Source organism: Triticum urartu, chromosome 2 (genome assembly GCF_003073215.2).
Source record: "Triticum urartu cultivar G1812 chromosome 2, Tu2.1, whole genome shotgun sequence".
NCBI lineage: Eukaryota > Viridiplantae > Streptophyta > Magnoliopsida > Poales > Poaceae > Triticum > Triticum urartu.
In genome coordinates, this window is record NC_053023.1 from 751,682,024 (window position 1) to 751,753,266 (window position 71,243).

Consider the following 71,243-nt stretch of genomic DNA (forward strand, 5'->3'; position numbering starts at 1 on the left):
CCGCACTGACTGCGGAGGTGGACACGCTAAAGCAGAACCTCGAGCGGTTCGAGCAAGATCTCGGTCGTGCCAAGAAGCAGCTCGAGGACAATGAAGGTAAGAAATACCTTGTTTTTGAATATATATAAAAAGGTGCAATTGCAAAAAAATGACAGGATTATCGTGGCTAATGTAGGGGCCACGTCTGAGGTGGCGACCCTTAAGCAAGCGATGGTCGAGGCCGAGAAGAGGGCGGCCTCGGAGCGCACCGAGCAGGAGAAGTGTGAGGCCGAGGTTGGCAAGGTGCGGCAAGAGCTCCAGGCTCTCATGGAAAAACATGAGAGTTTGGAGCTTGACTCAAAGACGCGAGCGTCCGAGCTCGCAGTGGCTATTGAAAATGCCAGGTCTGCCAAGGCCGAATCCCAGAAGACCCTCCAGGAGTTGGATGAGGTGAAGAAGTTAGCGGCGGGTAAGGCATTCTTTATGCAAAGCAAACACATAAACGTGAGTTATTTGTTACTTACCCGAATCCGGAGCCCTCCAGGAGCATTCGCAGATCTCCCCCGGAGTGTGTCCGATGCCGCCGCATTCTATCGAGCCGAGGAAGGTAGCTCGACAGAGAAGGTATTCTGGTCTCAGTATGCTGAGGCCGGACACTCCGTGCCCTTGAGCGACCAGCTGAAGCAACTGGTCGAGCTCCACAAGGCGACCGAACAGGCCATGAAGGGCCTCATAGTTCGGCTGTGGCCTGGAGAGGCTCTGCCTGGGAGCTATTTCGGGCTGGTGCGGCGGCTGGTGGAGGCCTGTCCGAGGCTTGAAGGTGCCCGTAGGGCCCTTGCCCGTGCTAAGGTGCACTGGGGCAAGCTAGATGCGGAGAAGCTTGTGAAGGACAGGCCACCACTGGGGAAAGAGCGTCGCAAGCCCGAGAATTATTATAAGGATGTTCTGAAGGGTGCCCGCCTTGTGGCGGATGAATGTTCTATGGATGTAATTTTTGAGTAAAACTCGCTCGTTTTGTCCTGTGCGCTGAAAACTTGTTCATATGCGCTAAGCAATGCTGTTTGGAATTTAAAATATTACCTTCTGTGCGGCTGTTTATCAATTCTAAGAGATGGCGAGTTGTCGGCTTCTGCCCCCGTGCCGCTAGTGCTGGGGTGTTCGGGGATAAACCTGAGCACTCTTTTTCCCATGTTTGCGTCCTTCGAGGGAGGCGCTCAGCCCAACGAACAAGGCAATCGGACTATAATGCGTGAACACTCTCACTTAGCCATAGAATTCTATAATTATAAATTTCGGCGAAGCCCCTAGTATTCGGAACACCGAGTTCGGGGCGCTATCCACGCCTTGGCCGGACAGAGCCGGCTCCTCGCCCTAAGCGGCATAAGTCTTTAGGGACTCGAAAAAACCTCTCGAACAGCGACCAGCTCTTGCTTCATCATGACAGTCAGTTTTAGCTTTCTCCACTGAGGTGCTCAACCCAGCTCAACCGGGGCACAATCGCAGTGGTTCTCCTAGTGCTACCATAGCCGATATAGCGGAACGTAGGAGCCGGGCAAACCCAACTATTGACCCAAGACATGATTCGGAGTCGATGCATATAATGCTATAAGTTCGGGGTGCCGCACTTGTTAAAGTGTTTGGACTTCTCACACCATATTGAGGGGTACGAAAGCCCCTGGCGTATTTTGGCCGTACCAACGTGTACGGGTGCAACATGTCGTTAAGGAACATATAAAAAAAGGTAATGCAAAAATAGATGAAAGCTATGCATTGTTTATTAAAGAGGACTGCAATCAAAGCAGAACGATACAAATAATGCGATAAGCAAAAGGTTGGACTATCTAACATGTCCGTTCCAGGGGCAAGCTGCGGAATAGTATGCGGAACGGGTATACTGCTCGTGATAGAGACCACCTGGGAGTTCCATAGTGCGGCGTGGCTTGTCTGCTTCCCTGGTTCTTGTATTGGTTGTGCGGCAATTGAACTACCGAACAGGCCTTCCGAAGGATGAAGTCTTGAAAGTAAGAGAAAATTACAAAATCGACAGCCCGTGCTTCGGGCGTGCCGTGATGGTGCCCGTCCCCCTGTACCCATGGTATCTCTAGGGCGTAGTTATGTACGCGAAGTACTTGCGTGGCCTTTTTGCGAGGGTTGGGGTTGGGGCCGCATTGCTACGCCTGCTCGGATCGTGCCAGGCGGTCTTGTTGTAGGTTACTCTGGGCGCGCTTGACGGTGTCCAGTCGTTTAGTGGCCGGACTGGAGAACTGCCTGGAGAGGCTGCTTTGTACTTCCGCTGCAAGGGCCGTCGTGTGCTCCTCCGTTCGGAGGGAGCGTTCGGTGTTTCCATTGACCGTAATTACTCCTCGAGGTCCTGGCATCTTGAGCTTAAGGTATGCGTAATGTGGTACCGCATTGAACTTAGCGAATGCGGTTCGCCCGAGCAGTGCGTGATAGCCACTGCGTAATGGGACTATGTCGAAGATTAACTCCTTGCTTCGGAAATTATCCGGAGATCTGAAGACCACTTCAAGTGTGACTGAGCCTGTACAGTTGGCCTCTACACCTGGTATTACGCCTTTAAAGGTCGTTTTGGTGGGCTTAATCCTCGAGGGATCTATGCCCATTTTCCGCACTGTATCCTGGTAAAGCAGGTTCAGGCTACTGTCGCCGTCCATAAGGACTCTAGTGAGATGAAATCCATCGATAATTGGGTCTAGAACCAATGCGGTGAATCCGCCATGATGGATGCTAGTGGGATGGTCCCTTCGATGAAAAGTGATCGGGCAGGAGGACCATGGGTTGAACTTTGGGGCGACTGGCTCTACCGCGTATACATCCCTTAACGCACGCTTCCGCTCCCTTTTGGGGACATGGATTGCGTATATCATGTTCATCGTCCGCACTTGTGGGGGAAAACCCTTATGTCCACTGTTGTTCGGCGGCCGGGGCTCCTTGTCGTCATCGCTATGCAGCCCCTTGTCTTCATTTTTGGCGTTTAACTTGCCTGCCTGCTTGAACACCCAACAATCCCTGTTGGTGTGATTGGCTGGCTTTTCGGGGGTGCCATGTATCTGGCACGAGCGGTCGAGTATTCGGTCCAAACTGGACGGGCCCCTAGGATTCCTTTTTAATGGCTTTTTCCGCTGACCGGATGTAGAGCCTCTGAATCCGGCATTAACAGTCGTATCCTCAGCATTGTCGCCGTTAATGCGGCGCTTCTGCTTGTTGCGACGCGACCTGCCACTACTGTCCCTGGTGCCCGAATTACCAGGGTTCTTGGTCATATTGTTGCTACGAGCAAGCCAGCTGTCTTCTCCCGCGCAAAAGCGGGTCATGAGTGTCATGAGTGCTGCCATAGATTTCGGTTTTTCCTGTCCAAGGTGCCGGGCCAACCACTCGTCACAGATATTGTGTTTGAAGGTTGCTAGGGCCTCAGCGTCCGGACAGTCGACTATTTGATTTTTCTTTGTTAGGAACCGTGTCCAGAATTGCCTGGCCGATTCCTCTGGCTGCTGAATTACGTGACTTAGGTCATCGGCGCCTGGGGGTTGCACATAAGTGCCCTGGAAATTGTCGAGGAATGCGGCTTCCAGGTCCTCCCAACAACTGATTGATCCTGTTGGCAGGCTGTTAAGCCAATGCCGAGCTGGTCCTTTAAGCTTGAGTGGGAGGTATTTGATGGCGTGGAAATCATCGCCGCGGGCCATGTGGATATGAAGGAGATAATCCTCGATCCATACCGCAGGATCTGTTGTGCCATCATATGATTCGATGTTTACGGGTTTGAAACCCTCGGGGATTTGATGATCCATTATTTCGTCTATAAAGCAGAGTGGGTGTGCGGCGCCTCTGTACTGGGCTATATCGTGACGTAGCTCCAATGAGCCTTGTCTACTATGTTCGGCTCCGCCGAATTTGTGGCCGGCATGACGGTTACCGTCTCGAGCCATGGGGCGCCCACGCAATCCGTAGATCGATCTTGTTTGCCTTGCCTTGTCCTCCAACATATCTCGTAAGTCCGGCGCATATTCCCGTGCCTTGGTACGGGGTGCGGCTTGAGTGGAGGGCCGAGAGGCCTCTCTGTCGCAACCACGAGGTGGCCGGTTGGCCGCATCAAGTGCTTCCTCCTCTAATCGGGGTAGCAACCTGCGCTTTGGGTAGCTCTTGGAGGGGCGTTCGAGTTTATGCTCTTCGGCCGCGAGGACTTCAGTCCATCTATCGACTAGCAAATCTTGATCAGCCCTAAGTTGTTGCTGTTTTTTCTTGAGGCTTCTTGCCGTGGCCATAAGCCTGCGTTGAAAACTCTTTTGCTCGACGGGATCCTCTGGCACGACGAATTCGTTGTCGTCGAGGCTTGCCTCGTCTTCGGAGGGAGGCATATAATTATCGTCCTCGACCTCTATGTCTGTCGCTCTCTCATGAGGGCTGGTTTCTCCATCCTCCTGTGCTAAATCTTGTTGGAGGGGGTTTTCTTTGGCGCTTTGTGGAGTATTATTATCTCCCGTGCTGGAATCACCTTGTTTGTTTTGGTGGGATTTTGAGCGGCGCCGCTGACGCCGGCGCTTAGGCTGTTTCTTGGAGGGGTCATCCTCCGCTGTTCCATCGCCATCTCCCTCTTTTGGGGTGTCCACCATGTATATGTCATATGATGAGGTGGCTTTCCAAGGCCTGATAGGCGCTGGTTCTTCATCGGCGTCCATACCGTCGATGTCTTCGGAGTCGAAGTCGAGCATGTCGGTTAAGTCGTCGACAGTGGCTACAAAGTGGGTGGTGGGTGGGCTTTGAATTTCTTCATCGTCCGAATCCCAACCTTGCTGACCGTAGTCCAGCCAGGGCTCTCCTGATAAAGAGAGAGACTTCAGTGTCTTCAGAATATCGCCGAAAGGCGAGTGCTAAAATATGTCCGTGACAGTAAACTCCATAATCGGCGCCCAATCGGATTCGATCGGCAGGGGTGCGGAGGGTTCGGAGTCCGGAGAGGAGTCCGGCTCCTTGGAGTCATGAGTCTCGCAGAGTGCGGGGCTGGTGTTCGGCTCGATCGCCATTGGGATCGCAGCCCCCGAGGCGGCGTCCAACCACCCATCCTCGATCGGCGCAGTTGGCTCCAAATTAAGGGTCGAAGCCGATGCGAGCGCGGCCTCCAGGGCACTGTTCGGCGGCAGAGCTAGATCATGCTCGTCGTGACAGTGCGGCGCGCTCGGCAGTGGCTCGAATCCGTCAAAGATCGAGTCCCCGCGGATGTCAGCCGTGTAGTTTAAACTTCCAAATCTGACCTGGCGGCCAAGGCATAGCTTTCGATCTGCTCCAGATGGCCAAGTTAATTGGCCCGCAGTGCGAAGCCGCCGAAGACGAAGATCTGTCCGGGGAGGAAGGTCTCACCCTGGACTGCATCGCTATCGATGATCGTAGGAGCCATCGAGCCTGACGGCGACGACACAGAGGAACTCCCAATGAAAGCACCAATGTCGGTGTCAAAACTGGCGGATCTCGGGTAGGGGGTCCCGAACTGTGCGTCTAGGCCGGATGGTAACAGGAGGCAAGGGACACGAAGTTTTACCCAGGTTCGGGCCCTCTCGATGGAGGTAAAACCCTACGTCCTGCTTGATTAATATTGATGATATGGGTAGTACAAGAGTATATCTACCACGAGATTGGAGAGGCTAAACCCTAGAAGCTAAACCCTAGTAGGCGCTGGTTCTTCGTCATCTCCTTCATCGGCGTCCATACCATCGATATCTTCGGAGTCGAAGTCGAGCATGTCGGTTAAGTCGTCGACAGTGGCTACAAAGTGGGTGGTGGGTGGGCTTTGAATTTCTTCATCGTCTGTACCCCAACCTTGCTGACCATAGTCCGGCCAGGGCTCTCCTGATAAAGAGAGAGACTTCAGTGACTTCAGGATATCACCGAAAGGCGAGTGCTGAAAGATGTCCGTGGCAGTGAACTCCATGATCGGCGCCCAATCGGATTCGATCGGCAGGGGCGTGGAGGGTTCGGAGTCTGGAGTCTCGCAGAGTACGGGGCTGGTGCCTGGCTCAATCGCCGTTGGGATCACAGCCCCCGAGGCGGCGTCCAACCACCCATCCTCGATCGGCGCGGTTGGCTCCGAATTAAGAGTCGAAGCCGACGCGGGTGCGGCCTCCAGGGCACTGTTCGGTGGCATAGCTAGATCATGCTCGTCGTGACAGCGCGGCGCTCTCGGCAGTGGCTCGAATCCGTCGAAGATCAAGTCCCCGCGGATGTCAGCCGTGTCGTTTAAACTTCCAAATCTAACCTGACAGCCAGGGGCGTAGCTTTTGATCTGCTCCAGACGGCCAAGCGAATTGGCCCGCAGTGCGAAGCCGCCGAAGACGAAGATCTGTCTGGGGAGGAAGGTCTCACCCTGGACTACATCGCTATCGATGATCGTAGGAGCCATCGAGCCTGACGGCGACGACACAGAGGAACTCTCAATGAAAGCACCAATGTCGGTGTCAAAACCGGCGGATCTCGGGTAGGGTTTTACCTCCATCGAGAGGGCCCGAACCTGGGTAAAACTTTGTGTCCCTTGTCTCCTGTTACCATCCGGCCTAGATGCACAGTTCGGGACCCCCTACCCGAGATCCGCCGGTTTTGACACCGACACCGAGTGTCCGTGGCACTCGACGTATAACTCGATTCCAGTAGTGCAACATCCATAATCTCTTTTCAACATTAGCACTACTAGATAAGTAGTAATTCTGAAAATCTTTGTAGCTTGCAAAAACCATATTGCAATTAATCCTGATGAACATCTTTGTAGCTTGCAAGAACCAGACTGTTGCTGGATCTTCATCGCTGTGTAACCCTATGCTCTTACAAAAACAACATCCTAGTAAATGCTAGCCTTTTTATAAATATTTGGGCTTGCAATTCTGCTATATTTCAATGAACGAATGCTCATGATCCTGCTATATCTAGATATCTACAATACTAGTTCTTTTGTAGAGCAAGTAGTTCTTTTATTGTTCATTTTTATTGATTTATGCTGAAATGCTAATTGAGGCTTAGCACACTATAGCTGGCATTTCATATCTTTTGGCCGAGCCACCGTTTAGGGCATCTCCAATGGTTGTAAGATAGTTGTTGGTAGATTTTGCCACATAGGATTTTTGATGATGTGTCATACTGTCAGGACCCCGACTCCAAGTCACATCGATCTAGCCGGTAACACCTCATATCACTTTGCGGCCTCACGCACGGTATTCCCATGGGTGTCGCATTACCATGGCCCGGGACAGGTTGCGCCTTTTGGCTCACGTATATGATAGTGTCGCTAGCATCCATATGACAAAGAACCCGGGCCGACATGACTAGTCATGAACCCAAAGTGGCACTAACTTACAGGGACAGGCATACATGAATCAACATCGAGCATGTTGGTCAGCAGCGTGCGAATCTGGGCTGTAGCAATGGGCTAATAGGACTCCGGTGAACCAGGCTGTAGCAGGCTAGGCAGGACTCCGGATGTCACCACGTGACATTTCCCCGAAGGGACAGACACAGGAACGAAGTGAATCACATGCCGGCCAGTCAAGTGTTCCAGAGCAGTAGTGCTGGGCTAGCAGGACTCCGATGAACCGGGCTGTAGCGGACTACTATGGCTCATGGAAGCACAAGACTACATTTCCCCATAAGAGAGGCTACCAAGGATAAACAACTAGGTTGTCGGATCCCACACATACCAAGCATTTCAATCATACACACAATATGCTCGATATGTGTAAATACAACATGGCATCACAACATAACTCTATGACTGAAGTATTTATTCATTAAGCTCCGAAGAGCCAGATAATACAAACATGGGTCTCATGACCCAACATTTAGAGCATACAAGTCAAAGCACATGCGGAAGCTTAACATGTCTGAGTACAAACATCTACAAATGGAAAAGGCTTAGAAGCCTGACTATCTACCAGATCTTGCCGAGGGCACAAGATCGTAGCTGAGGTATCAAGCTAAACGTCGAAGTCCACACGGAACTACTAGCGAGATTGATGTCTCTCTCTGCAAAACATAAAATAGGCAAACGTGAGTACAAATGTACCCAGAAAGAATTACATCAGAACTAGCTACATATGCATCAGTATCAACAAAGGGGGTGGTGGAGTTTGACTGCAGCAAGCCAGCTTTGACTCAGTGGCTATCCTAAACTATGACTGCAAGTAACTCTTTGAGGTGGCGCACACGAGTCCACATATTCACCATATCAATACACCACTATGGATCTGCTCCCGTCTCCCTACGAGAACGCCATCCATAGCACTCACGCTTATCTTGCGCATTTTAGAGTATCCACTTTCACTTGTCTATGAACTATGCAAGGGGTCCAAGTTTCCATATCCGAGGAATCCGGCTATTCGAATAGATAATGATAACCCTGCAGTCGTGTACTTCTTCACACACGCTCTCACCACTTACCACCATGCACACGTCGTGTATCTCGGCAACCTTCAAGCGGAAGCCTGGTGAGGGAGTCGGCCACGACCTGACTAATCACACAAGTCTCTCGTCTAGGTTTATCGCCTATTCGGGTTCCATCCGCAAGGAGATCCGTGCGGGGTGTCGCTCACGGCCCCAAACGATGTGTACAGGGTTCCCAAGTCCACCATCTGGGTGCCACTTGGTACACCGGGCCACTGTGCCTAGTCTGTCCCAAGCCCACCTGTACCGGGTGCCACTTGGTAGACTACTAACACTACCTACAAACACTAGAAATTAGTTGCAACTCCTGGACAGAGATCAGGTTGATTAATAAGTCGAGAGGGGCACTTAAGCATTCCAATGCGTGGTAGTAGATGTTCATGGATCACAAACACAGAACTCAGTTCCTAAGGACGGCTGCAATGAGACAACCCAACATGTACTCCTGCATGGCCTCTCACCGCTACCTTTACCAAATCATGTTCACACACTTAGCTCTCAACAGTAGGACATGTTCACCATGTTCCAATTCACTCCCGATGAATCAGACCTGACTCAACTCTAAGCAGTAGCAGGCATGACAACAAGCATGAATGAGTAGGCACATCAGGGCTCAAACAACTCCTACTCATGCTAGTGGGTTTCATCTATTTACTGTGGCAATGACAGGTCATGCAGAGGAAAGGGGTTCAACTACCACAGCATGTAACAGTTGAATCGGTGTTGTCCTAATGCAGTAAAAGAGAGCAGGAGCGAGAGAGTGGGATTGTATCAGAATGAATAAGGGGGTTTTGCTTGCCTGGCACTTCTGAAGACAGTATAGTTCTTCATCGGTGTCATCGAACTCATCGTCGGAACGTCGTCTAGTGAGAGGGGACAAATACCGGCAACACAGAAGGAAATACAATCAATGCAAATGCACAATATGATGCATGATCAAGACATGGCAAAATGCTGGTGTTTGGGCTAATGCATCTAGCAACCAGATTAAGTGAAGTTGGTTTGAACCAAAGGTTCAAATTCAAACTCCATATGTGAAATTCAAATGCCATTTAATTGATTTGACCTGATCAGCAGGTATAAGTTGATCAAACATGCATGAAAATAGTACAGATGGATAGATTGGATTTTTCTGATAATTTTTCATATATAAATTATTTCATTTGGAGTTATGGTTTATTTTCTATGATTTTTTGAAGTTTAGGATATTTTCTGAATTAAATAAATCATTTCTGATTTATTTAAAATCTGGAAAAGCATTACTGCGTCAGCATGACATCGATGTGACGTCATCAGGTCAACAGCGGCTGACCAGGGTCAAACCTGACCCATGGGTCCCACACGTCAGTCTCATAGTGCTGGCTCGAGTCACAGACAGGTGGGACCGATCAAAAGCCACGTCAGCAAAGTCAATACTGACAAGTGGGTCCCACTGGGTTATGAACTAATCTAAACAAAAAATTAAACTAAACTAAACAGGCACAGGGCCCACATGGCAGTGGCACTAAGGGTGTTTAGCCGGGTCATTAGTGCTAACTAATCTAGCGCCACGTCAGCAGTTGACGCCGGCGACCAAACGCACGGCGGTGGCACGCCGGAGTTGCTGGGAACGGCGCTACAAAGCACCGTTTCGCGCGTGGTTTGCGGCTATGGCGAGCTGGGGGTGTGGCGCATCTTCTGGGGCAATCTCCAGGAGCCGGGGTGGCCTATAGAGACGGCAGCGACGACGGAGGCGGCGGCCGGAGTTCGGCCTCCAGCGGGCGCAGCGTTGCAGCTGGCTAGCGAGCGAACGGAGGGGCGTGCGGGGTTCCTAGACGCTCCAGAGGGACTCTAGGCAGCACAGAGCGACTAGGGGAGCTTGGCGACGACGCGGTCGTCGGCCATGGCGGACGGCAGCGCGGGAGCTCGGTGTGCAGCAGCTACGGGACGAGCTAGAGCTTGGAGGCAGGGGTAAACGTAGAGGAGCTCACAGAATCTCGAGGGCGTCGTCATCGGGCTCGGGGAAGGTCTGGTGCGGCCGGAATGACGACGGCGATCTCGGGCGGCCGACGATGAAGACGACGGCGGTGGCGACGTTCCAGGCCCTCCCGGCTCGCGTGGCTCGTCGAGGACGAAGAAGACGACGTAGCGGAGCTCTCAAACACGACGGGCGGTCGAGGGGACGGCGGGGAGCGTGTGGCCAGTGAACGGCGGCGACGGCGACGTTTGGTGGTGCGCGCGAGAGGGACAGCGGAGGGAATGAGCACGGGGGGAGGAGTGAAAGGGGCCCGGGGTGGCGTGTGGCGTCGTCCAGAGGGGTCGGGGAGGCCAACCAAGCAGGAGGTGGCGCGCGCGTGTGCGCGCACGGCGGGCACACGCCCTCCTGCCCACTGGCAGGAGGTTGAAGACGGTGGAGGGCCTGGTGTGTTGGGCTGGTCAAGCTGGGCCGGCTATAGGTAAGATTCTGCTCTATTTTATTTTTCTGTTCTGTTTTCTTTATTTATTTATTTACCACTGTTTAAATTCAAAATAGAACTTAAACTCATGCCAAATTTTTCTGAAATATTTTATGTTGCAGAAATGGACCTAGCCACATGCCCATAAATTATTTCAGGAGCATTTGAAGATATATTATAGTTATATGAATATAAATTCAAGTTCAAAATACAATATGATTTACAATCAGTGCCCAAAATTATTCTTCAAAAATGTTCATTATTTTTGTTTTGGATCAAGACCATTGCCAAATATATTAAACATCATTGAAGAGCATTTTGGGTTCATTGAATGCAATTTTTAGGGTTATTTGCCCTTCTTTTAATTAAATTTTTGAGGCTTTAAAATTTCCTCAGTTCAAGTTTCAAAAATTTAAACATGATACAAGCAAGATGCAAACACTAGGCAGCACCAGAAGCTAGGGATGTGACACATACAATAAATGAGGGAAGAGAGAAAGGTTGTATGTGCATGAACCAAAACCCTTTGCACAAGCTCTAATGTAGAATGAGAGAGCACCTTATTTATTATTTCACATCCTACTGGGCAAACTACATACAACACATTGGAGTTGTTATATGTTAAGATATTGGTTGATGACATGGCATATTTTACCAATAAGCTAACATATAAATTGTTGGAGATGCCCTGAGAGGCTTAGTGCGTTATTTAAAGCTTTGGTTCTTATTGTACACACGTGAAACCAACTCATGGCCACGGGTAGCTTTGCTATCTTCGCCTCCTCTCCATTCGTTGCACTGCTCGAGGATTAGACTTCTTGCTGCTTTCTCCGAGGTGAGGAGACTGAAGGACCCGGAGCGGATCAAGGACGTCAGTTTGAGGACCCCAACTAGTCGCAGTGATCGTCCGTCGATGGGGGACTTCGTGGGGCACGCGCTGCCGGGCTCGCTGCTGCTGCTGGTGGGCCTGTGGCGGGTCTGGGCGTCCATCGTGCGCTTCGCCGCCGACTCAACGGTGTTCCATGTCCGTGCCTGGAGCCCCTTCTCAGCGGGGCCGCAGCTCCTGGAGCTGTACGTGGTGACCGGGGGCGCCTTCCTGGACATGTGCATTGAGCTGTTCTACTCCAACCCGCTCCGCGTCCTGACCGGTCGCGGGGTCGACCCGGCGCACCTCAACGGCCTCGAGCACTCCGGCATGCTGCTCATGTTCTTCCTCTTCGGCGCGCTCGCCCTCCTCTCCCACACGACGAGGTCAGTTAGTCATCTTGGCACACTATTCGAGGTAGCATAAGCTCTCAGCAATGGAAATCAGTGCAGGTACCTGCCGCTGTCGGACACCGCACTGGGCCTGGTGTTTGCAACCGCTTTCACGTCGGAGTTCCTGCTCTTCTACTTCCACTCCACCACCCACGTTGGCTTGGAGGCCTACTACCACCGCCTCCTCCTCCTCCTCATCGGCCTCTGTATCGCAGCCATTGTCCTCGGTGCGCTCCTGCCAACCAGCTTCCCTGCGGACCTAGGCACGGGCGCCCTCATCGCGGTCCAGGGTATGTGGTTCTTCCAGACTGGGTTCACTCTCTACGGTCCTACGCTCCCTGCTGGTTGTGCCCGCAGCTTCGCCGCCCCTGGCGCCGACGCCCACGTCGAGTGCCCCGACGGCGCCGTGCTGGAGCGTGCCGAGCAGCTGGCAAACTTGCAGCTATTCGGACTCGTGTTCCTTGTGTTTGTGTATGTGCTCGGGTGCTACAGCGTCGCCACGGCGAGGTTTGGGGTACCCGGACTTGAAAACGACGACGAATGACAAGCACGTCGGGGATATTGAATGCTGCCGCTGAGGAGAGCAAGATTTAGTGGGCAATGCTGCTGAAGTTCTAACTTTTGGATTTGGTGCACGAAACAAAGAGCAAGTATAATAAGATGATATAAGCGGGCCACAAGGATTTATAATATTTTTTTGAGTTAAAAGAGAGATGAGTATAGAGAAAAGAAATGGGTCGTAGATTTACAGCCGGCTATAGAACAGACTCCGAAAAAAATTAGGAGAGTAAAATGTACGCCATATCTTAATAGAGTAGTATTTCCTTATAACTAGCTAATACTATACATGCTGATATTAAATCGGCTTTGTTTATACTCCCTCCGTTTTTAAATATAAGTTTTTTTAGACATTTCAAATGGACTATAACATACGGATGTATGTAAACATATTTTAAAATATAGATTCACTCATTTTGCTTCGTATGTAGTCATTTATTGGAATCTCTAAAAAAAACTTATATTTGAAAACGGAGGGAGTAAATGACATGACAACATGCTATATATACGACTAGCCACAGTGGGAGTAAGTTCATCAGTAACATCGAGTCCAACTCAGCAAATTTGCTTACGTGGCAATGAGTTAATGAGGAGAGAGATAGTTACAGTAACTTAGCTAGTTACTGTAACATCACATGTCCCAAAGCAATACGAGTCTATAACCTAATAACTGAATGTTTGCACGTTATCACACTTATGTTACTACCCACTATAAAGATAGTAATATAGTCTAGGGATATGTGTATGTTACTAGTGTATATTACTCTACATTGTGGCTAGTCTACATGCTCTACGTACATGCCAGAAATGAATGGGCGGGCTGTTCAAGAACTACAGGCTGGATCGCAGCATCTGGACAAGTGTATATATTTAATTACTTGACTGGCGACTAAGTAAATTATTTTGGACTCGACTCATTCCACCATTGAACTGGAGAATATTGTGGTTATATTTCCTTTTGATTCTCCTGTCCAGAAGTTCTGTCGCTTGGGTTTGTTCATCTTGCATGTCCAGATCTTAGTTGAGTATATGATCGCAATACCCTCCTGCCGCATGCACCGCTTGCAGGCAACCTAGCTAAGAGCTAAAAACTAGTGACAAAAATCAAGGCCAAACCAGCAGCACAGAGGATTTATCTTACAAGAGGGATAACCACAACACAGTCATCAGCACACGCAGGCGCAAACCCCAAGGTAAAGGCTGAAGTTCTTCCTTGATTTGGTGTACGAAACAAAGTGCAAGTATAATATGGTGATATAAACGGGCCATAACGATTTAAATATTTTTTTTTGTTGAGTTGGAAAAGAGACGAGTATAGAGAACAGAAGTGGGTTGTAGATTTACAACCGGTTATAGAACAGGCTCCAAAAATCTTTATGAGAGTAAAATGTACGCCATGTCTTAATAGAGTAGTACTTCTCCTTATAGCTAGCTACGATACATGTTATTACATCGGCTTTATTTATATATGACATGACTAGTCATACCTACTTATTTGGCGACCAGACACTAGTAGAAAAGGGGGCTTTGGTCCTGGCCGGGTAAGCCCATTAATCCCGGTTCAGTCCAGAACCGGGACCAATGGGTGCATTTATCCCGATTCGTGCGGCTAAGGCATTAGTTCCGGTTCACCTGGACCCTTTAGTCCCGGTTCGTGCCACGAACCGGGACTAAAGGATGCGATGCCCATTAGTCCCGGTTGGTGGCACCAACCGGGACTAAAGGGACCTTTAGTACCGGTTGGTGGCACCAACCGGGACTAAAGGGACCTTTAGTACCGGTTGGTGCCACCAACCGGGACTAATGGGCTTTGAGGCATTAGTACCCGTTCATGGCACGAACCGGTAGTAAAGGTCCCATTTTCAAACTCCCCTCCCCCCCGGACCGCCTTTTCAGTTTTCGAAAAAACAAAAGAAAATGATGGAAATGTCAAAAAAATAAAATAAAATAAGTTTTCCATGTGATATGTGGTCTAGTTGTCGGGAAAATTTACAAATATGAATTTCGACTTTATTTACAAAATCTCTCTAGAATTTGTAAAATGGGCATAACTTTTGCATACGAACTCGGATTAAAAAAAAATTTATATGAAAAATCATCTACTCGAAAAGTTACATCCGATGGAGACTGCCTATAGCCTGTTTGCAAATTTGTAGAATCCTCAAATTCCAAAAGGAAAAAAAGTTATGCTCAAATTTCAGTTTTTTTAAATTTTCATTAAATCTGGTCAAACTATGGTCAAACTACTTATTCAAGAAGTAAGTGTTACTAAATAATTATTCAAGAATATTAGTGTTATTAAATAATTATTTCAGTTTTTTGAATTTTGGTCAAATCTGGTCAAACTATGGTCAAACTATGGTCAAACAATGGTCAAACTACTCAAGAAATATTAGTGTTACTAAAAAATTATTGTTTTTTAGAACAATAGTTTCAAACTCAAATAGTGAAATGTGTGACTTCATGCTCAAGCTAAACTCCTGAGGGTTAATAGGATTGACATCTTACTATTGTCAGGAAAACAACGAGTGCAGACTTGGAAACGAGGGAGAATAGAACCCGGAAGTTAAGCGTGCTCAGGCTGGGGGAGTGGGAGGATGGGTGACCGTCCGGGAAGTTAGATGATTTGGAATGATGAGGGGTGATTAGAGATTAAATTGAGCAGTGATGAGGGGTGATTAGAGATTAGAGGTTAAAATAATTCAGAAATTTGAAAATAAAAAAAATTCAAAAAAAATTCAAAAAGAAAATCAGAAAATTTCCTTTATTACCGGTTGGTGTTACCAACCGGGACTAAAGGTGGACCGGCCACGTGGAGGGCCTTTAGTCCCGGTTCCTGAACCGGGACTAAAGGGTCGGCAACCGGGACAACAGGCCCTTTTTCTACCAGTGATATCGTAATGGTTAGCTGACTTACAGTGGCTAGTTGTCAGCCAACCCAAGTATCCGGGACAAACACATTAATTCATTTTTGGTCTGAGTAAGGTATCATCTCTTCATGAAATGCTCCTTAGCCAGAATGTTGTGAAATATTATAAAATGTGCTTTCAATTTGATTGATATTCCTTATAATGCTGATGCTTTGCTCAACACTTGGATAAATAGATTTGGAGTTGATGATAAACATGTGATCTTTACTAGAGTAGCTGTGGTCTTCTGGAACATTTGGAAAATTAGAAAAAAAAAGTACTGTTTTAACAATGCTAAAACTACTAACCGTTGTGTCCCTGTTAATATGATCGCTAGATGGCTAAGTGATTGGAGTGTTTTCCAGAAAAAAGCATGAAAAATGAAGAAAGTTTAAATGTGCGTAGAAGTGCTAGAACAAAGTGATGGAGCTTTATTGCAAGGTCTTATGGAGAAGAAAAAGTTGTTCATAGCCTTTCTGTTGTTCTATAGTTATCATTGAACTGTTTATAAGCATAATAGCTAAAACCTTTGGTCTTATAAGCAGTGTCTCAAAGATTGCTTCTCTTTGCCTGCTGAAGATAATATGAAATTCCAGGTGGATTTCATTAGTGAATCATGGTTAAGTTTGCCATAGTTTAGGGTGTTGTAGGCTATGAATTTTTCTCTTTTTTTGTTTAGTAATTTGTAAAACTTGATGGTTTCTGTTAAATGAAATCGGAGGGAGCCCCCTCATTATAAGAGAAGGTGGTGCTCCATGGAAAAACTTGTATGTAGCTACTAACTTAAGTACTAGAAGGGTTGGGCGCGCTTTGCCGCGCTATCGTTGTTGTTGGGTTTCTTAACAAAATTACTCACTATGTACAAAATATAAGGTGTATTACTAATTTTAAAACTCAGACATCTCAGCGTTTGATCATATTTGTAGATAAGTATATCAAAATTCATAATATCAAATCGGAATTATTAGATTCATCATGAAATGAATTTCCAGTTTTTTTATATCGTGGATGTCAATATTTTTGGCTCTGAACTTGGTTAAAGTAAAAGAAATTTGACTTCCCAAAAACTAATACCACATATATTTTCAAACTAATGAAATATTAAGTTTGGCGGGTGGGGGAGATGATGCAGTTGTTTTATTTTTATTTATAATGCGGTGATTTTTTGGGCCTTTCACGGTGTGTTACTGTGTTATCCGCTAATTAATTCATACTTATTTGGCAAAAATTTCACGTCAGTGGCTGCATGTACTACATTGGTGCTAGAGTATCATATGGCGGTGTTTCTTTTTTCTAGATGGTGCGAAGGATTGATAAGTTCTTATAGCCCGGTTGCTGCTGATTGATTTTAAAAATCGTTGGCCCGATCAAACTCCTGAACCAAATTCAAAATTTAATACCTCAATGAAATGGAAGAGGAACTCTTAGAGAAATTGTTGACCTAGTCAAAATCGGATGACCTAAATTCAAATTGAAGACCTGAATTAATTGTGACATTTAAAAAATTAGAAAACATAGTCTATATTATAAAAATATTGAGTGAGAGAACTTTACAAATTGTTGACCCAGTCAAAATAAGATAGATGATCCCGCTCTAATTGGAGAGCTCAACTAAATAGATATATATGTATCCCTTCCCTTCTGCTCCACTCGGGAGAACAAACCAAAAGCAGGCTGTACGTTCTCTCCATCCAAGAGCAAGCTCGTCTATTTTGAGCTCCCAAACGCCGGCCGGCCGGCCAGGTAAAATCACATAATGGAGGTCACTGTGCACTCGTCCATGCCCGTGAAACCTGACTATGGTGACCACGGCGGCCCCTCCACCGACGTCGTCCCACTCAGCGTATTTGACAAGGTGAGCTACGACGAGTACGTCACCGGCCTGTGCGCCTTCCACCCGCCTGCACCGGCCAACGACGTCCTCGTGGCGGGGCTTGCCAAGGCGCTGGCCGAGTACCGCGAGTGGGCCGGGCGGCTCGGCGCGGATGCCGATGGCAACCGTGCCATCGTGCTCGACGACGCTGGCGCGCGGTTCGTCGAGGCGACGGCCGACGCCAAGCTCGCCAGCAGCCTCATGCAGCTGACCACGGGGGACAAGCTGCTTAGCATGTTCCCGCGCTGCTACGGCGCCGACGAGCTGCTGCTGGCCCAGGTCACGCAGTTCCAGTGCGGCTCCATCATTATTGGCGTCAGCATGCATCACAAGGTGGCCGATGGGCACGCCATCTGGACTTTCCTGTTCGCGTGGGGGCAGGCCACCCGCGGCGTCGCCATCAGCCCCGTCCCCGTGCACGACCGGACGTCACTGTTCGCGCCGCGGGACCCGCCGCAGATCGAGTTCGACCACCGCGTCAACGAGTTCAAGTCTCACGGCGACAAGTCGGGAACCCACGCCGGCGATGAGGCGGTGCTGATACACAGGGTGCACTTCAGCCGGGAGTGGATCATGGCGCTCAAGTCGAAGGCGTCGGAGGGCGCCGCCAGACCGTGCACCACGCTGCAGTGCCTGGCGGCGCATCTCTGGCGGTGCATCACCAAGGCGCGCGGGCTGGACGCGGGCGCGACCACCAGGATGCGCATCGCCGTTAACGGGCGGACGCGGATGAGCGGCCCGCGGGTGCCCGCTGGGTACACGGGCAACGTGGTGCTCTGGGCGTGGCCGACGACCACCGTGCAGGACCTGGTGGGCCGGCCATTCCGGGACGCCGTGGAGCTCGTTTCCCGGGAGGTGGCCCGCATGGACGACTCCTACTTCCGGTCGTTCATCGATTTCGCGAGCTCCGGGGAGGTGGAGAAGGAGCAGCTGGTGCCGACGGCGGACTCGCTGGAGGTAACGCTGAGCCCGAACGTGGAGGTGGACAGCCTGCTGGGGATCCCGTTCTACGAGACGGACTTGGGCGGCAGCCGGCCCTTCTTCTTCTTGCCCGGGTACAGCAACGTGCCGGTGGATGGATTCATGTATATCGTGCAGTCCTTCGAGGGTGATGGGAGCGTGGACGCCTACGTGCCCCTCTTCGGCCGCACCATGGAGGCCTTCAAGAAGTGCTGCTACTCCTCCATGCCGCCCATGGCCGACGAAGAAGGTGCTTATTAGGTGCATGCATAGGCGCCGGTTGTGTTACGTTGTACTTTGTCAATCCCGGCGGATCTCAACAATTGTTTTGTACTCTATCTATTGCACGAGCAATTGGTAGATGCAAATTCAGAATATATGTTGGAGAAGCTTCTTTATTGAAATGTACTCCCTCCGTTCCGAATTACTCGTCGTGGATGTATCTACTTCTAGATACATCCATTTCTGCGACGAGTAATTCGGAACGGAGGGAGTATCTTCTTAATCTTTACATGTGGCGAACACGGGTGCGTCAGACAGCGTGAGCAATGCTATACTTACGTAAATAATGTTACGTGTTTTACATAAAGTGCAACGTGGGTAATTAGTATTGGAGAAGGAGGAGGAAGGGGGCCCTACCCACCTAAAAATCACGGGAACAAAGAATGAACTTCGCAGTGTAAAAAAGGAGATGGAGGAGGTCTCGAGGCAAGAACTGTCCAGTGAAAATGTAGCGAGGCAGGAGGAACTAGCAATGGAGATAGAAAAATTACTAGAGATGGAAGAAATGTATTGGGCTCAACGAAGCAGGCTGAATTGGCTGCGGTTTGGAGACCATAACACGGCGTACTTCCAGAACTTTGCCTCAGCAAGACCTCTGAGAAACCGTATTAAAAAACTAAGGAATGCCCAGGGTGTTTGGCAAGAAGGTACGGCATATTTGAATCCTCTAATTTCAGATTATTTTGCTGGTCTATTCTCTACAGAGATTGAGGAACCGGACCCGGTTTTCATAAATCATGTCATGCCTTGTGTTACAGAAAACATGAACAATGAGCTTCTGAAACCATACTCTGCGGAGGAGGTGAAAAAGGCTTTATTCTCTATAGGTGACACAAAAGCACCAGGTACGCATGGATTGCATGCCGTGTTCTTTAAAAAATGTTGGCACGTTTTTGGAGATTTACTTACAAGTGAAGTGTTGAGCGCAATAAATAATAAAGTTATTCCTGATGGTTAGAATGATACTGTGATAGTTCTAATACCTAAAGTGGATTCCCCAGAAAATATATCACAGTACAGGCCTATCAGTTTATGCTATGTCTTGTATAAAATCATCTCTAAAATGATAGCTTTTCGTTTAAAGGCTATTTTGGATGAAGTAATATCTCCTGTCCATAGTGCTTTTGTACCTGGGAGATCAATCTCTGACAACATTCGCTTTGCCTATGAAAGTATGCATACTATAAAAAACAAGAAGAAGGGCAAGATAGGATATTGTGCAATAAAGCTTGATATGCACAAGGCATATGACCGCATTGAATGGATCTTTTTGGAAAGAATGTTGAGTAGGCTCGGCTTTCATGGTGATTTTATTGACTTGTTGATGGCATGTGTCAGTTCAGTTAAATACAGAGTTAGATTTAATGATCAAGAGACAGATATGTTTGTGCCAAGCAGGGGCCTCCGTCAAGGGGACCCGTTATCACCTTATTTGTTTCTCTTATGTGCAGAAGGGCTTTCAAGTGCTCTAGCTCAACAAGAGGAGGTTCGTGGCATAGAGGGTGTTCGGGTGTGCAGAAATGCACCATCAGTATCTCATTTACTATTCGCTGATGATTCCCTTATACATATGAAGGCAGATATGATTAATGCAACCTCGTTGAGATCAGTGCTTGATGCTTATTGTGCTAATTCAGGCCAGCTTATTAGTGAAGCTAAATGCAGTATTTTTTTCAGTCCAAATGTTGATGTGGAAATAAAAGCCCAGATGTGTACTGAACTTAATATCCACATTGAAGCAATTTCTGAAAAGTACCTGGGCCTACCCTCTATGGTGGGGCTGGATAAAAGTGATAGTTTTGTTTATTTGCTTGAAAGGATCATCGAAAGATTGAAGGGATAGAAGGAGAAGCTACTTTCCACAGGGGCGAAAGAAATTCTCTTGAAGGCAGTAATTCAGTCCATTCCAGTGTTTGCCATGGCTGTTTTTAATATCCCCAAAACATTATGCAAAGAGATGAATGATGCTATGTCTGCCTTTTGGTGGGGAGATTCTGAGGATCAAAAGAAGTTGCACTGGTTTTCTTGGTGGAGAATATGTGTTCCAAAAAAGTTGGGCGGCATGGGATTTCGAGATCTATTTTCGTTTAACATGGCTATGCTCTCAAAACAGACATGGAGATTGCTAAATAATCCTGACTCACTTTGTGCTCAAGTTTTGAGAGCGAAATATTATCCTTATGGGAAATTACTTAATGCAGGTCCAAAAAAAGGCTCTTCTTACACCTGGCAGAGCATTTTTGCAGGACTATAAACTTTTAAGCGTGGACACATTTGGAGAGTTGGCTCAGGAGAAAAAAATTAACATTTGGGAGGACCATTGGATCCCAAATAGTCATTCCAGGAAAGTTTTTACCAGGAGGGGAAACTGTATTTTGCGTACTGTTGATGAGTTGATTGATCAACATAATGGTAGCTGGGACGAACAACTTATCAAAGATATTTTCTTACCCATTGATGCAAACAATATTCTTGCAATCTCGTTGAGTCCACTTCTACAGGAAGATTTTGTGGCATGGCATAAGACAAAAAACTTTTTGTTCTCTGTCCGTTCTGCCTATCACATTGAATGGGATCATCAGTTCGGCGCACGAACCAGAAGAGAAGACGGGCAAGGCTCTGCTGAACCGAACCCGGTGTGGGACATTTTATGGAAGCTAAAAATTCCAAGTAAGATTAAGGTGTTTCTATGGAAGGCTCTGCATGGTACATTTCCAAGCATGGCGATCCTTGCTTCGCGACACATACCCGTCTTACCACAATGCTCTATTTGTCGGTCGGGTCCGGAGAATATCCGACACTTGTTATTTACATGCACTCGTGCACGGAAGGTTTGGTCTGCGCTCGGGCTCCTGGATATCATTGATGATGCATGGATTGCAGACATGTCAGGATCAGTAGTACTTGAGCATATTATTTGCAACCCAAACAGGAAGTCGCCGGTCCTGGGTATGTTAGGATTGCAGGAGTCAGTAGCCGTTGCGTGTTGGTATGTATGGTGGCAAAGGAGGGAAGCAAAGGGCGAAACTGTAGCGGATTCCCATTCCAGTAAACCACATGAAATAACGTGGGAAAAGCCAAGCCGACGATGTTATAAATTAAATACAGAAGCTGCTTTCCGTCAAGATGGTTCGGGTGCAGTTGGGGTCGTCATACGTAATAGCGCAGGTGAGGCTGTGGCAGGAGCTGCAAGTCCTTTTCATACGGCCTTTGATATTGCCTCGGCGGAGGCCCTTGCACTGCTAAAAGGACTAGAATTAGTTGAGAAGTTGGGCTGCACCCATATCACATGTGAGTCCGATTCATTGGAGCTCATTCAGGCATGCAATGGGGAGCTGGAGATGATAGCTGACTGCTTTGAGAGAGCCAAGATGATTGATGGAGTTTCTTTCTCCCACTGCCCTAGGGAAGCCAATCAAGTTGCTCACCATCTGGCGAAGCACTCTTATGATACTCAGTCTGCTTTTGATTGGGATGGAGATCCACCCAATTTCATTCTTCCTTATGTAATAAATGATGTAACTCTTTTGCCCATGAAATAAAACACCGATAGGCTTTCAAAAAAAAGAAGTCTTTGTAGGCCTTACGTAGATGTAGGATTATCGGAAAATTACCGGTGCAAACAGGAGGAGTCCGGTCACCACGGCAAAGAGGGCAGCCTATCCACATCAAATTTGGAAACTGCCTAGAGCCTTCGGTCGCTACACCCCTTGCCGTCCACACAATCAAGAGTAAAGCCACCATGGAACCTGTCAGAAAGCAAACCGGGAAGCTCGACATTCGGGTTCGCCGCACCAGCATCCCCTAGACACCGTCAATCATCCACTTCACTGCCACACAACCATAGCAGGAGGAGTGAGAAGCACCTCCTTCCACTCCTTGCCCAACTTTAGCCATTGGGTCTGGGTCGGCGCTTCCATGAAAAAAGTGCCTACACATGAGTCTCTATCAGGGACGGTGGACCCGGATGATACAACCTAGTGACCACCGACAGCCGCCACGTAGCATGCTCGAATGCCTTAGTGGTCAAAGGCTTTGATCCGGTTGACGAACGGGCCACACGCAAGGAAAGCACAACGCGAAGGAGAGCACCAACATAGACAAGTCGGCCCCCATACTTGCGCGATGCCGGACGTCGTCCATGCTGCCCGCCTCAGCCAGCGGGCCTCCACTCTGATATAATTCCATATTAAAGTTATGAATCCACACGGATTAATAAAATAGCCGGCCTCAATACGTGGATATTCAAGAGCCTCCCCTCGTCGTGAAGTGGATTATTGGATGGCCCTTTTGTCGGGCCCTGTTATGTTCTTCTGAAAGCATGATTCTGGACCATGGCAACAACTGGTCTGGTCAGCAGAAGTCTACATGTGTTGAAATCAAAAGGTGTAAGAAGCTTTGTATGTGGTGGCTCGACGTGCCGTGTTAGCTTGGCTGCATGCGCTGTAGCTCTGTCCGCAGCGCCGGCAGGCCATGGCCCTTCGAAGATGCTGAAGCTGGCATCTTAGATTTGGACATGCATGTGATGTTGACGTATTGATCTTCCTCTCAATGGCTTCGGTGGCCGGCCAAAAATTGCCAAACAATTCCAACTCACCTTCTACCTACAAGCTGTCGCCGGTGTCACGCTCTCTGTGATGGTCACTCGGTGGTAATAAAAAAACAGTGCAAGCATGTATACATGTTATTATTGTCAGAGGCTTACGGTCGATCCTACAAAAACAAACAATCACAACACGATGGCAATATTTGTTAACGAGGTTCAACAATCCTGCCTACTCTTCGAAGCATGCTTAACGGGTGCTTCTCCACATATATACTAATCAACATAGTACAACTAGCCGGCGACAAGCCCAGGGAGGCTAACCATTGTTTTAAATACCTACAACTGTACATGAATCCTATAAACCCCTATAGCGAGCTATAGCCGGCTATTTAAAACTTTAAAGCTAATAAACGCATCAAATCTACACGACATGCCGGTCCGGCCGCCGCTGCCGCCTTTTTGATGCCAATAAATCAAACGGCAACGCAAGCATATTCCCTAGATCCCATGTTGATGACCATATTTGAGTTTATTATAATGAAGCGGCCAATACATATATCATCCTACTCTGTGATCACCGTGGAGTAGTTAGTAATGAAGATCACCGTGCAATCATCGAAGTCCGTGAAGCCCGACTACGGCAAAGATGGTAGCGCCGGCGGCAACGTGATCCCACTGAGTGTGTTCGACAGGGTGAACTACGACGAGTACATCTTCTACGTGTACGCCTTCCACCCGCCCGCGCCACCCAGCGTCGCCCTCGAGGCGGCGCTCGCCAGGGCGCTGGCTGCGTACCCCGAATGGGCAGGCCGCCTCGGCGCCGGCCCCGCGATCGTGCTCTGTGACGCTGGCGCGCGGTTTGTCGAGGCTATGGCCCACTCCGAGCTGGGCAGCGGCGCCGTCGCGCTGCTGGCCGCTGGAAGCAAGGTACTGAGCCTATACCCTAGTTGTGACGGCGTCGAGGAGCTGCTGCTGGTTCAGGCCACGCGGTTTCTCTGCGGCTCCATGGTCCTGGGCTTCACCATGCACCACAAGGTGGCCGACGGGCCCGCCATGTGGAATTTCATGGTCGCGTGGGGTCAGACCACTCGCGGCGTCGCCATCGACCCTGTCCCGGTCCATGATCGTATGTCGCTCTTCGCGCGACGGGCCCTGCCGCAGATCAGATTCGAGCACCGTGGCGTGGAGCTCAAGCCTCGTGACGAGAAGCCGGGAACCCGTGGCGACGGCATTGTCCACGCCGGCGACGAGGTGGTCGTACACAAGGTGCACTTTAGCCGGGAGTGGATCATGGAGCTGAAGTCGCTGGTATCGGACGGTGGCCCCCGGTCTTACACCACACTGCAGTGCCTGGCGGCGCACTTCTGGCGGTGCCTCACGGAGTCGCGTGGGCTCGAAGGGCGGCAGACGACCAGGATCCGCATCGCCGTGAACGGGCGAAGGCGGATGCGCCGCCCACGGGTGCCGGAGGGATACACTGGCAGTGTGGTGCTCTGGGCGTGGCCGACGACAACGGTGCGGCAGCTGCTAGACCGGCCTTTGCGGTACGCCGTGGAGCTCATATCACGGGAGGTGGCCCGGATGGACGACGCTTATTTCAGGTCGTTCATCGACTTCGCGAGCTCCGGGGCGGTGGAGGAGGAGAAGCTGGTGCCGACGGCGGACGCGGTGGAGGTCCGGCTAGGCACCAATGTTGACCTGGACAGCCTGCTAGCGATCCCGTTCCCCAGGCTGGACTTTGGCTGTGGAGCACCCTTCTTCTTCAGGCCCTGCTACAGTCCTGCGCCGGTGGACGGCGCCATCTACGTCGTCAAGTCCTTGGTGGGCAACGGGAGCGTGGACGCCTACGTGCCATTGTTCAGCCGCACCATGGACAACTTCAAGAAGTGCTGCTACTCCCTGCCGGTGCCGCCGCTGGAGGCCGCACGGCTTTAGGTGCATGCGTGTCTCTACCGTATCATAGGGCAATAGCGGTATTAATTTGCATGGTAACGTTGTTAATCCGTTGCTAGACTTGACATGGGCACCAGGGCATTCTGATAGACTTATTCTTGCATATGTTATAATTTGTTCAGAAATATGTGTGCCCATGCGTTGCCACATAATACCAAACAATATATACATATTTCTCAAAAAAAACAATATATACATACATGTGACTATTATTCTAATTCGGAATATGTGTCGAGCATGTACATGATTTCCATTTGTATAAGGACAAATGCAGATTTAGATTTGTTGGTAGTCATCATGACTCCATGCAATTGTAAATGCCACCCTCTTCTTGCAATTTTATTGTTATTATCTGCTGGCCCTCTAGGCAAGCTGCCCATGCAACACTTTCTTTTTCATGTTAGATTGAATAGCACTACTTTCACATTGTGAATTGGATCTCATCACCCTCATGAGCTTCACATTTGTTCTATATATCCAAAGAGAATGAAATATTGAAGGTGACTACATCTGCTCTTTTTGTCATACAAAACATAATCAAATTCATGTTTTTGCTCATACAACACGAAACTATTTCAAATACATAGAAAGGAGAAATTATAGTTGATTGAATTGCTATTCGGAGAGAAAAGATTTGTTGCACAACCATGTAAAATAGCACTACGTTTGGCTGAATCTGCATAACAAAATACTATTGTAGGCTCAAACCACGAAGATAATGATTCTGAATAGGACTAAAATAAGAATATATCTGCCATTCGTGTATTTGACTGACTAGCCAATATTTTTTTAACTAATGATATTATTATGCACCCATCTTCTGAAAATATAGTACTATCAATTTGCGGATTGATATCAATGGACCAATATTCACTCAAACTTGAAAAACAAAATCATGATAGAAAAATAGAAATAAAAGTAGTCCAAGTTATCAAGAGATTATCAAAGAAAAAATCTCTGCAATTTGAGTATTCCTTAAATAAAGTGATTTGTAGCCTTCATCTGAAGATATATACTACATTTACCAGAAACTTATGAAGATAGTAAGCACTCTCAGATTTGAGGTATGGATGACTGAAGAAGAAACAAAACATCTGCATTGAGTACTCAAAACTAAGGAAAGGAAGCCACGTGATCTTAGTAATACAAAATTATTATATGCAGATCTAGAGCATGTATGTTCACACGCATGCCACCAGAAATTGTTTTGCATCTTCTTGTACAAATTTTCACTATGCATAATTAGCACAAATTAAGCTAGCTAGGAAGGAAGCCACATGGTCTTAGCAATACAAAATTATTATAAACAGATCTAAAGCATGTATGTTCACACACTGGCTATTTGAAATTACTTTGGATCTTCTTGTAACCCATGTGGAGCTTGACGCCAGCGACCAAAATCCGCAGCACAGTCCACATGGGTGGCCATGACAGCAAAGGGGTTGAGGGCATCAGGGGCTATCCCTAGATCTACCGCCTCTTGGGAGACCAACAAGGAGGTCGTGAGCCGGCCGCAAGCGTTAGGGACAAGGAGCCCCACGGCGGTGTAGCCATGGCCTTGACCGGATGGTGCATACAACATGACACGGGGAAGTAAATAGTGGGGAGCTGGTGCTCCTAGGAACACGCGGAGTTGCACCTCCACAACGGCGAGGAGGCACACCGACGACATGAGCGACGGTTGGCGAGGGCAAAGGGGTGGCAGCTAGGGATTTTAGGGTGATTGAGGAATTTGGACAAGCCCCCTGCACCCCCCCCCCCACACACACAACACACACTACTGGAATTATGGAATTTGCCATCAGCCAGTTGTTTGCCGTCAAGCTGATGGCAAAGACCGCTAGCGGACGGCAAAGAGTTGGGTGGGGTCCAGTGGACGACACTACTGTAACGGCCCACCACCCCCACCTCTTTGTAAAGCCTCTTTGTGATACGACCAATTCTAGTCTTAGTCTTAGTGACTATAGCAAGGATGTACAAGACACGACTCAGGATCAAGATACCGCAATTCCTATAGTCGTTATTGGCGATGCATTTATTCTAAGAGATTTATGCATGAACTACAGTGATAAGATGGCACTAGTCAATGTTACACGCATGCATGTTGATGCATTGCACATGCAATGTATGGACGTGGGATTTCTTGTACTTAACCAATCAAATAAGGAATTTGCATGCTCAAATATGTACGGGAGAGGTAAGAAGGCAGTGCATCAATTTAAAAAGGAAGTCCATCAAGGTAGCTACGCTGATCAAGGGTTTTACTTTAGCTGGTCACGGACACTAGATTCTTGGACGCGCAGTTGGAAGAAGTTTTCAACATGGACGTCAAGATGCATGCACCCTTATGTGTTGAGCCAGATGCAACTAATTAAAAGGAAGCATATGATTTGCTTCTACTTCTTTGGACGACCACGACCACCAGAGAGACGCGCGTGAGAAGGTTTCTCACGTGGGCTTATAGATGTTTAAAGGAGAATGGATGGGGCCCACCAAGCTTGCCGGTAATTTAGTTAATTAGTTTAAATCTACAAAGAGTCCAGATTAAAAGAAGTATTTGTACGTGCGTCTTTAGGAAAGATTTTAATTGTGCGTGTCTTCCAAGTCGGCTACTTCTATAAAGCCTATGTGTGCGTCGTTGTAAAAGGAGGTTATTTTTTGAGATGAAATAAACAGATGTGTTTTCGAGGGTAGACACCCGTATCAAGTTTTTGAGGTAACTTTAGAAAACCTCTTTGTTGCGATTTCTGCGAGGAAATTGTTTTGCGCGTGAGGTGCCGTCATCCAGATTGTTTCTCTCGTGCTGAGCCGCAAGGTTCAAAACCCTCTACTTCGTGTGCATCGCGTGCGCGGGTGAGAGGCTACTACTACTAGAGGTGGAGTACCGTGAAAGATCGGGCCGCAACAACCGATCGGATGTCACCACGAGGTTCGGTCTACATCACTTTGTCGTCCGTTAGCAGACAGTAAAGAGGTTAATACATAATGGCTAATAATGACGCACCCCCACGCCTCTCTCTTCTCTCTCTGCTCCTCCGACCCAACCGCACCGAGCCCCACCGCCGACCGACCACCGCCCCGCCTTCGACCCCCACCACGCCCCCGCCAGTTCTGACCCCCCGACAACATCGCCCCACCCGCCCCGGCCACGACGCCCCTCCCCTGCGGTGGCCGCCCGAGCCCCGCCGTGAGGAAGGTCGCGTCGCCGCCCCCTCCCCTGCGGCGGACCTCCTCCACCGGGCCGCCCCCCTCCTCCACCGGCCACCCCCTCCCCTGCGGTGAGCTCCTCCTCCTCCTCTTTTTTCGGTTTTTTAGTTCTAGGTTTATATTTAGTTTATATTTAGTTTTAGTTTCAGTTATAGTTTTAGGTTTATGTTTAGTTTAGTTTTAGGTTTAGTTCTGAAAAAAAGAAGAAAATAAGAAGAAAATAAGAAAAGAAGAAGAAGAAGAAGAAGAAGAAGAACAGCTGCAATAGCAACAGAATAGGTAAGAGGAAGAGGAAGATGAGGGATGATGAACTTTCCCCATTCATCCATTTAGCTCTTAATGATGTGTACTGTCATTTGATAGTAGCTAGGATGAACCTTACTCCCTCCGTCTAGTTGTGTAAGTCACATTAGGAAGAGCACCGCGACCTAGGTGGATTGAGATTGGACGAGAAGAAGCACGACAAGCAGGGAATCTTCCTATCACAGCGCCGGTTTAAAACAGAAATAAAATCAGCATTGAATACATGAGTGCATGCAAAACAACCATCAATCCCTTGCCTAATCAAAGTCCAGCCGCGATGCATGCACTGGCTGGCACCTCCTCTTCTCTCCTGCACTTATTCTACGTGGGCAGTAGTACGAGGCTGGGAGGGGAACGAGAAAGAAATTTAATGCAATGCGCCTAGGATTTTTGGGAATATTTGATTTTTGTAAGATGACTTACACACCTAGACAGAGGGAGTAATTTGTTTCGTAGCTAGGAGTGAACACGTGGGTGAGAACCGACCGGTGGTGAAGAAAGAGAAACATGGGTGGAGAAGAAAGACAAACATGAGAGAGAGAGAGAGAGCACGGGGGGCGATGCCAAGGTGTAATGCTCGTGTGGTATTTCTACCATAAGTAATCACAACTTTAGGTCTGTAGAGACATACCCTTCGATTTTAAGTGAAGAATCCGCGGAAGCCAACCTTGGGTAGATTTCCCCTACTAGCGGGGTTGGTGATACTAGCAAAAGGTCCCGTGCATTGCAATGGGAAAAAATCATCAGCTCCAATGGCCATGATCACATTTTGCTGCACCACCAAGATACACTATCACTCTCAATTTCGTGAAATCAAAAACATTTTTTAAAACTCATGTACATATTTCAAATCATGAACATCTTTCAAATTAATGAACACATATTTACTAATTTTCGAATATTTTCTAAAATCAAGAACATTTTTTGAATTCATGAACATTTTATACTATTTGCAAACATTCTTTTTAAAATTTTAACAATGTTCTTGAATCGCGAACATTTATAGAATGGACGAACATTGTTTTGGAAATTGGTGGAACAATTTTTGAAATTCATGATTTTTTTTATTTAATGAACATATTATGAAATGATTGATCAGTTTTTGAATCAACGAACATTTTATGAGTGAATAAACTATTTTGTAAGTCACAAACAGTTTTTTAAATTTTTAGGATATTTTTCCATTCATGAACAGTTTTTGAACTGGTGAAACTTTGTTCAATTTTATTAACATTTTTTAATACATGAACTTTTTAAAAATTATAAACATTTTTATTTGCTGAATATTTTTATATACAATTTTTTTATAAAATCGCATAGTTTTTGAATCCATAATCATTTTATGATTTATTAAATATTTAATTCCAAAATTTCCAGTTTTTTTTTATTTTCCAATCTTTTTTGAAGTCCCAAATTATTTTAAGTAGAAAAAAATAAAAACAGAAAAAAAATGAAAGGTAAAAATGAAGACAGGCCGCCTGGACATGGGCCGGCCCAAACAAGCATGCTGCATCTTTTCCCAAGGCACAGAACGCAGTATAGGCGGGGGATTCCTCTGTGTGAAATGATGTTTATCACTTACATGTGGCATTGATGGGTAATATTTTACAAGTCTGGGGGCAATTTCCGTTATGTACCGCAAGAAGCAATAGCCCTTTTATTATTAGGTATAGATATAGATATAGATTAGCAGAGAAAAAAATCTAGAGGGATGGTTTATTGTCAAATAAGGTTGAAGAAAAGCTACTGTTTTTGTTAGCTTTCGGTTATTTCTATTTATAGCTCTTTATTTTTTTTTACAAAGAAAATTTCTAACTCTTTTCAGAAAAGAGCGAGATGTCTACCTATATAGATTTCAAATTTTGTGAAGCAGCCTTTTTTAGGGGCGTGAAGAAACCTATATATACATATGGTTTTAGACAAAAAACTATGTTTTTTAGAAATACCTGTAACTTTATTCATACTCGTAACAATTACAAATACACTGATTTGGACCTAAAATCCAAGAAAATACAAAATAATTCTTATAACTAAAAATTACAATGAAATCTCTTGAAAACACCTTCTTCATGGTGTCAATCTCTGCTCGAAGAAATACTCTAAATATTCTATAAAGAGTGTGCAATTTGACTGGAGCAACGATGTTGTCACTTTTTTACCCGCACGAACATTAGCAATAATGGGTTTTGAAAGCGCCTTGAGTCGCCCATTCAAAGAGATGGGAAGCCTTGATCGATGAACGTACTTGGGTCGGGATTGATCCCCTAGAAGTGCTGGCCGTCGAATCACTATATCTTCACCATGTTGTCGATGAAAGATTTCACCTCCACAAAGAATCAGATCAACAAAAAAAGCTTGACACAGCAACATAAACTCATCAGATCTGAATAATTGGATCTGAGATGAAAGAAAACTATCTAACCTCGTGCACCGCCAAAAGAACGAGAGGAAATGTATTCTCACAAAAACTATGATGATCACTAGATGATGATGAAGAACGTAGAGGTCTTGAAGATCCGAGGTCCCCCCAGCTCTCAGTACCAAATGGCAGCCGGAGGCGAGTGGGCCTAAATTTCTTAGATCACGACGGTGGCCACGCAAGAAACCCTAGTTTGGGAAAAGAAGGAAGGACACAAACTGGGCCATACTTGGACTAGCACACTTCAAACGCAGGCCCGGCCACAATGTGTCGGCCTATATGACATAAGTAGTATTTCTCCGGGCTGGGCCAGGGCCGCTCATCGCACTTTGTGTGGAACTATTGTGCTGATCGACCGGTTGCTCTTTATTCTCAGAAACAAAAAAAACCCTAAGCTAGGCGGCGGCGGCGAGCCCTTTTCTTAGCCAGATCTCAATACGGGAAGGCGAGTGGCGGCGGCGGGCGGCGAGCGGCGAGCCCTTTCTGCCAGATCCCAACAAGGAAAGGCGAGCGGCCGGGGAGAAGGCGAGGCGAGGACGCCAAGTGAGATGGAGGCGGAAGGGGATTCCGGCAAGTCCCAAGTTCTCCCTGGCCCTGGGAACCCCGATTCTCGTGGCACCAAGAATCCCAGAAGGGATCAAGCTCTGCTCAGAGAACTCAGGAAGGAGTAGAAGGAACTCAAGGACGAGGAGAGACAGCTGATGCAGGAGAGGTTAGATTTGTCCAGTTCGATTAAGCAGAGTCGAGATTTGTTGGATAGGATCGAGCGCAACGCACAGCGGCAACTGGTTGTTACGAATGAAATCAGGCGCTTGAGCGAGCAGATGAGGGCTGTCAAAGCCCGCAGCCTGACGGATATTCAGGGCGTGGAGCACAAGACTGAAGAAACTGCAGCAGCCTTGAATGGGCATGAGGCTGCTAATGGCGGGGAGCACAAGATGGAAACTGACGCCTTGGATGAGCATGGTGATGCAGCTAATGGCAGGGAGCGGATGGTGGAAACTGCCGCCTTGGATGTCGACGGCGGTGGTGATGAGGAGCACATGGACTGCGACATTTCATCCATGGCGGACCAGGTGCCGAGGATCGACTCCAAATCAGAGCCAGAGGCAGAGGCGGCGACAGGTCCAGATACCAATGTGACGACGATTGAATCAAATCTCTCAGCATCAGACAAGTCAATACCCAAACCTGCAGATCATGTTCCCATCAACAGAGGCGATGATGTTGTTGAGAAGATGGACAGAGGCAAATCTGCCCAACAATTAGCCAGTGAGGCTGAGAAGATGGCCGCCAAACAGAAGGAATTTGCTCAGTACGCTGATGCCTGGGATGCTAAATGGGGTTCGGCAGGGTTCGGTCTCTTCCATTACATGAGTGAGTAAACATACATGCATGCATCTTGTTTATCTTACTCAATTTTGTTTAGTTAGTTTCCTTACTCTCTTTTCTTACCTTGGGTCCTATGTCTTTCTATAAGGGAAGGGAAGGGAAGGGAAGTGAAGGGATTTACTTTGCTGCTTATCTACTACTTGTTCATGTTACCAAAATTTTAACACCTGCTTCCATTGATCGATTTCTGCAGCGACGGTCAGTTCCATGCAATATACACACTTGATACCCGGGAGCGCCCCAAGGCAATATTGTCGAGCCGCGCCTAGCCTCCAGGTCGTCTCCATCAGACTGGCAGAAATTCAAGGTGGTCTGGAATGGCCGTTGCCAGTGTATGGTATGATTGCTGTCAGAGACCACGTGGATCACAATCGCAACCTTCTGTTTGCCTGCTATAGGAGCAGGTGTCAGATACTCAAGGAAAAGGTATGTATACCATCTTAATATACATACCTTTGTTAATAAGGTGATATTGTTTGCCTTCCTGGGCCTTCATATTTGTCAGTAGCTAATAAGGTGATCGATGATGCTTGCAGGAGCCCTTTTTGGCCTTGACTGGCCCCTCCCGTGCAATTGTGTGCGAGGAATCGGTTGACTTTGAAATCCAACTGAAAGTAAGAGGTACAACAGAGTCTGAAGATAGAGCATTGATCACTGGTGTGTGCACTTACAACAGAGGGGATGATACTGTTTGCTTTACCAACTGCTTCTGCACCGTAGAGTTTAGATTGGAGGTACTTCAGGAAGCAGTCCAGGCCACTGTTTTGGGCGTCCGTGTCAAAGACGGGTCATGGCCTTCTGGATGGGGAGGCCGAGTCGCTTGCTCAGTCATTGATGGTGAAATTGACATCACATCCGGGCAACTTGAGCTGCTTGTTTCTCGTGGAAGTGCCATGCCCGTGACTTCTGAGGGTTACCTTCTTCTGTCAAGGAATGTCGTTTCTGTAGATGTTAACAGGAGCCTGAATTTTCTCCTAGAGGCCTGCTTACCATCTGGTGATACCATTGCACAAAAAGAATTGTCCTTCGAACCCAAACTTTGCAACATAAGTCAGGATAGTTGTGAACTTAAGGGTATTGAGTTGGAGATCACTGTTGCTTGGTCTAGTCTTGTTTCTGAGAAGCGGGGTATTTCGGTACAAGGATGTGTTGGTGACGAGGAGCAGGACTGGGACGTTGCATCAATGGAGCAGCAAGTGCCGAAGATAGACTCCAAATTGACATCGGAGATGAGTCTGGATACCAGTGAATTGGCGAATGAATCGAATACCTCCATGTTCGTACCAGACAAGTCAATACTTGAACCTGCAGATTCTGTTGCCACCAACACAGGTTATGATGTTGAGAAGATGGATAGAGGCAAATCAGACGAACAATTAAAAATTGAGGCCAAGGAGATGGCTGCCGAACGGAAGCGTTTTGCCATGTATGTTGATGCCTGGGAAGGGACATGGGGGGGTTCTGATGGGTTCGGTTGCTTCCGAGACATGAGTGAGTAAACATGCATGCATCTTGCTTATCTTACTGAACTTTGGTTAACTAGTTTCCTTCCTCCTTTTTACCTTTGGTCGTACTTGTTTGCATAAGGGAAGTGGAGGGAAGGAATTACTTTGTTGCTTATCTATTAGTACCTGTTCATGTTACAAGATTTCTAACAGCTGCTTCCACTGATCTTGTTCTGATGCATGCAGCGGCAGTGAGTTCCATGCAATACACACACTTGATACCAGGGAGCACCCCGTTGCACTATGGTCGAGTCGGGCCTAGCCTGCAGATCTTCTCTGTCAAACTCGCAGAAATACGAGGTGGTCTGGAATGGCCGTTGCCAGTGTACGGCACGGTCGCTGCCCGAGACCATGTGGATCACAATCGCAACCTTCTGTTTGCCCGCAACAGGAGTGAGTGCCAGATACTCAATGAAGAGGTATCTATCTCTACCATCTTAATCTTATCAATATGCTCTTCGTTTGATTTTGGGGATATTGTGGACATGCCTGCCTGGCCTGGGCCCTCTTGTTTATCAGTTGCTAATAAGGTGATTGCCGATGCTTGCAGGATTCCTTTTTGACCTTGACTGGCCCCTCTCGTGCAATTGTCAGCGAGGAATCTGTTGTCCTGGAAATCCAACTAAAAGTAAGAGGTAGAACCAAGTCTCAAGATAAGCCACTGATGAATGGCGTGTGCAGTTACTACAGCAGAAGAGAAGGCCCCGTTTGCTTTAGGAACTGCTTTTGCACCCTAGAGTTAAGTTTGGAGGGACTTCAGAGAACAGTCCAGGCGACTATTTTGGGCGTCCGTGTCAAAGAGGAGGGGTCATGGCCTAAAGCATTCGGAGGTCGAGTTGCTTGCTCAGTCACTGGACCTGACGCCAGTCCTCAGGAAATTGAGCTGCTTGATTCTCGTTATACAGCCATGCCGATGACTTCTCAGGGTTACCTTGTTCTATCAAGGAATGTTGTCTCTGTAGACTATCGTGGAAGCCTGAATTTTGTCTTGGAAGCCTACTCAGATTCCGGTAATAAAGTTGCACAAAAAAATGAGACCTTCGAGCCCAAGTTTTCCAACATAAGCCAGCAAACATGTATACTCACTGGAGGCATTGAGTTGGAGATTACTGTTGCATGGTCCAGTCTGGTTTCTGAGAAGTGGGACATCTCGGTACAAGGATGTGTAGTATTATAATAAGATATATGGTCCTTTTGATTTGTTGTATTTTGTGAATTTAGTATTTTCTGTACCAGTCCAACTATATTTGGTGGACTTTAAGGATATATCTCGTGTGAGTTGTTGGTGTTTGTTTGGTTTTGTGAATTTAGTATTTTCTGTACCAGTTGCTGTGCTGTCGACTAAAGTTTTGTGAATGTATTTTCTGTACCAGTTATGCTGTACTCGTGTGGTGTTTGTTTTGTGAATTATTTTTCTGTACCAGACAGATATGCTGTCCAACTATGTTTCTGTTAATCTGGTAAGATGTTTCAATGGCACTCAAAAAATATTTGAAATTGCTCTTATGTGCTTGTTTCACGATCAAGCATACCAATTACACAAATTTGCACGATTAACAGAATTTCGTGCCAGTTTGTGTCTGTTTCTGTTAATCTGATAAGATGTTTTCAATGGCACTCAAAAAATATTTGAAATTGCTCTTATGTGCTTGTTTCACGATCAAGCATACCAATTACACAAATTTGCACGATTTAACAGAATTTCGTGCCAGTTTGTGTCTGTTTCTGTTAATCTGGTAAGATGTTTCAATGGCACTCAAAAAATATTTGAAATTGCTCCTATGTGCTTGTTTCACGATCAAGCATACAATTACACAAATTTGCACGATTACAACACATGGCGATTGCAGCAAAGGAAATCAACCGCATCATGAGGGGACAAAAGACGCAATGCATATTCAGTTAACAAACTCAGATTAACAGAAACAGACACAAACCGACACGAAATATAGTTGGACAGCATATCTGGTACAGAAAAATAATTCACAAAACAAACACCATGGACAAAGGAAAGCAACATATTCAGTCGGCAAATATGTCAACCGCATCATCAGGGGACAAAAGACGCAATGCATATTCAGTTAACAAACTCAGAGGGAGAGCACCAAAATTCACACCCACACCTAAGACAAAGCTCAGAGGGTGGGTACATGGATTTGGATTGAGCACAACCAGTTATACACATATGTTACGGTAACTCACTCCCATGTTGCTTAGTAGCTCTGCTGTTCGAAGGTTTGAGTGGTTTGCCAACGAAGCCGACAAGTTTGTTAGGGACATGGAATCCGGATGTTCACTTTCTCACTATAGGTTTCTCAATCCTCTCATCAGGCATCTTCTTGAAGGCAAGGGTCTCTCCTATGAAGTGGTGCGAGGAAGCCAAACCTGTTCTCTTTGTATATTGCCGGCTTATGCAGAAGGATATGGTAGTGTCGCAATCATGGTTTTCAATTTCAGTTTCAGAAAAATTTCAGCACCAACCGAAATTACTGAAATTCAGTGAATTTCAGTGATTTCAGTTTCCATTTCAGCCAAATGACCGAAATATTCACTTGAATTCAATTCAAAATTTGATAATTTTGAAAAATATTTTGAAAAATATTGAAATGGTTGTGCTATACTGAAATTGCTGAAATATTTTGGCCGAAACGTAATATTTCAGTGTCTGCTGAAATTACTGAAATTCAGTGGATTTCACCGAAATCTCACTGAAAGTGAAAACCATGGTCGCAATGCTAGAGTTTTGATGAGAAGACCACCAGGCACCACTTAAAAGTTTTGTTCTACCGTTGACTCTAAGACTACAAGAAAGCACAAACATAATTGGAGTTATCGCAAAATGTCTGACTTCACTTGGACCTCAATTTAAGTCTGCGGCTGAAGTCGCTATGGGACAACTCACTCAAATACCTACACAGGATGTTTCATATTTTGATTCACTAGCCATGCCAGTATTGTTGGAAAGCATGGTGCAATTTATTACAAGCTGGAGTCCAGATCCATTGTGTTGCATATCAAATGGACTCGGCAAGCCTTGTGCAGACAATATCATCGCATCTGACTTAACAGGAAGATTTCCACAAGAAGTCATGGCCGTTGCTTTTCATTACCTTTTTTCAGCTTCTGACTACTGCTTGCGCAGCTTAACTAGTAAAGCCCTGATGCACACCATACAAAGTTGGCCACCTCTAGAGATGGCAGTTGTCTTCGGACCTCATCTTTCGCTCCATTTGAAGGAAGGGTAGCTTACACCAAAGAGAGACGGTAATACAAACAAAGGCAATAATTTATTTCCTTATTTGTCAACCCAACAGAACACAATATGATATGTCTTGGGACTCGGCACATGGTTTTGCTACCTTTCATGTTTCTAAGCCAAATCCGATCACCAAAGATAGCAGAACGCCTTCGGTTTGGGAGCTCAGGCTTTGGAGCAGAGAAATGCCTTCTGTTTTCGAAAAGAGTCCTTATTAGATGGTTTGTTGAGGTACTATATATCCTCGTCTTTGTGCTTAGATACTAGTCCCATATATCGGATGTAATAATGTCTTATAGGAGTATTATGGGACGGAGGGCGTATTACTACTTCGTTAAACACTGTGATGTGGCTTGTAAACAAGGATATGCTCAATATTTGGCTATGTTTTGTAAGCCTGCCGGCACAGGATCATGTACTACTAAGCATTCAACCCATCTTTATCTATTTTCTTTGGAAGCATGGCTTGCAATTATTCTGAACTGGAACTAAGATCAGTCAATTCTTGCCTCTGACAGATATGAATGTCACAGTAGGTGTTGTGTTGTGTTAAGGATCTCTGTTTGTACTCTGAATTTGTTGTCATCATCGTCAAAATCTAGTTAATACACATACTCTGTCAGCTCTGCTCTTTATGGTAGATATACATTGCATATGTTCGGACAGAATCATGCAACCCCCTGTAATGGAGGATTCAGCAAGAGATGGCCTCGCCTCGTGGAGTAAAGCATGTTCAGAAAATGGGCGCCGCAATAGGATTATGATTGCAAGTTCTGTTTTTTTAGCAATACGGGTTTTCCCACGGTCCCATTAATATGAAACCATAGAGTTAGGCAAAACTTAAGTAGCATGTCCGGCAGATTGCAAGCTCTGTTAAATGAATGAATAGTGGATGCATTTACCTTGAGCAGAGCAGCAAGTGCAGACTTGAATTTGGTCCTCACGGCATGAAGATCATCCATTGCGGATTCATCCGGCCGCCCACGTGCACTTTCTCTCGGATGCCAACTGCCAAGGCTGAGGTTGGGTTTCACCGTGTTTACCCATTCCGCATGGTTTGCTTTCAATTTGGACCCGAAAATATTGAGTGGTACACACCTTTCAAAAAAAATAGCCTTGTTTTGAAATGACTACTATCAATGTTAAACCGAAGAACGAACCTTTGGAGGACTCACATGACGTGCAAGATGGCCGATAGATGATGATGATGCAGACGAACCGTCATTCAAGAACATCCCAATGCTCGGAACATGCTGGACACGAATTCACACAGGTTACTATCGTCTACTGCATCGCCTGCCAGTCAGTCACCAAACAAAAGCAGAGCTTCAAAAAACTTATACTCCATGTAATCTTGCTCTGTTCCACTCTGCAATGATGGTGAGTTGGAACAAAACATACCCCCCGCTCCCCTGTGGGAGACCGAGGGAAATCCCTAGAGCCTCACCGCCAATTTCCCCTCCCCTTCTTCACCGCCACCGCCTGGCAAAGCCCAATCGACGTAGGTGGCGGCGGGGCTCTGGCTCCTTTCCACTCGAGGCACAACTAGCACGGGATAGCTTCACAAGCAGGGGCGGACGGCTGGCGCGGGCGGATCTTTTGCGCGTGCGGCGAACGGCGGCGCGGTGGTGAGCTGCTGCTTGGCCGAATTGCGGCGGCCGCGAGGATGTGTGCTCGGACGGGTGTGCGCGCCTTGCTCCTTACCCTAGTCCGGCCGGCTTTGGTGCAGGGCGGCTGGACCGTGGCGCGCGAGGAGCATGGCCTCTGTGGGTGGTGTGTTGCGTCGAGCTTGGAGCGCCGGGGGTTGGCTTGTGGTGGTGGAGGCCGGCTGGTTCTGCCCAGATCCAGGTTTTCTGTACAACGGGGCCTCGTGGTGGCTACTAGGCCGGCTGATGGTGGCAGGGGCACTCCAGTGGTGGAGGCAGGGGGCCTAGTCGTTGAGTTTCGGTGAAATTAGATGGCTCTTCACGATGGTCCTTGTCACTGGGGGTGTGGTGGTGTGGCTGCGGTGGCCTCGGCAGCTTCTGACGACCTTCCTTGCTAGGACACCTCCCTGTCAAGGGGTGCGTTTGGGGTGGAAGGATGGACAGTCTTGGATGTCAGGAGACGGCCTTGGTGTTGGGAGCTGTGGTGCTCTTGGGCGATGCTCTTGGCTCGGGTGTGAGTTAGTTTCCATGGTCGTCTCGACAGCGTGGTGGCTAGTGTGCGATGTTCGATGACGGTGGTGCAACAGTGGCTGTAAGCCGTCTTGAAGGTGAAGAGTTCCGATCGTGGTCAAAACTCGCTCTAGTTCTGCAAGACCGACAATGCCGACACTTATGGGATCATCCCATCTCAGGCATTGTCGTGGTTCTTCGTTGTCCACTGTGCGACTCCGCCGTAAACGCTAATCCTGTGATCGGGCGGTGGCGGCACTCAGGTGTTGTCTGCTTCTTGAAGGCGCCTTCTTGGAGTCCATGATCCATCGTGCTTCAGCATCCATTGTATCTTGCTCTAGGTACGTGTGGTGTGGTCAAGTTGTATGATGGTTGTTGCTTTACATATAAAAGGGGCACGAGCCCTTTTTGAAAGAAAGACACAAACTACAGCTGCGGTTCTAGCTGGGAGAACACACACACACACATACACTAGGTAAGTTCACTCGTAGTAGTACTTTCCTTTGAAGCATGAATGCATTATTTACAGCGATGGGTGTGATTTCTTTACATAGGATCTTGAACCGACTTGGACCTAAAATTGACTATACAAATAGTGCTAGTACGTAAGTGTGAAAATGGACTTTCTTCAGCCCAAAATGATTTACAACGATGGATCATGTATGAAGTCGTAGAGGAGATCGATGTGCTTGCTGCAGTCATGAAGTACCTGATTCTTGCATACTGAGATGGGAGATTTGTTTTCTATGTAGAGGATCATGGGGCAGTGTCTCGATTTAGTAGCTTCCAGAGAAGGCGAGCTAGCAAGATCCCATGGCACAGCTGCAATGTACTCTGCTTCACATGATGAGGTGGCAACAACATTCTGCTTCAGTGACTGGCAGCTGTTGGACTACTCCTGAGGAGAAAGATCATGCCTGAGGTGCTTTTCCTGGAGTCCACGTCGCCGGTGTGGTCGGAATCGCTGTAGCCGTCTATGGACTCGTCGTCGCTACTATTGAAAATATGCCCTAGAGGCAATAATAAACATGTTATTATCATATTTCCTTGTTCCTGATAAATGATTATTTTCCATGTTATAATTTTATTGATCAAAAAATTAAATACACGTGTGGATACATAAACAACACCGTATCCCTAGTGAGTCTCTACTAGACTAGCTTGTTGATTAAAGATGGTTAAGGTCACTGGCGGAGCTAGGATTGGAGCAAGCCCCGGGCTCCATTTTTTATGGCCGCGAGAGAAAGGCTTACCGTCCATATGGCCTTTAGCTATCCTAAAAGACACCCATCCAAAATATGGCTCAATTGCATGAAATATTTAGAATTTAAACTCTTTGCTTAACGATACAACAAAATACATAAAAATATGACAAAACTACAAAGAACAGTACATGATAAAAGATTACCAAATCAATGGTTTGCTTAATCAGTACCTTGCATAACCACTTATCAACGATGGAAGAAGAGCTAGTACCTTCGAAACATCAAAAGCAAAAATTCATAAATGTAAATGCCCTCTGCAAGACCTATATGATTAAAAGTGATATGAAATATCATCATCATCATCATCATCATCATCATCATCATCATCAATACTTGCAAATACAACACGCCCAATATAGCAAACCATCCTATAATTCAGCAATCGGTGCCCATCAGTGAAACACATCTTTTCATCGTCTTTTTCTACAATATGAAATAAAATGAGCAATTACATCAATTTAAGTTCAATAATACCCTAGATATATGACTGGATACATACATACACACACATTATTCAATTAAATTTCAAATTGGATCAGTTGATACATTGATACAAGTAGAACAAGGTAAAAGTGTAAATCAGCAGGGCCAGGAAACAAGAAAAATATCAAAGAAAAATACATGGCCCTATAGCTGGCAATGAAGCAGCCAGCAAGTGATGGCGCGCCACACAAGGTCGCGGGCGCACGATGCATAGGAGGAGGGCGGCGTCCGGGAGCCGGGGAAAATTGGGGGCGGGCGGAGGCTGTTGATGGATGACGCCATGGCAGCAGACAGTGGCGCGAGCACTGGAGATTGATCGTGCCGTCCTGCGTGTGTGCGACTCGGCGGCGGCTGCGCTGGCACTGCGTCTCCTGTGCCTCGAGTTCGTTTTGGGTTTTTTGTTTTTTGAGAAAAAGTTCAATCGTGGGGTGGAGCACTGTGTCTCCTGCATGTTGTGCATGTGTCCGTTTCCACTAAGACAACCCAAGACTTTGGGCCTCATTCCCTTTGCTACCCTGCATCCCTGGCTTGCAAAAGTACACACATAATAATAGCCTGTTAGGTTTTCCATGCGCCCTGGGTGCCCGAGGCCCAACTTTGCCCCTAGTTAAGGTTTACTAACCATAGATATGAGTTGTTATTTGATAACGAGATCATATCATTAGAAGAATGATGTGATGGACAGACCCAATCATAAGCTTAGCATCTGATCATATCACTAAGTTCAATTTGACGTTGCTTTCGTAATATCAAAGTATCTGTTCTTAGACTATGAGATCATACCACTTTCTGATACCGGAGGAATACTATGTGGGATATCAAACGTCACTCCGTAACTGGATGATCATAAAGGTGCTTTTCAGGTATCTCCGAAGGTATTTGTTGGTTGCATGGATTGAGACGGTGATTTCTCACTCCGTGTGACCGAGAGATATCTGTAGGTCCTCTAGATAATACAACATCACAAGAAGCATGCAAGCATGTGATTAATGAATTTAGTCATGGGGAACTTGTATTACGGAACAAGTAAAAAGGCTTGCCAGTAAAGAGATTGAACTAGGTATGGCGATACCGACGATGGAATCTTGGACAAGTAACATATCGTCGGACAAAGTAAATTGCCTATGGGATTAACTGAATCATTAACATCATGGTTCAATTGATAAAGATCTTCATTAAATACGTGGGAGTCAATATGAGCATTCAGGTCAGCTATCCGGTTGTCTAGATAGGGATTGCTGGGGTGGGGTTGCTGGTGTATCTTTTGCTTCATTTAGACGTCCGCCCACTCGAAAGTTTTCTAAAAAATAATACTCTCACTGTTCACGTTTACAAGTCCTTTCAGTCAACTGATATTGAGTTGTTCTACATGTTATCTAAAATATCTACAACACCTTATAAAAATGAACAAAAGGAGTAGTAGTTGGACACCACTCTCCATTATGTCAGTATTGAGACTGAACAAGATTCACGCACAAACATAAGACAGCAAGATTCAACGCCCATATATACACGCACGCGCGCGCCAGACCTCTCCGGTACAGACTAGTCAGTCAATGGGTGAGATGGCGGTGGATGAGCACGGCAAGGAGCCGGAGGAGGAGACGTCCCCGATCGAGGAGGTGCGGCTGACGGTCCCCCGCGGCGACGACCCGACGCTGCCGGTGTGGACGTTCCGGATGTGGAGCATGGGGCTCTTGTCCTGCGCGCTCATGAGCTTCCTCAACCAGTTCTTCTCCTACCGGACGGAGCCTCTCATCGTCACCCAGATCACCGTGCAGGTGGCGTCGCTGCCCATGGGCCACTTCCTGGCCCGCGTGCTGCCGCGCCGGATGTTCCGGGCGCCGGCGATGCTCGGCGGCGGGGAGTGGACCCTCAACCCGGGGCCCTTCAACATGAAGGAGCACGTGCTCATCTCCATCTTCGCCAATGCCGGCTACGCCTTCGGCAACGGCCATGCGTACGCCGTCGGGATTGTCGACATCATCCGTGCCTTCTACGGCCGCTCCATCTCCTTCCTCGCCGCCTGGCTCCTTATCACTACCACCCAGGTATACGTACTACTCTCATTCACGCCCGGACTGGATTTCTTTCTTGTTTCGTGTGGCATCCAAAATAAACCAAATCGATCCAGGTGCTTGGGTACGGGTGGGCCGGGCTGATGCGCAAGTATGTGGTGGAGCCGGCGCACATGTGGTGGCCGGGTACGCTCGTCCAGGTTTCGCTCTTCCGGTGAGCACCGCACTGCCCACTATACTCCTCTGTCCTTCCCTTGGACTGGTTGCTTTCTAGCGTTGTTAAATTTTGGTTGGATTGCTACTATATTTGTCATTCCGGTGACCAGCGAACAAAGTGTTGCGATCATAAAATTTCCCTACTGCAATTTCCATGTTTCCTTCGTTCTGATTTTTTCTTTCTTTTTAGCCCATCACACCAAAGCGTATTTCGTTATGATTTTTTCTCAGAAATGTAGGGGCCCTTTCTTCATGTGCATTTATTTTAAGAATTTTGTTAACATCAAAATGATATTTTTGTTTTTTTTTCAAAACCCGAGCTGACGGGAGCAAGAAATCCACTCTCCTTTGATAGGGGTTATCTATGCCGACTGATTGCGGTGCTCTGGAAAACTAGTATAGTAGGTTATGGGCTTATTTGATTCCAAAGGGCAAAAATAGGAAGAAATGATCGTAGCGCCACACCCTCAGTTTTTACCCTCAGATTCTCAGAGGGTCTCTTTGATTCAAAAGATTTCCAAGGAATTTTTGAGAAATGTAATTCTTACCAATTTTCTTAAATTAGTTGTTTGATTTGTCTGCTTGTAACACATAGCAATTTTTCCTTAGGATTGATTCATTTGTACTAGATTTATAGAAAATTTTCCGACCTCATTAGAAGAATCCTACGTTTTTCTTTCTCCGCACAATTAAACAAGCTTTTAATAGTTTAATATGTATTAAAGATGATGTACCAGTCTAATTTTAGGGTTTTCAAATTTTGAGAATCATTTGAATCAAATAGGCCATAATGAAAATGTCGATGGATGTTGAACTTTGATTTTCAGATGATTGCATGACAGATACAGTTAGGACTTTGGGGGCATTTAGATTCCGTCGAGTACGTCCACTGAGATGAGACGGATGGTGATGTTTGGATGCATCCATCCGGACAGAGGAATCGCTCTTGCGTTGCATTCAGATTCAGACGGAAAATTGGCGATATGCGACGGGCGTGATGTGAACGGGTGTTCAAAATTTTTTTTTTGAAACAGAGATAGTAGTAAATGTGATATGCCATTGAATCTTGTTTTGTTTGTGAATCATGTGAATCAAAGAAGCCATCTAGAAAAGGTTGATCGATGTCCATCTTTCATTTAGATTATTCGAGCGATTACATGACAGGTACGATGAATATATATACTAGTCAGGCCCTACGCGTCATTTCACCTTTCTAGACAGTTTGGACTTGGGAGCACATTTAGATTCTGTCGAGTACGTCCACTAAGATGGGACGGACGGCGACATTTGGATGCATGGTTGTGTTTTGTCCTCCTCAAGCGTGGACAAATAAAAGTCGCTCTTGCACTGCATCCAGATTCACAAGTTGTGACGGAAAATTGGCGGTACGTGGCGGGCGTGATGTGAATGCATGGCTAGTCGGCTGCGACACATAGCTTGCATCACATAGTTTTAATGGAGAGGGAGAGGGGGACCGCACGCGCTTGAAATTTGTGTCCAACTAGATGGATGGATTAGTATTGTATTCCCGTGGTCCAGGTTCACAAAAGACGTGATCCTGCCATGACGACTACTACCTCACATAACGAAATATAAGACGTTTTTGCACTTCAATTTAAACTACAAAATTGTCTTATTATTTAGTAATGAAAGGTATAGTTAGTAACAATCAATTGTTATCCCGTAAAACAGCAGACACAAAACAACCTGTAAAAATAAAATAAAATTGTCAATCATATCGGTCGTCTTCTTCCTTCGCTTGCTCGCCTCTCGTCTGAAGTGATGAATCAATTCTTTTACATGTCAACCATTCGAATCCATAAAATTATGAAACTTCTTCTGTACTACTAGGGCACCCTTATGTATGTATGTATGTATGTACGTACCAGGGCACTGCACGAGAAGGAGGAATCTCCCAAGGACTCATGGCAGATCTCCCGCTCCAAGTTCTTCCTGGTGGCGCTCATCTGCAGCTTCGCGTGGTACGTCGTCCCGGGCTACCTCTTCCCGACGCTGACCTCCATCTCATGGGTGTGCTGGGTCTTCTCAAAGTCTGTGACGGCGCAGCAGCTCGGCTCGGGCTTGAAGGGACTGGGCCTTGGAGCTTTCACACTTGACTGGTCGGCCGTCTCCTCCTTCCTCTTCAGCCCGCTCATATCGCCATTCTTCGCCACTGCCAACATCTTCGTTGGCTATTTCTTATTCCTTTACGTTTTTGTGCCCACGGCGTATTGGGGAATGAACCTCTACAATGCCAAGACGTTCCCCATATTCTCCTCACACCTCTTCATGTCTAATGGATCCGCCTATCAAATCACTGACATTGTGAACCAGAAGTTCCAACTTGATACGGATGCATACGCAAAGCTCGGAAGGATAAACCTCAGCACCTTTTTTGCACTCGCTTATGGGCTCAACTTTGCCACCATCGCCTCAACCATCACACACGTCGGCATCTTCTACGGAAAGTAAGGACTATTCTCAACTCTGTAAGCTATGAATACATGTGGTTCTGAGCTGAAAATGCAAAATTGACATCTGCATGCAATGTGACACCAATGTACAGAGAGATCTACCACCGGTTCCGTGCTTCACAGACGGAGGTGCCTGACATCCACACAAAGCTGATGAGGAAGTACGACGACATACCAGCGTGGTGGTTCTATTCGCTCATGGTATTGTCGATGACAGTGTCCCTCATCCTCTGCACCGCCCTCAAGGACCAGGTTCAGCTCCCATGGTGGGGCCTCCTCTTCGCCTGTGGCATGGCCTTCGTCTTCACACTCCCCATAAGCATCATTACTGCAACCACTAACCAGGCAAGAATATTTTAGAATTTTAACATTTCTCCTTTTTCATGATTTCTGCAAGAAAAACTGACAAAATCCTTAAATTATGGATGTGCAGACTCCTGGTCTGAATGTCATCACCGAATATGCTATGGGTTTAATAATGCCTGGATACCCAGTAGCCAATGTGTGCTTCAAGGTGTACGGCTACATGAGCATGTTGCAGGCAGTTGCCTTCCTTTCAGATTTCAAGCTCGGACACTACATGAAGATACCTCCAAGATCAATGTTCATTGTTCAGGTAATTAAACCACCAAATCTGCTCCCGTTGTAAGCGAATGAGTGATATGCAAGGAAATAAATTTACTGACATTCGCTCACTATTTATCCAGTTTGCCGGTACACTAGTGGCCGGGACTGTCAACCTCAGCACGGCATGGTGGCTACTTGGCTCCGTCGAGAACATCTGCCAGGACCAATTGCTGTCACCAGACAGCCCATGGACGTGCCCCGGTGACCGTGTCTTCTTTGATGCATCGGTTATCTGGGGCCTTGTTGGCCCGAAGCGCATTTTCGGCACACATGGTAACTATGAAGCTGTCAACTGGTTCTTCCTCATTGGCGCAGCAGGCCCTGTCATCGTGTACATCTTCCACAGGATATTCCCCAGCCATAAGTGGATACTCATGATAAACCTGCCAGTGCTCATCGGCGCTACAGCCCAGATGCCAGCAGCAACAGCCATGAACTACAACTCGTGGCTGCTCATAGGCACCATCTTCAACTTCTTTGTGTTCCGGTATAGGAAGATGTGGTGGCAGAGGTACAACTACATCCTCTCTGCTGCACTTGACGCAGGTGTCGCGTTCATGGCGGTGCTGCTGTACTTCACACTTACCATGGAGAACCGGACCGTCGACTGGTGGGGCACAGGCGGTGAGCACTGCCCTCTAGCCTCATGCCCAACTGCAAAAGGGGTAGACTTGGGCCCGGATAGTGTGTGCCCTGTGTTCTAAGCTAAATCTCTTTCATCCTCAAGGTACAGGTACAACTACAAGATTAGTCATGATCCATTCCAGTTGTGTTAGCGCCATATTATGATCATAAATTTGTATTGTACTGTCCACCAAAAGAAATATCCATATGTGTAAACTGTAAAGGTTGTATCAGCCACACAAATTAAAGAGAAAAGACAAAGACTATCTCAGCATGCAGCAATGGTGCGATAATCAGTTATTTAGGCAACACAAAATGCATGCTAGTTCTGGAATCCTATAAACTTTGACACTTGCTGCAAAAACACCTTGTAGAGCAGTATTGAACATCTCAATTGAATTGGAGAGTAATGACACAAAGAGCTGTTCATCAACAGCATTCAGTGATAGCAAAGTCAAAAGGTAGAATTTGAAGTCATGCGGAGAATTTTTATTTGTTATGGTCCTGTAATATCTGTATGGTTTTGAGCTACCCGCGGCGAGGTTAGGACTTTGCTACGTACTTCCTCTCTAAGGGAGGTGGACGATACTGAGGCGGTCCTGGCTGTTGAGCAGCTACCTCTCCTCGGTGGCGAAGAGGAAGAGCGTGCAGCACTCCACCTTCTTGGCCAGCCATGCCGCATGGCCCAGCGGCAGCGCCGGCCAGTTTACCGCTTGCAGGATCTGCATGTACATCTACAGCACAGCCCATTTCGTGCCAAATCCTATACCGTCGCCAAGATCCGGTCTTCGCCATCCTCCACCACCTGGCCTTGCGGACCAACCCTGTTGTATCACACTGAAATGAGAGACGCTCTGGCGCGGCTGGAGGCCGGAGAGAGAGCTCCTATGTGACGCCTTCTTGGAGGCCGGACCATTACGGCACACCATTGTTAAACGTGACATAATATTGTGCGCATTGCCCTTAGTGTGTACGGCAAGGGGATCTTCGCTATGTCAACCGAAGAAGGAGTAGTTAGACAGGATACTCATGTAATCTTTATATTTTCTTATCTCTTGTATTCTTTTCCTCCAAGATGTACTCCTCAACAACCTGTACGCGTATTTGGGCACGCACCCCATCTATATAACAAGAACCACGTCGGCCAGGATAGGCAAGACGTTTCCCGTATAGTCGCACATGGTATACAGAGCAATCTTCTTCCATCAATCTAGCTAGTCCATCTCCACCAAAAGTGCGCAGCAGGCAGCAGCCATGTCTTCATCAGCCTCCTTCCAGCCGACGCTAAGTGGTGGAGTCCCGGAGAAACTCTCCCGCACCAACTACGTTCTGTGGCGAACACAGATCACGCCGCAGCTGCTGGGCGCCGGTGTCTTCCACTACGTCGACGACACGGCTACCGAACCGGTCAAAGTCCTTGTCACCAAGGACGCCGCTGGGAAGGAGACCTCTAGGCCGAATCCTCTCCATCCGATCTGGGTGAGGGAGGACCAGCAGGTCCTTGGATACCTGCTCCAAAACCTCTCCAAGGAGGTGCTCGTCATGGTGACCATGATCACCACAGAGTGGGAACTCTGGGTGGCACTGGCGAGCATGTTCTCGTCGCAGTCACTCAGCCGCGTCAATAACACCCGCACATCGCTAATCAACGCGCACAAGGGAAATCAATTGGTGGTCCTCCTACTTCGCCGCCATGCGAGGTCTCGCCGCGGCCGGCAAGGCCATCCCGGATGACGAGCTCATGTCCTACATCATCCACGGGCTGGACCAAGATTACTAGCCCCTGATCTCTGCTCTGGACGCCCACGCTACTCCGGTAACCCTTGATGAACTTTTTGACATGCTCAGTAACTTTGACCAGCGCATGGCTGCTTCCAGGGGCCGCGGTGGCGGCCCTCATTCGCGTGGCTCTCCCCGTGGCAAGGGGAAGTCTGAATTCGGCGGTGGTGGCTACTCCAACAACCCTCGCGACGGCGGACACTCTGGCAGCTCCAAAGGACGTCGCGGTGGCGGCTCCAACAAATCCCGTCCGGACATGCCTTGCTGCCAAATCTGCGGCAAGCCTGGTCATATGGCGAAGGACAGCTGGTACTGCTACGAGGAGGATGATGACTCCTCACAAGATGAAGAAAAGGTTGCCGCGGCGGCCGATGGCTCCTATGGAGTTGACACAAATTGGTACGTCGATAGTGGCACCACCAACCACATCACCAACATGCTCGAGAAGGTTACCATGAAGGAGAAATACCATGGCAAAGATCAAATCCACATGGCCAGTGGTGAAGGTATGGGTATACGTCACATTAGCCATTCAATTTTTAATACCCCTAGTTGAAAAATTCATCTCAAAAGAATCTTGCATGTTCCTAGTCACAAAAATCTTCTTTCCGTTCATTGAATTGCCATTGACAATCATGTTTTTCTCGAGTTTCCTCCTTATTTCTTTTTGATCAAGGATCAGGCAACGAAGAAAATCCTCTATCGAGGTAGATGTGTTCGAGGGCTCTACCAGTTGATTCTGGAGTTTAGAAGATTCAATAAACAAGCTTGTGGTGCTATATCAAGCTTTCGTCCACACGATGGCACAATCGTTTAGGACATGCCTCTTTTTCTTTGGTTGAAAAATTGCTTAGGAAAAATAAGCTCCCGTTTGTTGGTGAGCGCAATATTGAAACTATTTGTGATTCATGTCAGTGTGCTAAGAGTCGTCAATTACCTTATCACATATCTACTAGTGTCTCCACCAAACCTTTGCAATTGATTTTTTCTGATGTGTGGGGACCTGCTCGCTCCTCCGTCGGCAGACACACATATTATGTGAGTTTTATCGATGACTACAAATTTTTTTCATGGATCTACCTTATTAAGAAAAGGTCCGATGTGTTTCAAGTTTTTCAAAACTTTCAAGCACTCGTTGAAAGAAAGTTTGACAGCAAGATTATAGTTGTCCAATCCGATTGGGGGGGGGGGGAATACGAGAAACTCAATTCCTTCTTCCAAAATATAGGCATATCTCACCATGTATCTTGCCCACACGCTCACCAACAAAACGGGTCAGCCGAACGCAAGCATAGGCATATAGTTGACGTCGGTTTGGCTCTCCTAGCAGGTGCCTCCTTGCCTCTCAAATTTTGGGATGAGGCCTTTATTACAGCCGTTCACATCATCAATATGTTATCTAGCCGTGTCATCCACAATGAAACACCCATAGAATGTCTCCTCCACGTCAAACTAGACTACATATCTCTCTGTGTCTTTGGCTGTGCTTGTTGGCCAAATCTCCATCCTTACAACAATCGCAAGCTCATGTTTAGATCGAAGCAATGTGCTTTCCTTGGGTATAGTGCTCAACACAAAGGTGTCAAGTGCCTTGACATCTCTACTGGTCGGGTATACATCTCTCGCGATGTTGTTTTCGATGAGACCAAGTTCCCCTTTGCGGATCTCCATCCTAACGCCGGTGCCCTCCTCCGCAAAGAAATCTTGCTTCTACCATCTCATCTCTCTGGCAATGATCAAGGGGGCATTAATAATTGTGATGATCATATGTTGACTAACCCTCTTACCAGCCTTCATGAGCCTTTTGATGATGCAGAAAACAGCAGTGAAAAAATTGCAGAAAATGGTGCGGCAGAACGATATTTCATGTGCCCTGGCCCGGGGGACAAATATTCCCCGGGATCTGGTCAGGAGTTGCAGCACAGCCGATCTCCTTCGGGATTTGCGCCTGGCAGCGAATCAGCCGTGACAGGCACAGGCGGGCGTGCGGGCACGACAGCCGCAGGTGGGCATGCGGGCGACTCCGCGTCAGCCACGCGGCAGGCCCTGGCGGGCCGCGGCACCTCTCCTCGCGCACGCGAAAAGCCACTCAACAGGTGGCAGGCCGGCGCTGGCTCGAGCCGCGCACAGCTTGAGGCCTAGCCGCGGGTGTACAAGCGGCGCACTGCGGTTCACCTGACGGATGCGGGGCCAGATCATGCCGATGACGGGCCCAGGCAATCACGGGGGCATGATGACGCACTCCAGCCCAGATCTTCTGTGGCCCAAACACCATTCGCGCAACCGTCGGCGGCCGTAGAAGATCCGGCCTCGACTGCGAACGCGCCAGCTACAGGCGACGCGGATTCTGGCGTGGTGGACGGATCCTCCTCGGGATCAGGAGAGGATCAGCCTGGCTAAGGCTTGGGATCTTCTGTGCCGACGGTCTCTGCAGAAGCTCCTATTATTGCTACTCTGCATCGTACACGGCTACAACAAGGGGTAATTAAACCTATTGATCACAAACATGTTACAAAATATGGGCTGGTATGTTCGACAGGTGAACCAGGAGAACCCAACACTCTTGAAGAGGCTCTTGGTGATGCAAGTTGGAGAAAGGAAATGCATGATGAATTCGTGGAACTTAAGAAAAACAAAACATGGCTACAAGGCTTCAGGATGAAAAGGAAAGCTGATGGAACCATTGATCACTACAAGGCTGACTTGTTGCAAAGGGCTTTAAATAATGGTATGGTATTGACTATGAGGACACGTTTAGTCCATTTGTTAAAGCTTCCACCATCCATCTTGTTCTGTCTATTGCTGTGTCCAGGGGATGGAGTCTACGACAGCTAGATGTACAGAACGAGTTCCTCCATGGTGTTCTGGAAGAAGAGGTTTACATGAAACAACCTCATGGGTTTGTGAATGCACGTGCACCTACTCATGTGTGCAAACTTGACAAGGCCTTGTACGGACTGAACAGGCTCCAAGAGCATCGTATTCTCGTCTCAGTAAAAGGTGCAAGCACTTGGCTTTGTTCCTTCAAAGTCTGACACCTCGTTATTTATTTACAACAAGTCAAATATATCTATATTTGTTCTCATATATGTCGATGATATCATTTTGACAAGCTCATCTGATGAAGCAATAACAGGACTGTTGAAGGATTTGAGTGCAGAGTTTGCTCTCTAGGATCTAGAAGATCCACACTATTTTCTTGGTATTGAGGTCAAGCAGCACAAGGATGGCCTTCATCTCTCTCAAGAAAAACACAACAAACCTAGTAACAAAGGCTGGTTTGCAAAGTTGTAAGCCTGCACCCACTCCTTCATCTAGCACAGAAAAGTTATCTCTTGCTGAAGGAGAGCTTCTGGACTCAAAAGATAGTACAAATAAGCCTAGTAGGTGCACTTCAGTACTGACACTCACCAGACCAGGCATTTCATTTGTTGTTAACAAAGTATGTCAGATCCTCCATGCACCTACTACTGTTCACTTAACTGCTGCAAAACGCATAGTAAGATGTGTGAAAAATACCTTGAGCATTGGCCTAAATTTCAGCAAGTCATCTTCTACACTTATCAGTGCTTTCTCTGACTCAGACTGGGCAGGATGTCTGGATGACAGACGGTTAACTAGTGGTTTTGCAGTATTCTTTGAACCTAACTTGATATCTTGGTGTGCAAGGAAGCAAGCCACTGTTTCCAGGTCCAGCACAGAAGCAGAATACAAGGCATTGGCCAATGCAACAACAAAGATCATATGGATGCAGTCTATTTTGAAGGAACTAGGCATGAAAAGCACTAGAGCTCCATGCCTATGGTGTGATAATTTAGGTGCTACCTATCTATCAGCAAATCCAGTCTTTCATGCTAGAACTAAACACATTGACATAGATTTTCACTTTGTCCGAGAAAGAGTTGCAAATAAACTCTTAGACACTCGGTTAATTCACTCCAAAGACCAAGTTGCAAATGGTTTCACCAAGGCTCTACCCACAAGAAGTTTTGTAGACTTCGATCATAATCTCAACTTGATAAAGTTGTGATTAAGGTAGAGTGTTAAACGTGACATAATATTTTGCGCATTGCCCTTGGTGTGTACGACAAGGGGGATCTTCGCTATGTCAACCGACCGAGGAGTAGTTAGACAGGATACTCATGTAATCTTTATCTTTTCTTATCTCTTGTATTCTTCTCCTCGAAGATGTACTCCTCAACAACCTGTATGCGTATCTGGGCTCACACCCCATCTATATAACACGAACCACGTCGGCTAGGATAGGCAAGACGATTCACGCATAGTCGCACAACCATAGGGTCTGTGATACTGTAGTGGCTTGGTCTGGTTTAATATAGCGACTCAGTCCGTGATACTGTAGTGACTCTGTCCATGATACTGTAGTGACTCGGTCCATGATATTGCTCGTAACGACTAGGAAACTGACCTTAGTGCCCAATCTTTAGCCCCCCACTGCGTGCCAGGAGGATGAAATACCATTCAGGGAGGATCTTCCTGCTGTCAGGAATGAATTCAAATCTGCACTAGCCGCGCTGCTCAATGTAAATCCATTCACCATAATTCTTCAGGAGAAAAGTCCACATGTTTACAATTCTGTAGTTGCCACCATGTTTAAGATTCAACCCTCAACTAACCACTAAGTTCATAAATGAATCCCCGCCCGGTTTTGACTCACAAAAACGGTTTTGACTACTGAGCCACGTCAGCTTTGCATCCTTACATTTGGAATCTACCCAGAAAAGCAACCCCCCCCCCCATCTGTCTCTAACCAGAGCTCCTCCCTGACATTGGTGCCGTCAGAGATAAGGTCACCACCCCTGGAGATCAACGGTGCTTCCCATTGGAACCGCGACTACCGCAGGAATGCCAGGAGTGGCGGACGCTAAAATGCCATCAGTGGTGGGTGAAGCTATCAGCAGCACCCGCCACAGATCTCCCGCCGCCGCTAGTAGGTCAGACATGGAGCCAGGGCAACCTCCACTAGTAACTAGGTCTCAAAATCAGTATGTTCCGTCCAAAATGTGTGTAGGGGTCTTACTAACCCGAATGGAGGAAGTGACTTGCTATGTGGAGGCAAGCACTTAAAATTCATTGGAAGTTAGAATGGCAGCCAAGGTTGGCGAGTTTTGATATCTATGGGAAGTTTATTTTATTTTATTTGGTAACCTCAGCCAATAACGCATAGCCATTACACCTCCGACTAGACAGAGAAGGGATCTCATCGCCATATGTGGGCGACTTAGCTCCCAGTCGTCGGCCCATAGGTCGCCCCAGGTTCGGCGACGTTCCTTACAGAATATATGCAAACTCGGTGTTTTCTGCATGAACTCGGCGAAACTACATTGAAATTTGTACAAAAAACACGAAACATGCAAACTACGTCTGAACTACGCCTAAACTACGCCAAACTAAGCCTAGCCGCCACCGCCGCCACCGTCGCCGTCGTCTACATGCCGAGAAGCCTGTAGAAGCGGGTGTAGTCGCTGCAGTCGCCATCGTCGTCGTTGTCGTCGTCGTCGGGCGGCTGGCTTGGGCCGACGCCGTCCCTGCTGCAGCCCTGGCCAGGGTCGCCGAGGAGCGGGGGCGCGCTGGACGACCCGGCCTGGTCCTCCTTGTTGCTGTCGAGGACGATGGTGCCGCCCTGCTCGCGCCCGCGGTGCCGGGCCTGGAGCTCCGCATATGCCCGACGCTGGCGGCGTACCTGCTCCCGGACGTAGTCCTCCTTCTCCCACTTGAGGGAGGACTCGTCGTCGGGGGCCGCCATCTCGACGTGCTCCGGCTTCACTGGGAGCAGCCCCGCCTCCGGCTTCAGTCGGACCAGGCGGAAGGAACCGCGCGGGGAGGGCCGGGCACCCTAGTTGATGACGAGGGCACCGTTGCAAGTGCGGCGCCCGAGCGGCGTCTCCTCCGGCTCGGGCTTGACGGGGCGAAGCGTGGCCGGCGAGCTAGAGCACGACAACGAGGACGACCCCGGCTCCATCCGGCGCGGCGTCCAGGAGCTACCACGGCGGTGAGAGAAGGACGACCGCGGCGGGTACTCGAGGCGTGGCACGTTGCTGGTCTCGATGTGGTTGACGACGGCCTCGAGAGTGCGGCCTGGCACGCCCCACCACTCGCGCCGCCCATCGGCGTTGAGGCGGCCCCGCGGGATGACGTCGTTGGTGGAGGCGATCTGCTCCTCGCGACGACGTTGCAAGTACATGGTCCAGAGGCCGTGGCTGTCGGCGGCGTAGCGCAGCTCGTTCCGCTGTTCCTCCGTCAGGGACGAGCGAATGCGGGTGATCTCAACCCGCCACGCCGCCCCTTCGGGCACCCGGTGGCACCAGGCCGCTGCCGGCGGTCAGCCTCCACGTCCCCGGCACCCAGGAGCGAAATTGGGCATGGGGCAACTGGGGCTGTAGCCCCAGGAGTTACCCAACTAGCCCTTATACATATAGCAGCAAATATTAGGATGGTGTGCCTCTCCCACCCTCCCCTTCCCCTTCCTCGGGCGACGATAATAGAGTGAGACAAAATCCCCAATCCGCTCGCCCCCTCCACCTACCCCGCATCAATTCGAGCTCTCCCCACCCCCAGCTTCCACCTACCAACTCTCATGGTGGGGGCGCGTCGCCGAGGGTGCAGCTGCCCCACCGTCGTCAGTGAAGGACCCGACACCTCTGCCCATCCTACACCAGCGTCGCGCCATCGATCCCCCTCGCCGGGTGAGGGAGGTTTGCATTCGATCCGCCTGTCCTCTGCATTTCGTTCTCGCTTGTTTGCTTTGCATTCACGGAGGATTCAGTCCAAAGTTTTGAAGGAGAGTTCAGCAATTCAGTTAGTTGATTTGGTTAAATCTAGGGTTTCCCCTGATGTGTTGATTGATTCTACTGAAGCTGTTGTTGTTTCTACGGCATCTAAGTCTGAGGTTAATTCGAATTCTGGTGATAGCCTGTTGAACAACAAGGCGACGATAAGTCAAAAGCCGTCCTCTCTGCCCAATCAGGTCGTGACAGGTCTCGGTTTCAAAATTCATGACCCTGGTAGGAAAACGCATTCTCAGGTTACGCGTCCGCGTAGACAAGGTGACCTAGAAACTAGAGAAGAGCACTTTGGCCAACTCTGGCTCATTCCTTCCCCTCCCCGCCGCCGCCTACCTCCACCACCACCACCCCCTTGAACTACTCCTCCTTCCTCTGGATTCACTTGTTGGATCCGGAAGGATTTGATCGCCTCTCGTTCGTTCACGGCCGTTGATTTCCACCCTGCCTCTGCCGCGTCTTTGATCCAATCCCAAGGACCATCAAGGTTTCAAGGGAGGGTATGTGCCCTGGATCCCTCTCTTTCGCAGCCGTTGTGAAGCGAGGATTGGCGATGTCTGACCGTAGGAATGCTGTTGCGGGATCTGGCGCAAGCGGCCCTTCGAAGGCTGCCACTTAGAGAGCCAGCTCGCAGGGAGGGAGGAGGCAGCCATCTGCCCCGACCTCTAAGGATTTGGCACCGACACCAAAGCCTACCAGGTCCACAGCCTCTATGGCTGCCTCGTCCGAGGTACAATCTTCTCAATCTGTGGAGGTGGAGATGGAACAAGTTTTAGATCCTAGGTACAAGGACATGATCTGTTTCGACTGTGGAGGTCCAGGGCATTATGTTGGAAATTGTATCAAGCCAAAAAACATGCTTTATCTGTCAGCAGAATCACAACGTGAATAACTATGCTGCCTGGACTAGGGTTCAGCCAACTGGTGCCTTTTTTGGTAGTGGTGCAAATGGACTTGGTTTTTACCCTGTGGCCTGTTGCTAATGAATCCAATTGGCCGAATTTCCAAAACTGTGCTGTAGTCAATATCCTTAAAGGTGATGTGGAAAAAGAGATGTTGCTGAGTCTTTTGACTGCTACTTTCTGTAAGACTAGACAATGGCCTTGGCAGATCAGGGGCCTATCCAGCAAGACATTCCTAGTGAGATTTCCTCCTTGGAAAAAAAGTTGAGGATCTCATTGAACTGCCTGGTTTTTCCCTGCCCCAGGATGTGTCTATTACACTAACTGAGTGGAAAGGGGCATGTGAACCTTTTGGGGAACTTATTGAGGCTTGGGTGTTAATTAAAGGAATCCCTCCTAAGTGGTGCACATGGAAAGTCTTTGCTCAGATTGCTTGTTTGTTTGGTGTGCTTACTGATGTGGACTGGAATGGTATGTTTAGGACTTTCTTTGAGAATGTTAGAATGAAAATTGCCTGCAGGGATCCTACAAAAATTCCATTTGAGAGACTCATTGAGATGAAGAATAAGTTATTTTTACTCGGCTTTACTGTTGAAGGTTTTGAGCAAGTGGGTGGTGTTGATTCTGTTAATGATATTGAGGATGATGAAGATATAGAAGGAGAAGGTGCAGCTGAGGGACAGGAGGATGAAGGTGTGAATGCTCAGAAGGATGGCCTATCTGAAGACTTGCTAGATAGTGAGGAGGCAATTGATGAGTTTGATAAGGCTAATTTAGCTAATCAGGAAAAGAACAAACAGAAGGGGCCCCAGTCTGGCATGTTTTGCTCTGATTCTGATCATGAAAACTTTATCCTAGAGTGTGCTGCTGCTGATAAGGAAGATCAACTTATAGATGAGAAAGGAAATGACTCTGAGGATGTGTATCCTTCTGGATTTCTAAGCTTCACTCCAACAAAACCCCTTGTGGGGAATGCTGAGGGGACAACCAACTCTAGTGGTAAACTTGAAAGTATGGAGTATTGTGAGAGTATTCTTAGATCTGTAGACTTTTGTGAGTCTGATGAAGAAGAATCCAAGGGTGATGAACTAGAGACTCTTCCCCCTGAAGCTGTCCAGGCCATACAAAATATCTCTTTGAAGAGATCAGTGCTGAAAACCCTTGATCATGCTCGGGATCAGGGTCTGCTCACTTGGAAAAACAAATGGGGGCATGTTCTGGTTCAGAAACCTGCTACTAGGGGACATGGCAATGTGAATATCATGGAAAAAGCTGCTGCTTACAAGAGGAAGCAGAATCAGTAAATCCTTCACTAACACTGATCATAACACTTTGTTTGACCAAATGAGTAAAATTGATTTATGCATTGGGGGTGATGATGCTAATAAACATGAAACGATTCATGATTAGATTGCTGGGGAAAAAGAGAGATGCTTGGCTTTTGCCAAGAATAACCCTGAAATTGTTCTTCCAGATAATCTTGCATTAAACTAAGATGATTTGTTTGGGACCCCTTTGGATGGTTGCTCTCTCAAGCCAATGGGCACTGCTGATGCCTTGACGAGAACTCCAAAGGTCTTAACACAAGTTAGGCCTTTTGGTTTGTCTCACCCTTTCAAAGTTTCTTAAATGATAGGACTTATTTGGAATATTAGAGGTCTTGGTCAATCTGGGAAAGTTCAGTGCCTTTGTGATACTATTGCTCGAACTAATCCTGATTTTATTGGGTTTCGAGAGACTAAGAGAGAAATTATTTCTGAGGGTTTCCTCAAGGCTATTGGTAGGACTAGTAATTTTGAATGGCATTATTTACCTGCTATTAAAACTGCTGGTGGGATCCTTTTGGGTCTTAGAAAAAGTTTATTTGAAACCATTGGTTTTGTTAATCATGAGTTTTCTATTAAGGCCACTATTAAAAACAAGGAGGATGGTTTTGTTTGGAACTTGGTGATAGTGTATGGCTCTACTTACCCGGAGTTGAAAATGGATTTTGTGGCTGAACTTCATGATATCTTAGGCTCTGCATCCTATCCTATTTTAATTTGTGGTGACTTCAACCTCGTTAGGAATGAGAGTGAGAAGAGTAGTGGGTTAGTTAACTAGCATATCACCTTTCTTTTTAATGATTGGATTAATAGATGGGGACTGCTGGATATTTCTATCTCTAATAGGGGCTATACTTGGTCTAATAATCAAGATAACCCTATTTTTGCTATGTTGGACAGAGTTGTTGCCTCTGTGGATTGGGATTCTCACTTCTCGATGTCTTCCCTAACTGCTCTCCCTAGAGTCGGGAGTGACCATACTCCCTTAGTACTAGACACTGGAGGGAGGAAATCATCTAGTCCTAAGATGTTCCATTTTGAGAAATGGTGGATGCCACAAACTGGCTTCCACCAGATGGTTCATGAGACTTGGTCGACTGCTTCTTCCACTATCTCTTCTCTAGATAACTGGTTATCCAAAACCAGACTGCTTAGGAAGAAGACAAAAGGCTGGGCCATTAATATTGAGGCTGCTTTAAGAAAAAAAATAAAAAAGCCCTCCTTATGGAGTTTGACCTGCTTGACGTTCTATCTGAATCCTAGCAGCTATCTGCTGCTGATCATGATAGAATGAAAGATGTGAAAACAGAACTGGAAGAGATCTGGAAAAAAGAGGAAACGACCTTGTGGAGGAAATCCAGAGACAGAAAAATTCTTGAAGGGGGTTGTAACAATGCTTATTTCCAAGCCCTAGCAAATCACAGGCATAGGAAGAACCATCTTTCTGAATTACTAGGCCCTTCTAGACCTGTGACCTCCACTGATAGCATGCTGGGAGTAGCTACTGAATTTTACAAAAATTTATTTGCTTATGAACCTAAACCAGATTTACACTTAGGAACTGGTTTTTGGTCTGAGACAGAAATGATTAGTGAGGATGAACGGAGAGACTTAGAGAGATCCTTTTCTGAGGAAGAGATTAAAGAAGCAATTATGAGCTCATATGCTAGTGGGGCTCCTGGCCCTGATGGGCTATCTTTCCTTTTTTATCAAAACTTTTGGGATCTAATTAAAAATGACTTTATGTGAATGATCAGGGATTTTGAAAATGAGGATTTGGACATCTATAAGCTTAATTATGCCATTATCACCCTTATCCCTAAAATTCCCCAGGCCAGAGAGATGAAAATTTTCAGACCTATTAGTCTTAGTAATTGTGTTGTGAAAATTTTCTCCAAATCCATGAATACTAGGGTTTCCCCTACTTGTGCTAAAATCATTTCACACAACCAGACTTCTTTTATTAAAAGGGAGGTTTATCTTAGAGAGTGTGGTAATTCTAGTAGTTTGATTCTTAAACTTGATTATGAGAAAGCCTATGATAGAGCCAGCTGGGATTTTCTACATGAAATGCTTCTTTCTAGAGGCTTTGGGGTTAAATGGGTTGCCTGGGTTCTCAGCACCTTGAAACTTGGGACTTTCCAAGTTAGAATTAATGACACTAATGGGACACACTTTGTGGGAAAAAAGGGCTGAAACAAGGTGACCCTCACTCCCCCCTATTATTTAACTTGGTGGCTCATGTCTTTTCTAAGATGCTGGTGAAAGCTGTCAATAATGGGTTAATTGGTGGGCTCCTCCCACATGCCATCCCTGGTGGGGTGGTTAGTCTGCAATATGCTGATGATACCATTTTGTTCATCCAGGATTCTGTGGAATATACCAAGAATTTGAAATGGATTCTGACCTGTTTTGAAAAGATTTCTGGCTTAAAAATCAATTTTCATAAGAGTGATTTACACACCATTCATGTTTCTCATGCAATGTCCAGAGAATTTGCCCAGATTTTTTCTTGTTAATTTGATGATTTCCCCTTCAAGTACCTTGGTGTGCCCCTGCACTATAAAAAACATAGAAGCGAAGACCTGCAACCTATCATTGATAGGATTATTAGGAATATTGATGGCTGGTTAGGGAAGCTCTCTTGGCTTCATGGGGAAAAAGATTCTATGATGGGAGGGTGGGAGATTGGAAAAAACTTCTATGCTTTAAATATGCTACTGACAAACCAAATATTTTCTATGCTAAACCTGCCTTGGGATCTCCATTTTGGAGAAGCATCTCCTGGGCTTTTGCTGCTGCAAAAAACTTTTGAAGAGGGAACCCTGGGAATGGTGAACATATTGCTTTCTGGCATGATACTTGGGTTGGGGAATGTTCCCTTAAAACTGCCTTTTGGGATTTGTATGCTATCTGTCAACAACAGGATGCCACTCTGTCCCAGGTTTGGGATGGGGTACAACTGCGTCTCACCTTCAGGAGATGCGTGGATGAGTCCATGTTACGCAAATGGAACATGTTAGTTGACCTGGTTAAACAAACTACTTTATCCGTCCAATCAGATAGCCCCGTCTGGGGCTTGGAGTCGAATGGTCAATACTCTGTTAAATCCTTTTACAAGTTGATTAACTTTGGTGGGGTTCCCTCTGATATTAGAGATTTCATATGGAAAATTAAAGTCCCCCGAATATCCATGTTTTCTTGTGGCTGATGTATAATAACAATAGCTTGACTAGAGATAACCTTGCCAAAAGAAGACATGTAGAAGATAAAACTTGTTTTTTTTGTGCTGAACCAGAATTCATTCAACACCTATTGTTTGATTGCATTGTTGCGACCGAGATTTGGGCTGTGATTGCTGAAGCCTTTAACACAACCCCTCTTGTGTCTTTTGAATCTTTATCTTCCTTCTGGAAGAAGAAGAAACAATGTGAAGCTATTAATACTGCCACATCTGCTACCTTGTGGTGCTTATGGAGTTTGCGCACTGGTTTTGTCTTTTAGGGAAGAAGCTGGCGAGATATGCGATGTGTGTTGGATCAGGTGGGGGAAACAATCAGGCAGTGGAAAATCTTATGTTCAGAGGTCCAGGGTGCTCTACTTCTCCGGTGCTTAAGGCTTTTGGATCGGCGAAGAGGGGAACTGCTTAGAATCGCCTGGATTAGCTAAATGAACAAATAGACTATCTATCTTGCAATGGAAAAACTCTCTGTGAGAGATGTAATAGGGCTGTAGCTTTAAGACCTTGATGTATGTTCTGTGGCAGCTACTTTTGGTTGTCGCCTGGAGGTGTTAAACAGTCTGGTTCTATCGTGGTTGCCTTGGCTTTAATAAAAATTGGGGCGGGGGCAACCCCTTTCTTTAAAAAAAAATAGACGATTAGCCCCAGGCTTCACGTAGATGTGCAAGGCTTCAGCCCATTAGCCCGACTCAAGTGGATCGATCAGAACAGAAAGAAGGAAGTATACTTTTCCCAATCAAATCTGCCTCCATGGATACCGCTCAAAAAAAATATCTGCCTCGATGGATCAAATTCCCCCTGAACTCTAAAACCGGATCAATCACTCCCTGAACTTTGCAAAACCGGATAAATGTCACCCCTGAGCGGTTTTGAAAGGAACTGAAGGTGGTTTTCTTACCAATGATCTGACTGGGCAGCGGCAAGGAACGGTTTGGGGTTAAATTTCCCCATTTGCTCGACCTTCTTTTTTGCCTCTGTTCGCCGGCGGCGGACGTCAAATTCCTAACCACCGTTGCTTCCCCGACCGCCTTGACTTCGCCTACGAGCTCCTGGTGAGCGGGCGCCCCTCTTACTTTCTTCCCCGTCCGATTCCCTCACAGCGTCGCCCCGCTCGAGCTCGAGCTCGGCCGGCATGGCCATGGCCGAGATCGGCCGTGCACGCGCCCGCCCAGCCACACCGCGCGCCTAGCCTGCAACCGCCCTTGGCCGACCCCGCAGCTTCACAAACGCGCGCGCCCTCCCCTGGCCGGTCCTGTCGCTGCGCCGGCCGTGCTCGGGCGAGCGTTGCTTTCCTGGCAACTCGTACGGTGCCGGGCGGAAAGGAACAAGGATGACTACATAGTGAACAAGTGGGACTCTGCAAGTAGTAATAGCACTTGGAATTGGTTGGGATCAAAATCGCATGATGAAAATTACGTGAATCCTAGACGCCTCACATGAACAACAAAATTAACAGGGAAGCAAAGACCGGATTAATAGAATGACAGTGCTCAGATTGGTCAGAGAATCCCAGCTAACTTAGCTCATAGGCTCGAGGAGTTGAAAGAAGGGAAGGCGGAAAGATGCAAGTAGCGGCCGGAAGCACGACCGGGGTGGGCGCCGTACGAGTTCCTCCCGGCAGTGTGCGACCTCTGCCGCCGCTGTCGTGCGCGAGAAGATTTACAAGGAGGCTGTCGGCGACAAGATGCAGCAAGACAGTGGCAAGAGTGACGACAACGGCGACGTCTGTGTTAAACAATGTACATACGGTATATCTATAAACCGTATATTGTATGTGTGCGTGTAGATGTTGTGCTTGTGTTAGGTTGTTGCGATTGCATCTTATCCTAGCCTATGACTTGGAGATCAATCCGTGACCTAACAGACTTGTAATCCTTGTAATCTCGCAGCCCTTCGTGGCTATATTAACACGCACGCGTCCCTGCTGATAGGTATACGCTTGAGCCTCTCTTTCTACATGGTATAAAGAGCCTAACCCTTCCAACACATCTAGGTCATGTCTTCTTCCTCCGCTCCCGTCGCCATGGCCTTCCCTTCCCTCGCATCGCTTGGACACACGATCACCGAGAAGCTCACCAGGGAGAACTTCCTGGTGTGGAAGGCGCAAGTCCTGCCGCATATCAAAGCGGCAGGGATGATGGGCTACCTCGATGGCTCAATCAAGGAGCCGAACGCCGCCCTCCTCTCTGAGAAGGAGATCGGTGATGGGAAGAAGGAGACCGTCACCACGCCCAACCCGGAGTACGCCGTCTGGGTAACGCAGGATCAACAGGTTCTCACGTTCCTGATTGCCTCTCTCTCCCGCGATGTTCTCATGCAAGTTTCAAATCACACCACTGCTGCTAGCATCTGGCAAGCCTTGTGCCAGAGTTTTTCTTCGCAGTCCAGGGCACGCACCATCCAGCTCCGCTCAGCCCTGGGGAACACACGCAAGGGGGATCTCTCGGCCGCTGCCTACTTCACCAAGATGAAGGGCATCGCCGATGAGCTCGCAGCCGCCGGCAAGCCCCTTGGAGAAGATGACCTCGTCGACCAGATTCTCCAAGGCCTGGTGCATGAGCCGGAATACAACGGCTTCGTCTCCGTGATCTCCACCCGTGCTGCCATGGACCAACAGATTGGGCTCACTGAGCTCTTCTCGTTGGTCTTGGCAGCCGAGTCACGCATCCTCGCCCAACAGGCTGCCTTCTCCCCCAACCACTCCGCCAATCTTGCTTCCCGTGGTGGTGGCCGCGGTGGTCGTGGAGGTGGCAGCAGTGGCGGACGAGGTGGCTACAACAACAACTCCGGCCCTCCTCGCTACAACGACAACTCTGGTGGTGGTGCACCGCGCAAGCAAGGTGGTGATCGCGGCGACCGCGGTGACCGCGAACGCTGTCAGATCTGCAAAGAGGACGGCCATGGAGCGTGGCGATGCAGGAAGTGCTACGACAAGGGCTACAACAACAATGTCCGAAACCCTGCAGGAGGCGGTGGTGGCGGCAACAATAGTGGCGGCGATGGTGGCAATGGCAGCCAACACCGGTCTGCCAACGCTGCACACTCATATGGTGTAGATACCAATTGGTATCTTGACACCGGTGCAAACGATCATATCACCGGCGAACTCAACAAACTTGCTGTTCGGGACCGCTACACTGGCAACAAACAGATTCATACCGCTAGCGGGCAAGGTATGGCCATTGCACACGTTGGACATTCAGTTTTATCTACTCCCTCCGGGTCATTGAACTTGAATAATATTCTTCATGTCCCTAAATCTGAGCAAAGCCTTCTTTCTGCCTATCAACTCATGAAAGATAATGACGTGTTTATTGAACTTCATCCTGAAACTTTTCTTGTCAAGGATCAGGCTTCCCGGAGGGCCATACTTCAAAACAAGAGTAGATGGCGTTTGTTCCCGGTGACCGGGCGCCACAGTGCTCCCCAACGACAAGTCTTTGGAGCAATCAAACCATCTACATCCCGGTGGCACAAGCGTCTAGGACATCCCTCTCTTCCGGTAGTACAGAAAATTGTTCGAGATTTTAATCTTCCCGTGTCCAATAAACAAGATCACCTTCTAGTGTGTGATGCATGTCAGATGGCCAAGATCCACCAACTTCCCTATACCCGCTCAGTTAGTGAATCCAAAGCTCCTTTAGAGCTTATTTTTTCAGATGTTTGGGGTCCTGGACCCATCTCTGTAGGCAGACAAAAATATTATGTCAGTTTCATTGATGATTTTAGCAAATTCAGTTGGATCTATTTGCTTAAGAACAAGTCTGATGTGTTTGAAAAATTTCATCTCTTTCAAGCTCATGTTGAATGCTTGTTTAATCGCAAAATTATTGCTATGCAAACAGATTGGGGTGGTGAGTACCAAAGTCTGAACTCTTTCTTTAAACGCATTGGTATCACTCACCATCTCTCTTGCCCTCATGCACACCAACAGAATGGATCTGCCGAGCGGAAACATCGCCACATAGTGGAAGTTGGCCTCTCCCTCCTGGCTCATGCTTTTATGCCTCTTAAGTTTTGGGATGAAGCATTCCTCACAGCGGTATATCTCATTAATCGTGTTCCTAGTAGAGTTATCAAAAATCAAACTCCACTAGAATGCCTCTTTGGCACCAAACCCAACTATAATTTTCTCCGTATTTTTGGTTGTGTTGTTTGGCCTAACCTGCGCCCGTTCAACAAACACAAACTTGAGTTCCGCTCCAAGCAATGTGCCTTCTTGGGTTATAGTAGTCTCCACAAAGGGTACAAATGCCTAGACATATCCTCTGGGCGTGTCTATATTTCTCGCGATGTCGTCTTTGACGAACAAGTTTTCCCTTTTGCTAGTCTTCATCCCAATGCCCGCGCACAACTCCGCAAAGAACTTGTTTTGTTACCATCCCATCTTTTTGTTGGAATTTTGCTAATAGGCCTTTGGCCCAAAGCCCAACTAAAATTCTGAAATTCTCTTGGCCCATTCATGCACACATGTGAGTGGAGTGAGTGAGGCTAAAGTTTAGTCCCACCTTGGAAGTTGAGAGAGAGTTGCACCTCTTTATAAGGTGAGCTCTTCTACCACTTGTATGAGCATGAGAAGAGGAGACCTACACGCGCGCTCCTCCTCCTCGCTCGCCTCGCCAGGCCAGCGCCGGCGCCGGGGGTTGCGGGATTGAGCCGAGCCGAGGACAGAGCGATGCACGTTGTATATATTTTTGCTGCATGGAAAAATTAGCGACGACTTCGCGAACGACGACTTCTTCCCCGACCTCGGCAACCTCATCCTCGACGACATGGGCGACAACATCAACGCCGGCGGTGCTGCACCCACTGCACCGTATGTGATTCTATCCTTCCTGTTCGAGATCGTGGTAGAATTCATGTTTCTAGTATGTGCCATAGATGTGATATGTTCATCTGCTATGCTAGTTAGCATGATTAGTTTAATCTCTGCTGCTGTGGTCATGATTTATATTCTATTTATTCGGATTAAATCTCGTAGTAATTTGCTCATATTTCCAACAATCCAAAAACCTGATTATAGGCAATTTACTCCGAGTGGTTTTGCTACGCATCTGAAACCGCCTGCCTTTAAGGGGGCGCAATATAAGAGGTGGCACACGAGAGCAGTCTACTGGTTTCAGACCATGGGCTGTTATGATGCCACCAAGGGCAAGCCTGAGGGCGATCTTAATCCAGCACAGCTGGAAGCTTTTGAGAAGATCGATACCCTCTTTAAAGGCGCTCTTCTGAGTGTTCTTGATGACTCCATTGTGGATTCGTATATGTCGTTTGACAACGGCAAGGACATGTGGGCTGCGCTCGAGGCCAAGTTTGGTGCCTCGGACGCCGGCAGCGAGTTGTACGTCATGGAGCAATTCTATGACTACAAGATGACTGATGAGCGCCCTCTTGTACAGCAGGCTCATGAGATACAGTCACTCGCAAAAGAACTTGAGTACTTCAAGTGTGTGTTGCCGGACAAATTTGCTGCCAGAGGCATCATTGCCAAGCTTCCACCTTCGTGGAACAATTTTGCTACTTCTCTGAAACACAAGAGACAGGAGTTTTCCGTTGCGGATCTCATTGGTACTCTTGATGTTGAAGAGAAGGCGAGAGCAAAGGACACACGTGCTCGAGTTGCTGAGGGAGGTTCTAGTGCCCACATGGTACAGAAGAAGAACTCCCAGCCCAACAAGTACAAAAACAATAAGAACAAAACTCAGGGCAAAGGCAAGTTTGATACAAAGAACAAGCCATCACATTCTACCAACTTCAAGAAGAATTCTCATAAGAAGGGGAAGGGACTTTGCCATGTCTGCGGTGATCCTAATCACTGGGCTCCGAAGTGTCTTAACCGCTTTGAGGAGCGCGAACATGAGAAGAGCGGCAAGTCCGCTAATGTTGTCATCGGTGATACTGATATGAAGGAATCAGGGTACGGTATTTTTCCTACCATCCTTTCAGTATTTCAATCCCCTGATTGGTTAATTGACACCGGTGCCAATGTACATGTTTGTGCTGACGCCTCCATGTTTTCTTCTTACCAGGCAACAGGGACCCGTGCTGATGGGGAACGGGTCACATGCCATCGTTCGAGGTGTTGGTACGGTCGATCTGAAGTTTACTTCGGGGAAGACTGTGCGTCTGAAGAACGTTCATCATGTGCCGTCCATCAATAAAAATCTCGTTAGCGGTTCCTGTTTATGTCGAGATGGTTTTAAGTTGGTTTTCGAATCCAATAAAGTTGTAATTTCTATGTGTGGACAATTTGTTGGAAAAGGCTATGAGTGCGGAGGCTTGTTCCGCCGATCTTTGTCAGATATTTGCACTAAAGTTATTAATAATGTTTGCCACAATAATGAGTCTGATATTTGGCATTCACGACTCTGTCATATTAACTTTGGTTGCATGACGCGGTTAGCCAATATGAATTTAATTCCGAAAATCTCTACTGTCAAAGGCTCCAAGTGCCAAGTATGTGTGCAAGCTAAGCAACCTCGCAAGTCCCATAAGACTGCAGAGGCAAGAGACTTGGCGCCACTAGAGCTTATACATTCTGATCTTTGTGAGATGAATGGCGTGTTGACGAAAGGTGGAAAGAGATACTTCATGACGTTGATTGATGACTCCACTAGATATTGTTATGTGTATCTTCTGAAATCAAAAGATCAGGCTTTGACTTTCTTTAAAAACTATAAAGCTGAGGCAGAGAACCAACTTGATCGAAAAGTTAAACGGCTTAGGTCCGATCGTGGTGGAGAGTATTTTTCCAATGAATTTGATCTGTTTTGTGCGGAACATGGTATAATCCATGAGAGGACGCCTCCCTACTCACCACAGTCAAATGGGGTAGCCGAAAGAAAGAACCGAACTCTAACTGATATGGTTAACACCATGTTAGACACTTCGGGTCTATCCAAGGAATGGTGGGGGGAGGCGCTAATGACTGCGTGTCATGTCCTAAACCGAATTCCCACAAAGCATAAGACCATGACTCCGTTTGAGGAATGGGAAAGGAAAAGGTTGAAACTCTCTTACCTACGTACTTGGGGTTGTTTGGCGAAAGTCAATATACCAATTCCCAAGAAGCGCAAGCTTGGACCAAAAACCGTGGATTGTGTTCTTCTGGGCTATGCTTTTCATAGCATCGGCTATAGATTTTTGATAATAAAATCTGAGGTATCCGACATGCATGTTGGTACGATTATGGAATCAAATGATGCAACTTTCTTTGAGGACATATTTCCTATGAAGGATATGTCGAGTTCATCAAATCAGGAGATACCTACTCCATCTAGCGAGGAATTCACTGTAATTCCTGAACCCACCATTGCGATGGAACACGTTGAGAATCCTGTTGAGGGTAACAATGGAACTCCTATGAGGAGTAAGAGACAAAGGACTGCAAAGTCTTTTGGTGATGATTTCATTGTGTACCTCGTGGATGACACACCCAGGACTATTTCAGAAGCCTATGCATCTCCTGATGCTGACTACTGGAAGGAAGCTGTACGTAGTGAGATGGATTCCATCTTAGCTAACGGTACCTGGGAGATCACTGACCGTCCATATGGGTGCAAACCTGTAGGATGTAAGTGGGTGTTCAAGAAGAAGCTTAGACCTGATGGTACGATTGAAAAGTACAAGGCACGGCTTGTGGCCAAGGGTTATACCCAGAAAGAAGGTGAAGACTTCTTTGATACTTACTCACCCGTGGCTAGACTGACCACAATTCGGGTGCTACTATCACTGGCTGCCTCACATGCTCTTCTCGTTCATCAAATGGACGTTAAGATGGCTTTCCTTAATGGAGAGTTGAAGGAGGAAATTTACATGGATCAGCCAGATGGTTTTGTAGTACCTGGTCAGGAAGGAAATGTGTGCAAGTTATTAAAGTCTTTATATGGCCTTAAACAAGATCCTAAGGAGTGGCATGAGAAGTTCGAAAGAACATTAACTGCTGCCGGATTTGTAGTAAACGATGGTGACAAGTGCGTGTACTATCGCTATGGTGGGGGTGAAGGAGTTATTCTTTGTCTGTATGTCGACGACATATTGATCTTTGGAACCAAACTTGATTTAATCAAGGAGGTTAAGGATTTCTTATCTTGTTGTTTTGAGATGAAGGATCTAGGAGTAGCTGATGTTATCTTAAACATCAAGCTGTTGAGAGATGAGAATGGTGGGATCACACTGCTTCAGTCTCATTATGTGGAAAAGGTCTTGAGTCGTTTTGGGTATAGCGACTGCACGCCTTCTCCAACTCCATATGATGCTAGTGTGTTGCTTCGAAAGAATTGACGGATTGCTAGAGATCAACTGAGGTATTCTCAGATTATTGGCTCGCTTATGTATTTGGCGAGTGCCACGAGGCCTAACATCTCTTTTGCTGTGAGCAAGCTGAGTCAGTTTGTGTCAAAACCGGGAGATGATCATTGGCATGCGCTTGAGAGAGTTATGCGCTATTTGAAAGGCACCGCGAGCTATGGGATTCACTACACCGGGTATCCAAGGGTACTGGAGGGTTATAGTGACTCGAACTGGACATCTGATGCTGATGAGATTAAGGCCACAAGTGGTTATGTTTTTACACTTGGTGGTGGCGCTGTTTCCTGGAAGTCTTGCAAGCAGACCATCTTAACGAGGTCAACTATGGAAGCAGAACTCATAGCATTAGACACTGCCACTGTTGAAGCAGAGTGGCTTCGTGAACTCTTGATGGACTTACCTATGGTTGAAAAACCAATACCCCCTATCCTGATGAACTGTGATAATCAAACTGTGATCGTCAAGATAAACAGTTCTAAGGACAATATGAAGTCCTCAAGGCATGTGAAGAGGAGACTAAAATCTGTCAGAAAATTGAGGAACTCCGGAGTTATTACGTTGGATTATATCCAAACGTCGAAAAACTTGGCAGATCCCTTCACAAAGGGTCTATCACGTAATGTGATAGATAATGCATCGATGGAGATGGGTTTGAGACCCACCGCATGAGTTGTCCATAGTGGTAACCCACTCTATGTGATCGGAGATCCCGTGAAGTAGAAGTGGGAGACAAGCTGTTGGTCAGCTGGGAGGAGAGTATCCCTATATTAATTATCCCACTCCATGAAGATGCAATACTCTCCTGATCTGCATGGAAGGTTGATACTTATCTTAATGTGTTCCAAGTGGCTTATTCGGGTAAGCAGAGATGTTGTCCTGCAGAACATCTTCTGAGGAACACACCTATATGAATTTGACTGTCAACGTCGCAGTCTGTGAGAATTGGGTGTTCTCTAATAAATTCATGAAAGGCCCTGGAGTATGACGTATACGCTCCACCCACGGGGAAGCCTTGCGGCAGCCCAGTATCGGTCAAGAATTTGTGTGAAACTAGTTTCACAGAAAACATGTAGTTCAAGGCATAGTCCATTATTTAAGTTGTGATCTAGTGTAGCATAAATTTCTAAGTGGAAGTTCAACTTCACAGTCTCCACTAAGCACCCATATATAAAACAATGTTTTGGAACTAAATGATGAGATGTGCCAATGAGACTTTGTGGGGGATTGTTGGAATTTTGCTAGTAGGCCTTTGGCCCAAAGCCAACTAAAATTCTGAAATTCTCTTGGCCCATTCATGCACATATGTGAGTGGAGTGAGTGAGGCTAAAGTTTAGTCCCACCTTGGAAGTTGAGAGAGAGTTGCACCTCTTTATAAGGTGAGCTCTTCTACCACTTGTATGAGCATGAGAAGAGGAGACCTACACGCGCGCTCCTCCTCCTCGCTCGCCTCGCCACGCCTCGTCACGACGCGCCGCGCCGCGCCGTGCCGCGGGTTGCGGGATTGAGCCGAGCCGAGGACAGAGCTATGCACGTTGTCTATATTTTTGCTGCATGGGAAAATTAATGAGTCATTAATTAATAATTAACGGACGCGTTAATTACTGAACCATTTCCGATTCTTTTGGATCGTGACGACTCGGACGTGGGGTTTACTCCCACGACCTATCCGGCCCACAATATATAGTCAGGCAGACGTCTACCCTAGCCGCCGCTTCGTATGGTTTCTCATCACCGCGTCTACCCT

General features: G+C 47.2%; 3 protein-coding genes, 1 long non-coding RNA gene and 1 pseudogene across 6 annotated transcripts; 4 read left to right on the top strand and 1 right to left on the bottom strand.

Annotated features, from left to right (window-relative positions):
* The first annotated feature begins 11,700 nt into the window (after positions 1 to 11,700).
* LOC125534656 (transmembrane protein 45A-like) lies at positions 11,701 to 12,932 on the top strand. Its single transcript, XM_048697821.1, has 2 exons — positions 11,701 to 12,107; positions 12,174 to 12,932. The coding sequence occupies exons 1-2, from the start codon at positions 11,770 to 11,772 to the stop codon at positions 12,655 to 12,657; spliced, it is 822 nt and encodes a 273-aa protein (XP_048553778.1). The 5' UTR covers positions 11,701 to 11,769; the 3' UTR covers positions 12,658 to 12,932.
* Positions 12,933 to 17,336: 4,404 nt separating this feature from the next.
* LOC125538579 lies at positions 17,337 to 25,176 on the top strand (annotated as a pseudogene).
* Positions 25,177 to 31,435: 6,259 nt separating this feature from the next.
* Positions 31,436 to 35,403, top strand: LOC125540511. 2 transcript variants are annotated; one of them, XM_048704124.1, is made up of 5 exons: positions 31,436 to 32,500; positions 32,709 to 32,941; positions 33,052 to 34,006; positions 34,207 to 34,439; positions 34,571 to 35,403. In XM_048704124.1, the coding sequence occupies exons 1-5, from the start codon at positions 31,825 to 31,827 to the stop codon at positions 35,195 to 35,197; spliced, it is 2,724 nt and encodes a 907-aa protein (XP_048560081.1). In that variant the 5' UTR covers positions 31,436 to 31,824; the 3' UTR covers positions 35,198 to 35,403. The 2 variants fall into 2 exon arrangements, with proteins under 2 accessions (XP_048560081.1, XP_048560082.1); XM_048704125.1 differs by having other exon boundaries at positions 31,438 to 32,500; positions 34,213 to 34,439.
* Positions 35,072 to 39,206, bottom strand: LOC125540512. Of its 2 annotated transcripts, XR_007297338.1 has the most exons (4): positions 38,724 to 39,206; positions 38,452 to 38,572; positions 38,179 to 38,374; positions 35,072 to 37,468 (listed from the first exon to the last, which is right to left on the bottom strand). It is a non-coding gene; the product is annotated as an uncharacterized LOC125540512 (long non-coding RNA). The 2 variants fall into 2 exon arrangements; XR_007297337.1 differs by having other exon boundaries at positions 35,072 to 38,374.
* Positions 39,207 to 42,602: 3,396 nt separating this feature from the next.
* LOC125540513 (oligopeptide transporter 4-like) lies at positions 42,603 to 47,417 on the top strand. Its single transcript, XM_048704126.1, has 6 exons — positions 42,603 to 43,231; positions 43,315 to 43,412; positions 45,304 to 45,882; positions 45,981 to 46,233; positions 46,322 to 46,504; positions 46,596 to 47,417. Exons 1-6 carry the CDS (start codon positions 42,737 to 42,739, stop codon positions 47,217 to 47,219), a joined length of 2,232 nt encoding a protein of 743 aa, XP_048560083.1. The 5' UTR covers positions 42,603 to 42,736; the 3' UTR covers positions 47,220 to 47,417.
* Positions 47,418 to 71,243: the final 23,826 nt, after the last annotated feature.

Bases quoted from the DNA above. Each gene is read 5' to 3' on its own strand.
- LOC125540511 (XM_048704124.1), top strand. From the start codon at position 31,825: ATGCAGGAGAGGTTAGATTTGTCCAGTTCGATTAAGCAGAGTCGAGAT. The intron at 34,007-34,206 runs GTGAGTAAACAT...TGATGCATGCAG, and splicing joins CGGTTGCTTCCGAGACATGA to CGGCAGTGAGTTCCATGCAA. The intron at 34,440-34,570 runs GTATCTATCTCT...CGATGCTTGCAG, and splicing joins GCCAGATACTCAATGAAGAG to GATTCCTTTTTGACCTTGAC.
- LOC125534656 (XM_048697821.1), top strand. From the start codon at position 11,770: ATGGGGGACTTCGTGGGGCACGCGCTGCCGGGCTCGCTGCTGCTGCTG. The intron at 12,108-12,173 runs GTCAGTTAGTCA...AAATCAGTGCAG, and splicing joins CTCCTCTCCCACACGACGAG to GTACCTGCCGCTGTCGGACA.
- LOC125540513 (XM_048704126.1), top strand. From the start codon at position 42,737: ATGGGTGAGATGGCGGTGGATGAGCACGGCAAGGAGCCGGAGGAGGAG. The intron at 43,232-43,314 runs GTATACGTACTA...AAATCGATCCAG, and splicing joins TCCTTATCACTACCACCCAG to GTGCTTGGGTACGGGTGGGC. The intron at 43,413-45,303 runs GTGAGCACCGCA...TGTACGTACCAG, and splicing joins GTCCAGGTTTCGCTCTTCCG to GGCACTGCACGAGAAGGAGG.